Consider the following 68,545-nt stretch of genomic DNA (forward strand, 5'->3'; position numbering starts at 1 on the left):
GAATGCATTTCAATTAAAAGGTGTGTCTTGTTAAAATTACATTTGTGGAACTTCTTTCCTTCTTAATACGTTTGAGCCAATCAGTTGTTTTGTGACTAGGTAGGGGTGCGATACAGAAGGAATCCCTGTTTGGCAAAATACCAAGTCCATATTATGGCAAGAACAGCTCAAATAAGCAAGGAGAAACGACAGCCCATCATTACTTTAAGACATGAAGGTCAAATTTCAATTTCAGGAGCAGTTGCAAAAACCATCAAGTGCTATGATTAAACTGGCACTCATGAGGACCGCCATAGGAAAGGAAGACCCAGAGTTACCTCTGCTGCAGAGGATAAGTTCATTAGAGTTACCAGCATTAGAAATTGCAGCCCAAATAAATGCTTCACAGAGTTCAAGTAACAGACACATCTCAACATCAACTGTTCAGAGGAGACTATGTGAATCAGGCCTTCATGGTCGAATTGCTGTAAAGAAACCACTACTAAAAGACACCATTAACTTGTTATGGATAAGGGGCAGTATTTTCACGGCCGGATAAAAAACGTACCCGATTTAATCTGGTTATTACTCCTGCCCAGAAACTAGAATATGCATATAATTAGTAGCTTTGGATAGAAAACACTCCAAAGTTTCTAAAACTGTTTGAATGGCAGGCCAAAACCTGAGAAGATTCTGTACAGGAAGTACCCTGTCTGACCATTTCTTGGCCTTCTTTGTCATCTCTATCCAAAACAGAGGATCTCTGCTGTAACGTGACACTTTCTAAGGCTCCCATAGGCTCTCAGAAGGCGCCAGAACGTTGAATGATGACTCTGCAGTCTCTGGCTGAAAAACAGTAGCGCATTTGGATAGTGGTCGATCTGAGAACAATGAGACGGGGCTGCGCGTGCACGTGAAGAGGCCATTTTACATTTTCAGTCTTTGAACGAAAACAACGACTCCCGGTCGGAATATTATCACTATTTTACGAGAAAAATCGCATAAAAATTGATTTTAAACAGCGTTTGACATGCTTCGAAGTACGGTAATGGAATATTTTGAAATTTTTTGTCACGAAACGTGTCGGCGCGTCACCCTTCGTTACCCTTCGGATAGTGTCTTGAACGCACGAACAAAACGCCGCTATTTGGATATAACTATGGATTATTTGGAACCAAACCAACATTTGTTGTTGAAGTAGAAGTCCTGGGAGTGCATTCTGACGAAGAACAGCAAAGGTAATCCAATTTTTCTTATAGTAAATCTGAGTTTGGTGAGTACCAAACTTGGTGGGTGTCAAATTAGTTAGCCTGTGATGGCCGGGCTATCTACTCAGAATATTGCAAAATGTGCTTTCACCGAAAAGCTATTTTAAAATCGGACACCGCGATTGCATAAATGAGTTCTGTATCTATAATTCTTAAAATAATTGTTATGTTTTTTGTGAACGTTTATCGTGAGTAATTTAGTAAATTCACCGGAAGTGTTCGGTGGGAATGCTAGTTCTGAACATCCCATGCTAATGTAAAAAGCAGTTTTTTGATATAAATATGAACTTGATTGAACAAAACATGCATCTATTGTATGACATAATGTCCTAGGAGTGTCATCTGATGAAGATCATCAAAGGTTAGTGCTGCATTTAGCTGTGGTTTTGGTTTTTGTGACATTATATGCTAGCTTGAAAAATGGGTGTCTGATTATTTCTGTCTGGGTACTCTCCTGACATAATCTAATGTTTTGCTTTCGTTGTAAAGCCTTTTTGAAATCGGACAGTGTGGTTAGATAAAGGAGAGTCTTGTCTTTAAAATGGTGTAAAATAGTCATATGATTGAAAAATTGAAGTTTTCGGATTTTCGAGGAGTTTGTATTTCGCGCCACGCCCTATCATTGGATATTGGAGTGGTGTTCCGCTAGCGGAACGTCTAGATGTAAGAGGTTTTAAGAAGAAGAGACTTGCTTGGGCCAAGAAACACAAGCAATGGACATTAGACCGGTGGAAATTTGTCTTTTGGTCTGGAGTCCAAATTTGAGATTTTTGGTTCCAACTGCCGTGTCTTTGTGAGACGTGGTGTGGGTGAACGGATGATCTCCGCATGTGTATTTCCCACCGTAAAGCACGGAGGAGGAGGTGTGATGGTGTGGGGGTGCTTTGCTGGTGACACTTTCTGCTTCTCTCCCAGCACAGGAACAGCACTGACACAGTTCATAATGACCTGGCTTCTCTCCCAGCACAGGAACACCACTGACACAGTTCATAATGTCCTGGCTTCTCTCCTAGCACAGGAACACCACTGACACAGTTCATAATGACCTGGCTTCTCTCCCAGCACAGGAACACCACTGACACAGTTCATAATGTCCTGGCTTCTCTCCTAGCACAGGAACACCATTGACACAGTTCATAATGTCCTGGCTTCTCTTCTAGCACAGGAACACCACTGACACAGTTCATAATGTCCTGGTTTCTCTCCTAGCACAGGAACACCACTGACACAGTTCATAATGTCCTGGCTTCTCTCCTAGCACAGGAACACCACTGACACAGTTCATAATGTTCTGGCTTCTCTCCCATCACAGGAACACCACTGACACAGTTCATAATGTTCTGGCTTCTCTCCCAGCACAGGAACACCACTGACACAGTTCATAATGTTCTGGCTTCTCTCCCAGCACAGGAACACCACTGACACAGTTCATAATGACCTGGCTTTATTTTGGGATTTGTGTGTATTGTTTTGCATTGTTGTCACACCTACTCCTGCTCCCTCCATCCGGTGCTCGATGTCGCAGGTCTACTAACCACCGGCCCTGGCAACTATGATTACGCACACCTGTTCCCAATCATTATGCATACCTGGTCATCATTTTCTCTGTGATTACTCCCCCTTTATTTAGCCCTCAGTTTACATCAGTCATTAGCAGTGCCGATTTTAGCATGTTAATCTTGGTGGGTTAAAGCCCCACAGAAAAATGTTTCATGCATGCCAGCAAACCCACTGCACAAAAGAACACTAAACAATTCATGAATTGCACTATAATGGTGACAAACGGTCCCTACAAACTGTTAGGTTCTACATAAAGCTTTCCCAATAGCAGTCCCAACACCTTACCACTGCTACACCTGGCTATCAGTTGTGCCTTGTATGGCAGCGAAACAGTTAATTCAGCCTCATTTACTGCCTTTAAAAAAAATAGCTGATATGGCTGACTTGCTTAAACTAATGGGGTTTCTACTGACAACTGAGATGTACAAACTCTGGCATAAGGGGATGACGAGCAGATAAGAGACAATCCGGAATTTCGATCAAGACATTAATGAGCGAGCTAGGACGGACATAGTCAATATAACAATTTTTTTCAGCAGTTTTGAAATGTACAGCGACAGAATTCAGAACAACGATCGTTTGTACAGTATTCTCCCTGTACACCAAGTCAGACCGAATTATTAGGGTGAAGCATACGGTCTGCTAACATCTTACTACACGACATACACTCATTACTTAATTTTTTAATATTATTTATCTAGGCAAGTCAGTTAAGAACAAATTCTTATTTACAACGACGGCCTACCCTGGCCAAACCCTAACGACGCTGGGCCAATTGTGAGCCGCCCTATGAGACTCCCAACCACAGCCAGTTGTGATACAGCCCAGAATCAAACCAGGGTCTGTAGTGATGCCTCTAGCACTGAGATGCAGTGCCTTAGACCGCTGCGCCACTCGGGAGCCCCCAGCTACAGTAAGCATATCTCCCTGGCCTATTATATAATTTAGGCAGCAGCATACAAGACATTTTGGACTCACCTTGTTTTGCTGTGTTCACTTGAACAGGAGTCATCAAACTTTGTCATCAAAGTCTGGCATTCTCTGGATTTATGGTGCTTTCAAGACAACTGCGAACTCTGGGGGGAAAAAAACAAGGTTGAATCATGATGACATTAGTGATTTTCAAGTCGGAGATCTAGAAAGAGGCCTGAGTTCCCGACTTGCAATTCCGAGTTGGATGACTGTTCAAAACGTATTTTCCGAGTTCCCAGTTGTCTTAAACTCACTGAAATCAAATTTCCCAGTTCTGAGTTTCCAGTTGTTTTGAGAGTAGCAGAAGTCATGCTGGATTGACACCATAGCCAATGTTGAATATTTCTCCTTTTAAGCTTGGAAAAGAGACCCTTAAACCCAGATTTGGGACCACACACCCACTCCACTGAATAGCAGGCTAGTGATTGCTTTGCAATGCTTGCAGTTAGCCACTGATTCCTTTCAAACCACTCATTGTTGAGTTTGCGATTTCCGACTTGTTGTGTAATGTTGATGTCCAATGGCCGATGAGCACTGATACTTTATCATTTCTCTTCATATGACAAGGAGTAAAAAGGATTTGCCAGTAGATTGTCGCCTTGATTTATGATGATGACTGCTAGCTTGCTAGCTAAGAATTTAAAAGTATGATATAACGTGCTATGATGTAATTTTATCTGTGGCCAATGACCTTGCGCCTTCTTGGATGGGCACTTCCAATGTAACTCTATAGCGGCACCCAAGGGGGCTTGAATTTTAGAGCTCTACCCTTAGATTTGGCGGTGACATAATGTCCCCATTTGTCACACCGTGATCTCTTTCACCTGTCCTTGTGCTTGTCTCCACCCCCCTCCAGGTGTCACCCATCTTCCTCATTATCCCTTGTGTATTTATACCTGTATTTTCTGTCTGTCTGTGCCAGTTCGTCTTGTTTGCCAAGTCAACCAGCGTTTTTCTCCTAGCTCCTGTTGTTACCCAGTTTAAATTTTTTTCGTCCTCCTGGTTCTGGCCCTTGCCTGTCCTGACTCTGAGCCAGCCTGCCTGACCATTCTGCCTGCCCTTGACCTCGAGCCTGCCTGCTGCCCTGTACTGTTTTGGACTCTGTCCTGGTTATGAACTCTTGCCTGTCCCTGACCTGCCTTTTGCTTACCCCTTGGATTATAATAAATTCCAGAGCTAAAACCATCTGCATCCCGTGTCTGCATCTGGTTCTCACCTTGTGCCGTTATACTATGAGTGACAGAACACTGAGCCAATCACGGGACAACTAGAGAACATTACCTACCCCTACGCTCCGTATTTTCCGCTGGCTGCCCCACCACCACAGAAAGCACTGAGCTAGACTGAAACACCTGCATTTTGGAGCTGCCTTACTCAAGAAAGCTAAACAGAGACCATGTTTGTATGCGGCATTATTAACTCAAATGTTATTTTTTGTTTGTTTTTTACATTGTTTGGTAACTGATATGTGACACATATTAATGTCAAAATAACATGCAAAACAGGCTTCCTGACTCGCGGCGTATTACGTTACAATTGTTAGGTATTACTGCACTGTTGGAGCTAGAAACACAAACATATACAGGGCTGAGGTCAATTCCATTTCAATTCCAGTACATTTTGGAAATACACTGAAATTCCAATGAAATTGAGTACAGGCTTAACTGAATGAAACATGACATGTTATTAAATAGTTTGGGGAATGGCCTCGTCTCTTAGGGAAGATCCTCTGAGCCAGATGATGTGATGGCAGGTAGCCCTCTGCGGGGCAGCTGGCATCGAACCCCCCTGCTGAGGGGAAAGAGTTCCAGTGACAGGCCTTAAGGTTGTTATAGCTGGTTGTCACGTCCTGACCAGTAAAGGGGTTATTTGTTATTATAGTTTGGTCAGGACGTGGCAGGGGGTATTTGTTTTATATGGTTTTGAGTGTGTGTTTATGTAGAGGGGCGTTTGATTTATGTATTCCGGGGGTTTTGGTTTAGTTCTATGTTGTATAGTTCTATGTCTGTTCTATGGTATTTAGATCTATGCTTAGGTAATTGGGATTGGGGCCTTCAATTGGAGGCAGCTGGTTATCGTTGCCTCTGATTGAAGGTCCTATATTTAGGAGTATGTTTGTTATGTGTATTGTGGGAGGTTGTTCTTTGCACTGCTGTATCTAGCCTGCAAGGCTGTTAGTTCATGTCTTGTTTATTGAGTGTTCACAAATAAAGTCAAGATGAGCACTTGACTCACTGCGCCTTGGTCCATTTACTACGACGACACTGGTGGTGGTGGGGAGGTGGATGGTTGTCAAACAAGTGAGACAACGAGGGTAAGTTGACATTTAAATACTGTACATCCCAAGATGTACACACATTGGTTGAGAGAGAGAAGGTGATAATTGCAAGAATGATCCCATTAGTTAAACGGCAAGGAATGTGCATTATTGTGCCGAGGGGTACTCAACTCTGACCCTAACGAGGTCCGGAGCCTGCTGTTTTTCTGTTCTACCTGATAATTAATTGCACATCTGGTGTCACAGGTCTAAATCAGTCACTGAGGGGAACAATTATAACATGCAGTGGAACTAGTTTGAGGGTTATAGGCTATACATTAAATGGGTGAATGAGATTCCACACATGGCTAATAGGAAAGACGAGAAGAAACTAGAAGCTATGCTGATGATACTTTTGTATTCATTCCCACTACGCCCCTGGAATAGGAAACAAAGTAAATTATGTTCTGTTTACTGGATGAAGTTAAACAAGCCTTCAGAACAGAATTCCTGACTATACTACATTTCCAATTCTCTTCCATGCTTTTCAATTTAGGAAAATGTGGAATTTGAATTTCGTTTACTTTCTAATTTGACTGTAATTGAAATAGAATTGATGCCAACCCTGCCTAAATACAACCACCACTTGCCCTCCTGAGAGGCATTCAGCCCACAATGCACAACACGACCCACCAGGTTCCACCCTGTAATTCACACACAGAGCATGACCCCACCCATGTTTTCTTAGTGGAGGTAGTGGGGTGGTCCCTTATCTCTAGTATTGTGAGTTGGGCCCTTCAGACAGCAGTGGTTCTGATCAGTTTCCATGTTCCTCTGTCTGCACATTGGCAGGGTGGGTGAGGTTGGCCCGTTAGAAATCACTCTGTCTGGACTGTTAAATGTTTCCTTCTCCACTGTATTTCCACTGTTGGGTGACATGTAAACAGGATACCTGGAGGGGAAGAGAGGAGGGTGGGAAAGGGAAAGACTGGCGCAGGCTGAGATAATATGAACCAAACTGTTGTAAAGCCATTGAATGAGCAACACATTACACATTATTGTTTGTGTGTGTGTTTGTCATTGTATTAAATCATTGAGGAAACCAAAGTATACAGAAAAGCATGAGAAGAGGACTGGAGTGGCGACTAAACTAATCCAGTTGTCAACTAAAACAGCTGAGACCTCTACCTGTGTAACACAATAATAACAACTCTACATTGGTAGTGGACATTGCAGATTCTATGAGAAACAGGCAGCTATGGCATGCCATCATGCAGGGCATTGATACCAGCAAGTAAGCGACATTGGTGGTAGATGAGCTAGTACCAACACGGAGAGATGTTGTGAAAAGCGACGGTACATTAAAAGCAGCTGTTAGGTCTTATTAGTGAATCTTAACATCTCAACGTGGGGCTAATCCAATACTGTGGCATGACTTACCAGTTACATAATGTATTTCAGAACGGGCACACAGGTTCTCATAAGTTCTTACAAACACACGCGAGCGCACGCACACACGCACACACACACGATACTTCATGCATGAGTTTTGGACCACCGTCCACTGATCAACAAGAGGAACAGATCCATACATGGAGAGAGGGCAGGGGTGAGAGAGGGGGAGACAGCAGAGAGGTGAGCTGGGGGAGAGAGGGGTGACTTGAGGGATGGGAGGGCATGGGTGATAGAGGGGAGGAATGCGAGAACGGGGGAGGCAGAAGGGGTGACTGGAGGTGTTCCCTCTCTGACTGTGGGTGGCTAGCTGCGTGAGAATGAGAAACAACAAAAGGGCCTGTTTTTCTAAGCCCAAGGTTGGCCGAGGGTCAACTATGTTGTAACAGGATCAAGCCACCTGACATACAGAGAGAGGGGGGGGGGGGGAGGGAGAGAAGGGCTGCTCGATGAGAGCAAGAGTGAGAGAGAGGGGGAGGTGCACAGCAAGAGAGAGGGAGGTACACAGTGAGAGACGGGGGTTGTAACAGGATCAAGCCACCTGACTGACTGACATACAAAGAGAGAGGGAGGGAGAGATGCAGGGTGGGAGAGAAGGGGAGTGTGGCGAGAGAGAGAGGGGATGGATGAGAGCAAGAGTGAGAGATGGGGAGGAGCACAGCTAGAGAGAGGGGGGTACACAGTGAGAGAGGGGGAGATACAGTGAGAGACGGGGAGGTGCACAGTGAGAGACGGGGAGGTGCACAGTGAGAGACGGGGAGGTGCACAGTGAGAGACGGGGAGGTGCACAGTGAGAGACGGGGAGGTAACAGGATCAAACCACCTGACTGACTGACATACAGAGAGAGAGGGAGGGAGGAGGGAGAAATGCAGGGTGGGAGAGAAGGGGAGTGTGGAGAGAGAGAGAGGGGGGATGGATGAGAGCAAGAGTGAGAGATGGGGAGGAGCACAGCTAGAGAGAGGGGGGTACACAGTGAGAGAGGGGGAGATACAGTGAGAGACGGGGAGGTGCACAGTGAGAGACGGGGAGGTGCACAGTGAGAGACGGGGAGGTGCACAGTGAGAGACGGGGAGGTGCACAGTGAGAGACGGGCAGGTGCACAGTGAGAGACGGGGAGGTACACAGTGAGAGACGGGGAGGTACACAGTGAGAGAAAGGGCCTGATTTAAAGATGAGAAGGAGCCTCTCCATTGTGGAGGAGTCTGTGGAGATACCAGGTGACTATGAGAAGGAGCCTCTCCATTGTGGAGGAGTCTGTGGAGATACCAGGTGACTATGAGAAGGAGCCTCTCCATTGTGGAGGTGTCTGTGGAGATACCAGGTGACTATGAGAAGAAGCGTCTCCATTGCGGAGGAGTCTGTGGAGATACCAGGTGACTATGAGAAGGAGCCTCTCCGTTGTGGAGGAGTCTGTGGAGATACCAGGTGACTATGAGAAGGAGCCTCTCCGTTGTGGAGGTGTCTGTGGAGATACCAGGTGACTATGAGAAGGAGCCTCTCCGTTGTGGAGGAGTCTGTGGAGATACCAGGTGACTATGAGAAGGAGCCTCTCCGTTGTGGAGGAGTCTGTGGAGATACCAGGTGACTATGAGAAGAAGCCTCTCCATTGTGGAGATGTCTGTGGAGATACCAGGTGACTATGAGAAGAAGCCTCTCCATTGTGGAGGTGTCTGTGGAGATACCAGGTGACTATGAGAAGGAGCCTCTCCGTTGTGGAGGTGTCTGTGGAGATACCAGGTGACTATGAGAAGGAGCCTCTCCATTGTGGAGGAGTCTGTGGAGATACCAGGTGACTATGAGAAGGAGCATCTCCGTTGTGGAGGAGTCTGTGGAGATACCAGGTGACTATGAGAAGGAGCCTCTCCGTTGTGGAGGTGTCTGTGGAGATACCAGGTGACTATGAGAAGGAGCCTCTCCGTTGTGGAGGTGTCTGTGGAGATACCAGGTGACTATGAGAAGGAGCCTCTCCGTTGTGGAGGAGTCTGTGGAGATACCAGGTGACTATGAGAAGGAGCCTCTCCGTTGTGGAGGAGTCTGTGGAGATACCAGGTGACTATGAGAAGAAGCCTCTCCATTGTGGAGATGTCTGTGGAGATACCAGGTGACTATGAGAAGAAGCCTCTCCATTGTGGAGGTGTCTGTGGAGATACCAGGTGACTATGAGAAGGAGCCTCTCCGTTGTGGAGGTGTCTGTGGAGATACCAGGTGACTATGAGAAGGAGCCTCTCCATTGTGGAGGAGTCTGTGGAGATACCAGGTGACTATGAGAAGGAGCATCTCCGTTGTGGAGGAGTCTGTGGAGATACCAGGTGACTATGAGAAGGAGCCTCTCCGTTGTGGAGGTGTCTGTGGAGATACCAGGTGACTATGAGAAGGAGCCTCTCCATTGTGGAGGAGTCTGTGGAGATACCAGGTGACTATGAGAAGGAGCCTCTCCGTTGTGGAGGAGTCTGGAGATACCAGGTGACTATGAGAAGGAGCCTCTCCATTGTGGAGGAGTCTGTGGAGATACCAGGTGACTATGAGAAGGAGCCTCTCCATTGTGGAGGAGTCTGTGGAGATACCAGGTGACTATGAGAAGAAGCGTCTCCATTGCGGAGGAGTCTGTGGAGATACCAGGTGACTATGAGAAGGAGCCTCTCCGTTGTGGAGGAGTCTGTGGAGATACCAGGTGACTATGAGAAGGAGCCTCTCCGTTGTGGAGGTGTCTGTGGAGATACCAGGTGACTATGAGAAGGAGCCTCTCCATTGTGGAGGTGTCTGTGGAGATACCAGGTGACTATGAGAAGGAGCCTCTCCGTTGTGGAGGTGTCTGTGGAGATACCAGGTGACTATGAGAAGGAGCCTCTCCGTTGTGGAGGTGTCTGTGGAGATACCAGGTGACTATGAGAAGGAGCCTCTCCATTGTGGAGACGTCTGTGGAGATACCAGGTGACTATGAGGATCATTAACTATCTAAAGAGAGCAAACTGTCGTTTAAGAAGACTGTTGTTTTCAGTGGCTGGAATCATAAAGTTCACGGAATGGGAGTCAATTAAACTAACAGATCAACTCCTCCTAGTAACGTACTGCCACACACACACACAATGGAGAGACTAAAGAGAGGGGTGCAGAGTGCAGAGAAAGCGTGGGGACAGGAGGAGAACAGAGAGAGCGAGCGAGAGAGAGAGAGACAGAGACAAAGAGAGAGAGAAAGAAAGAGAGGGTGTTATTTTCCCTTCCCTGCACTCTTCAGTACACAAAACAACACACTATCAAGATGGAGGCTATATACTATCATATTATCCTATTTGAGGAAGTTTAATTTCAATAAAATTTCAAGTCTATGAACTGAAGGAAATTTAAGGATTTGTCTTTTCATGCATGCACACACACACACACTCACACGACACACACACACACACACATACAAACACACAGGCACCCCTCAGACGGCTTGGTCGGCCTGGGCCCCAGCTGCTCCACCAACCCAGGAGTAGTCTCCTCTAATCCTCCCCAGCCCAGACAGCCCGTCTCTGGGTTCACTTCCTGCTCGCTGCCACCCTCAGCTGGATCAAAATGAAATCTGGCAGAGCCATGATCAGTGGACTTCTCCCTCCAAGGAGACTCCAGAGAGACTTCATACGAGGGACATTTTACTTCAAAGCCCCAAAGGAGGAGTCTCACATGCATCACTATTAAACCAATCACAGTAGGGCTACAATACCAGATGTGTTGTATTTGCATAAGCCATTGACATATAGGTGTAAGACATTATAAAGGAGTAATAATACGAGACAAGCTGTGTTTCTATAAGGACATGAACACATCGTTGGGTTCTAATATAAATATACTACTGTGTGCTGCAGGGCTCATAGCTGTAGAGGGACAAGATGAACCTCGTGTTGAACTTCACTGGAACGTCTGTTGGTTGGTTGTTGGAAAGACAGAATGTGTTCTTAGCAAACATAACTGGTCAAATCACAGTTAAATAAACAGCTTAGCACAAGGCAGTAGAGTGAACATGTTTTAGGTTGTTTTGGAGGACACTCAGAGATCACTGTGACAGGCAGTACATTGTTGCTGGGATCTTTAGTGGGGATGTGATGCTACTCCCAATAAACAGGGGGTGAGGCATGGGAGAGGCTGAGGGGGGGCAGTAGAGGGGCTGGGTAGAGGGGTGAGGGGGTTGGGAGAGGCTGGGGGGCAGTGGAGGGTCTGGGTAGAGAGGTGAGGGGGTTGGGAGAGGCTGGGGGGCAGTGGAGGGTCTGGGTAGAGGGGTGAGGGGGTTGGGAGAGGCTGGGGGGCAGTGGAGGGTCTGGGTAGAGAAGTGAGGGGGTTGGGAGAGGCTGGGGGGGCAGTGGAGGGTCTGGGTAGAGAGGTGAGGGGGTTGGGAGAGGCTGGGGGGGGGCAGTGGAGGGTCTGGGTAGAGAGGTGAGGGGGTTGGGAGAGGCTGGGGGCCAGTGGAGGGTCTGGGTAGAGGGGTGAGGGGGTTGGGAGAGGCTGGGGGGGCAGTGGAGGGTCTGGGTAGAGGGGTGAGGGGGTTGGGAGAGGCTGGGGGGCAGCGGAGGGTCTGGGTAGAGAGGTGAGGGGGTTGGGAGAGGCTGGGGGGGCAGTGGAGGGTCTGGGTAGAGGGATGAGGGGGTTGGGAGAGGCTGGGGGGGCAGTGGAGGGTCTGGGTAGAGGGGTGAGGGGGTTGGGAGAGGCTGGGGGGCAGTGGAGGGTCTGGGTAGAGGGGTGAGGGGGTTGGGAGAGGCTGGGGGGCAGTGGAGGGTTTGGGTAGAGGGGTGAGGGGGTTGGGAGAGGCTGGGGGGCAGCGGAGGGTCTGGGTAGAGAGGTGAGAAGGTTTGGAGAAGCTGGGGGGGCAGTGGAGCGGCTGGGTAGAGGACTAGGGAGGGTTAGGAGGGCTGAGGGGGGGTAGAGGGGTTATGGGTAGATGTGCTAGGGAGGTGGAGGGGGAAGCTGGTATGGGCTAATTCCCAGGAGGTTAAAAAGCAGGGATCTGCTGGGAGGAGAGAAAGAGCATGTCAGAGCATGTCAGTCACCCCAACGCTGCAATGGATAGCAGAGACTGAGAGCTTCTGTCACTATAGTACCACCTTCTCATCACCTCTCTCCTCTTCACAGGGACAGGGGGAACGGGAGGAGGAGGAGGAGGAGAAGAAGAGGAGGAGAGGGGTCAGGTGAAGAATGGAGAGATATAGAGGACAGGTCCTGAACCCTACTGACACACTGTTCTCTGCTATGATCTTCCACAAGCTCACTCTCTCTCTCTCTCACTCTCTCACTCTCTCTCTCTCTCAAGTTAATTAAATTCAAAGGGCTTTATTGGCATGGGAAATATGTGTTTACATTGCCAAAGCAAGTGAAATAAATAAACAAAAGTGAATTAAACAATAAAAAATGAACAGTAAACATTACACTCACAAAAGTTCCAAAATAATAAAGAAATGTGTCTATATACAGTGTTGTAATGATGTGCAAATAGTTAAAGTACAAAAGGGAAAATAAATAAACATAAATATGGGTTGTAGATACAATGGTGTTTGTTATTCACCGGTTGCCTTTTTCTGATGGCAGCAGGTCACAAATCTTGATGCTGTGATTGCACACTGTGGTATTTCACCCAGTAGATATGGGAGTTTATCAAAATTGGATTTGTGTAACGCCCAATGCAGGAGATGAGAAGCAGGTACAGGGAGTGAACCATTTAATACAGACGGACATGCAATGGAACAAGAACAGCGTCTGGACATAAACACGACACGACAATGCTGTTACAGGGAACAACACAGAGGAGCAGACATATATCCAGGGGTAATCAACAAAGTGAGGGAGTCCAGGAGAGTCCAATGAGCGCAGCTGCGCGTAATGCTGGTAACAGGTGAGTATGATGACGGGTAGCCTGGTGCCCTCAAGCGCCAGAGAGGAGGAGTGGAAGCAGGCGTGACAGGTTTGTTTTCTAATTCTTTGTGGGTCTGTGTAATCTGAGGGAAATATGTGTCTCTAATATGGTCATACATTTGGCAGGAGGTTAGGAAGTCCAGCTCAGTTTCCCCCTTATTTTGTGGGCAGTGTGGCACATAGCCTGTCTTCTCTTGAGAGCCAGGTCTGCCTTTCTCAATAGCAAGGCTATACTCACTGAGTCTGTACATTGTCAAAGCTTTCCTTAAGTTTGGATCAGTCACAGTGGCCAGGTATTCTCCCACTGTGTACTCTCTGTTCAGTGCCAAATAGGGGGGGTCAATGTAAATAGTCCGGGTGGCCATTTGATTAATTGTTCAGCAGTCTTGGGGGTAGAAGCTGTAAAGGAGCCTTTTGGACCTAGACTTGGCGCTCCGGTACCACTTGCCATGTGGAAGCAGAGAGAATAGTCTATGACTTAGGTGACTGGAGTCTTTGACTATTTTTGGGGTCTTCCTCTGACACCGTCTATTATATAGGTCCTGGATGGCAGGAGGCTTGACTACCCTCTGTAGCACCTTACGGTCAGATGATGAGCAGTTGCCATACCAGGCGATGATGCAACCAGTCAGGATGCTCTCGATGGTGCCGCTGTATAACTTTTTGAGGATCTGGGGACTCATGCCAAATGTTCAGTCTCCTGAGGGGGAAAAGGTGTTGTCGTGCCCTCTTCACGACTGTCTTGGTGTGTTAAGACCATGACAGTTTGTTGTTGATGTGGATACCAAGGAACGTGAAACTCTCGACCCTCTCCACTACAGCCTCATCGATGTGAATGGTGGCATGTTCGACCCTCCTTTTCCTGTAGTCCATGATCAGCTCCTTTGTCTTGCTCTCATTGAGGGAGAGGTTGTTGTCCTGACACCACACTGCCTGGTCTCTGACCTCCTCCCTATAGGCTGTCTCATCATTGTCGGTGTTGTGTTGTGTCATCAGCAAACTTAATGATGGAATTGGAGTCTTGCTTGGCCACGTAGTTGTGGGTGAACAGGGAGTACAGGAGGGGACTAAGCACGCACCCCTGACGGGCCCCCGTGCTGAGGTTCAGAATGACAGATGTGTTGATGCCTACCCTTACCACCTGGGGGCGGCCCGTCAGGAAGTCCAGGATCCAGTTGCAGAGGGAAGTGTTTAATCCCAGGGTCCTTAGCTTATTGATGGGTTTCCGGGATGATGGTGTTGATGTGAGCCATGACCAGCCTTTCATAGCACTTCATGGCTACCGACGTGAGTGATTCAGGGCGGCTGTCATTTAGGCAGGTTACCTTCGCTTTCTTGGGCACAGGGACTATGGTGGTCTGTTTGAAACATGTAGGTATTTCAGACTCGGTCAGGAAGAGCTTGAAAATGTCAGTGAAGACACTTGCCAGTTGGTCTGCACATGCTCTGAGTACACGTCCTGGTAATCCGTCTGGCCCCGCGGCCTTGTGAATGTTGACCTGATTAAAGGTCTTGCTCACATCGGCTAAGGAGAGCGTGATCACACAGTCGTCCGGAACAGCTGGTGCTCTCATTGTCAAGGCTACTCTAAATAGCAGGAGGGTGAAGTCAAGCGCAGGAGACCGAGGTACATGAAAACACACGTTTAATAAATGAGTCCACAAATGCCAACACAAGGCAGGGTAAACAACACTCCAAAAACGACAGGAACAAAATAATCCTGGAGAGAGTCGGGACGCAGCCCAGCAACCCTAATGCCCAAAATGACAACAGCAGAGGAAGACCAAATCCCCAACCTACTAATAAGACGACACGAAAATAATCCCGCACAAACCCCAACAAAAACAGACAGACTAAATACCCCACTAACGACCTAACACAAAACAGACATAACCAAGACAGACATAACCAATTGACACAGAGATCGGTGGCAGCTAGTAGGCCGGCGACGACGACCGCCGAGCTCCGCCCGACCAGGGAGAGGCGCCACCTTCTGTGGACGTTGTGACACTCATGCATACTTCAGTGTTGCTTGCCTCGAAGCGAGCATAAAAGGCATTCAGCTTGTCTGGTAAGCTTGTGCACTGGGCAGCTCGAGGCTGAGTTTCTCTTTGTAGTCCATAGTAGTTCGCAAGCCCTGCCACATCAGACGAGCATCCGAGCCAGTGTAGTAGGATTCAATCTTAGTCCTGTATTGACTCTTTGCCTATTTGATGGTTTGATGGTTAGTCTGAAGGCATAGCGGGATTTCTTATAAGTACAAGTAATTATCTTTTTGTTTTCTCATGATTTGGTTGGGTCTAATTGTGTTGCTGTCCTGGGGCTCTGTGGGGTCTGTTTGTGTTTGTGAACAGAGCTCCAGGACCAGCTTGCTTAGGGGACTCTTCCTCAGGTTCACCTCTCTGTAGGTGAAGGTTTAGTTATGGAAGGTTTGGGAATCGCTTCCTTTTAGGTGGTTGTAGAATTTAAAGTCTCTTTTCTGGATTTTGATAATTAGCGGTTATCAGCCTAATTCTGCTCTGTATGCATTATTCTCTCTCTCATTCACTCTCATTTATTGACACCAGGAGTTGGTTAAAACAACATGCAATAAAACTGCCAACGGCTCCAAAGGGACCGTTCTTTTGCTTGCTCATAAAAGCCATTGCTCATTTGACAGTTATTAGACTTGAGATGAATTACTGCTCACTGAGTAGAATAAGGTTGAGATAGATATCCTAGATCAATGACCAGAAATGCAGTTATGTGATATTTTATTTAACCTTTATTTAACTAGGCAAGTCAGTTATGAACAAATTCTTATTTACAATGACATCCTACCCTCCCCAAACCCGGATGACGCTGGACCAATTGTGCGTTGCCCTATGGGACTATAAAGTGTTCTTCAATGAACACACTGTTTTGGCACAGAACAACCTACGCCCCCATATTGCTGGAGGACAATCAGAAGGTGTGGATTAAACGTCTTCAAACAGAAACAGACAGCTTTAAAAGGGTAGATTTTTCTGTATACTTGTTTTGTTCAGGGAAACAACCCTGACCACAAAATGTGTGGCTATAAAACATGTGAATCAGTCCGCACCTGACAATCGCCTTAAATAAAGACCAGGGCCATGAATCAAACACCCAGCACCTGATATTTAAGAACTAGCAGGAGGTAGCTGGCAGGAGACCCTACATTAACTCTACCTCAGATGTTTTCGCTCTCTCTGGCTAACTAACACAGCATGATTAGTATGTACCAGACCTGGGTTCAAATACCATTTGTTTTCTTTCAAATACTTTAGCTGCCTTTGATTGAGCATGGTTGTCATGATGGAGCTAACATAATAGTCCCCAAAGTGAAAACCCTGCCCATCTGTATTTGTATTTGAAATAAAATTAATGCTATTTTAACCCAGATATGTAGGCTACACGTCCAGCCTTGTAAAACCTCTCAGAGGTGTCAACTGAGGTGACAGGAACCCTTAGCCTAATCATGTATATTGGCTGAATAATGTATAACTATAGTAATATGACTGACTGAACGTCATGTATAATCACCTGGATTAGATCTGTCTTGGCTGGAAGTATTCCCACAAGTTACCACAACACTGGAAGTGACTCATAACATAAGGGAACCGTCTCAGTATGCTAGTGTATCAACAACAACAGTGTGACAGTTTGTCCAGAGCATAAACAGGATACCGAGTAGCTTGTTATTTACTCAGTGTATCCATCTTGTAGCTCATTATTTATTGTGTGTATCCATATGGGCATTTCCCCAGTATGCTGTTTATAAGAATGGTGACAAATAAGAATCACAGAAATAGTGTTTCCCTACACAGGTTGTTTTATTACATTGAAGTAATTCTATAGAATAGGTTGTCAACTCTATCTCTCCATTCATTTTCTCAAACAACCTTGAGGATTGGTCCTCAGTCAGAAAAATGTCAGGATCAGCTGACAACAATAATATTTGTGTTTCTTCTGCTGCAGTGTTTACTTTACAAAGTCGGTGTACTTTCAAGGTAACTTTGTGGTCCACCTACTGGCTGTTCTACCAACTGCAAGTCAGGGACATATGGGAAAGGGGGAAGATCCCCACGTAAACCAACTATATTCTACACAGTGTTGTAATCTTATCTTCTCTTGCTGATGATAATGTATGGTTCCCTAAAGGTCCCAGGAGGACATTGTTCACCAGTGAACAAAAGTACTAAAAGTATAAAAAGCAACATGCAACAATTTCAAGATTTTACTGAGTTACAGTTCATATAAGGAAATCAGTCAATTGAAATAAATAAATTAGGCCCTGATCTTTGGATTTCACATGACTAGGCAGGGGTGCAGCCATGGGTGGGCCTTGGAGGGCATAGGCCCACCCACTTGGCAACCAGGCCCAGCCTATCAGAAGGAGTTTTTCCCCACAAAATGTCTTTATTACAGACAGAAATACTCCTCAGCACCCATCAGATGATGCCGCAGGTGAAGAAGCTGGAAGTGGAGGTCCTGGGTTGGCATGGTTACACGTGGTGTGCAGTTGTGAGGCCAGTTGGAAGTACTGCCAAATTCTCTAAAACAACATTGGAAGCAGCTTATGATAGAGACATTAACATTAAATTATCTGGCAACAGCTCTGGTGGACATTCCTGCAGTCAGCATGCCAATTGTACGATCCCTCAAAACTTGAGACATGTGTGGCTTCACAAAACTGCACCTATTAAAGTGGCATTTTATTGTCCCCAGCACAAGGTGCACCTGTGTAATGAACATGCTGTTAAATCAGCTTCCTTTTTTTCACCACTTTTTGTAGTCTTGTCTCATCACTGCAACTCCCGTACGGACTCAGGAGAGGCGAAGGTCGAGAACCATGCGTCCTCCAAAACACAACCCAACCAAGCCACACTGCTTCTTGACACAATGCCCATCCAACCCAGAAGCCAGCCACACCAATGTGTCAGAGGAAACACCATACACCTGGCAACCTGGTCAGTGTGCCTGGACCCGCCACAGGAGTCGCTAGTGCGTGATGAGACAAGGATATCCCTGCCTGCCAAACCCTCCCTAACCCGGACAACACTGGGCCAATTGTGCGCTGCCCCATGGGCCTCCTGGTCCCGGCCGGCTGCGACAGAGCCTGGACTTGAACCCAGAATCTCTGGTGGCACAGTGCCTTAGACCACTGCGCCACCCGGGAGGCCTAATCAGCTTCTTGATATGCCACACCTGTCAGGTGGATGGATTATCTTTGCAAAGGAGAAATGCTCACTAACAGGGATGTAAATAAATTTGTGCACAAAATTAGAGAGAAATAACCTTTTTGTATGTATGGAAAATGTATGTATTTTTTTTTATTTCAACTCATGAAACATGGGACCAACACTTTACATGTTGCGTTTATATTTTTGTTCATTGTATATTCAACAGGGATACATTGTAGAATAATAGTGTATACATCAAAACTATGAAATAACACATATGGAATCATGTAGTAACCTAAAAGTGTTAAACAAATCAAAATATATGTTATATTTGAGATTCTTCAAAGGAGCCACCCTTTGCCTTGATGCACACTCTTGGCATTCTCTCAACCAGCTTCATGAGGTAGTCACCTGGAATGCATTTCAATGAACAGGTGTGCCCTGTTAAAAGTTAATTTGTGGAATTTCTTTCCTTCTTAATGCGTTTTAGCCAATCATTGGTGTTGTGACAAGGTAAGGGTGGGATACAGAACATAGCCTTATTTGGCAAAGACCAAGTCCATATTATGGCAAGAACTGCTCAAATAAGCAAAGAGAAATGACAGTCCATCATTACTTTAAGACATGAAGGTCAGTCAATACGGAAAATTTCAAGAACTTTGAAAGTTTCTTCATGTGCAGTCGCAGAAACCATCAAGTGTTATGATGCAACTGGCTCTCATGAGGACCACCACAGGAAAGGAAGACCCAGAGTTTCTTCTGCTGCAGAGGATAAGTTCATTAGAGTTACCAGCCTCAGAAATTGCAGCCCAAATAAGTGAGTCACAGAGTTCAAGTAACAGACACATCTCAACATCAACTGTTCAGAGACTGCGTGAATCAGGCCTTCATGGTCAAATTGCTGCAAAGAAAACACTACTAAAGGACACCAACAATAAGATGAGACTTGCTTGGGCCAAGAAACACGAGCAATGGACATTAGACCGGCGGAAATCTGTCCTTTGGTCTGATGAGACCAAATTTGAGATTTTTGGTTCCAACCGTCATGTCTTTGTGAGACACAGAGTAGGTGAACGGATGATCTCCGCATCTGTGGTTCCCATCATGAAGCATGGAGGAGGAGGTGTGATGTGTGGGGGTACTTTGCTGGTGATACCGTCTGTGATTTATTTAGAAGTCAAGGCACACTTAACCAGCATGGCTACCACAGCATTCTGCAGCGATACGCCATCCCATCTGGTTTGCGCTTAGTGGGACTATAATTTGTTTTCAACAGGACAATGACCCAACACACCTCCGGGCTGTTTAAGGGCTATTTGACCAAGAAGGAGAGTGATGGAGTGCTGCATCAGATGACCTGGCCTCCACAACCACCCGGCCTCAACCAAATTGAGATGGTTTGGGATGAGTTAGACCGCAGAGTGAAGGAAAAGCGTTAAGCATGTTTTGGTTACTACATGATTCCATATGTGTTATTTCACAGTTTTTATGTCTTCACTATTATTCTACAGTATAGAAAATAGTGAAAATAAAGAAAGATCCTTGAGTGAGTAGGTGTGTCCAAACTTTTCACTGGTACTGTATTTGCCGGTATCTGAAACTGGACCATCCGTACCCTAAAACAATTTGGCTGAGATCCCTCTGGTCACCCATGAGATAAGATGTGGTCCCCAAACGAGACACAACTATCGGTACAGAACATTATTGGGCTCAGTACTGTATGGCTGCGTTTACACAGGCAGCCCAATTCTGATCTTTTGCCGAATTATAGGTCAAATATATGATCTGATTGGTCAAAACACCAATAATTGGGCAAAAGATCAGAATTGGGCAGTCTATGTAAACACAGCCTATTAGGAACAACCCAGACTGAGAGAGTTTAGTGAATGGGTGATATTTCTGGCCACCCTTGTTTTGGTGAGTCTGCCCAGCAGTTAACTTTGGGGTTGAGAAGTGGAATAGTGTGTGCGTGTGTATCCACCCTGACTGGCCCAACCAGTAATGGGGCCTGAACAAAGATAAAACATGTGAGATAGAATCGCTGCAGACACTGCCCATTACCCATGACATCATTCCCCTTCCCTGGCCCTAGCTGCGTAAGGCGATCGTCAACCGGCACAGCAGAGCCGAGTGGAAAGAGAGAGATGGAGGGAGGGGAATGGAATGAAAAAAGGGGGGACGAACACACAAGCTGGATGCGGCTGTGCATGCTCTGAGCACACAGAGAGGACTAGAGATGACCCGACATGGTCAATGATGTCAGCCTTGTTCCCATAGATGGGCTCTGGAAAACAAGAGCGGTGCAGAGTGTCGCCTTTTCAACATCCTCAGGCAGGGCAGAACGTAGAATGGGAAGTTAATGACTCTCATATAAGGTCTCAACATCCTTTAGGGTCTCTTTAGACATGTCAATCAGCTGGAGAGGCTTGGGAGAAGGGGGTGGTAGGGGTTAGGGAGGAGGAGAAGGGGTGAAAATGTTTGGGGTCTGTTCTGTTCCCAGACCCCAGTTTTTCATTTACATGGTAAAGAGCAAGGATCCTGGCTTTTTATTGACATGGTAAAGAGCTGGAGAGTGGGGATACAGGAAAGGGCACAGGTTGAAGAGAGAGAAATATAAATAGAGAGCGAGTGGAGAGAAAGAGGAGAGCGAGAGTGGAGAGAAAGAGGAGAGCGAGAGTGGAGAGAAAGGGAGAAAGAGAGGAGAAAAAGAGAGGAGAGAGAGAGATAGTGGAGAGAAAGAGAGGAGAGAAAGAGCTTGCACACCAGAGATTCCATGTTACAGGCCCCTCATGTAACTGTTAAGTATTTACAAAAGTTATAGCCTTGTTAAACTGGTTACATTTGTGAGTAACAGTGTTGGAAAAAGTACCCAATTGTCGTACTTGAGTAAAATAAAGATACCTTAATAGAAAATGAAGTAAAAGTGAAAGTCACCCAGTAAAATACTACTTCAGTAAAAGTCAAAAAGTATTTGGTTTTAAATATACTTAAGTATCAAAAGTAAATGTAATTGCTAAAATATACTTAAGTACCAAAAATGTAAGTATAAATCATTTAAAATTCCTTATATTAAGCAAATCTTTTAAATTTACGGATAGCCAGGGGCACACGCCAACATCCAGACACAATTTACAAAGAATTTGTGTTAAGTGAGTCCGCCAGATCAGATGCAATCGTGATGACCAGTGATGTTCTATTGATTAGTGTGTGAATTTGACCATTTTCCTGTCCTGCTAAGCATAACAACTACTTTTGAGTGTCAAGAAAAATGTATGGAGTAAAAAGTACATAATTGTCTTCAGGAATGTAGTGAAGTAAAAGTAGTCAAAATTATAAATAGTAAAGTACAGATACCCCCCAAAAAACACTTAAGTAGTGCTTTAAAGTATTTTTGCTTAAGTATGTTACACCATTGGTGAGTAACATGTATTCACATGTCAATTTCGCCACAAATACAGAGTTAAAAGTTCAACATGACATGGTTATGCATGAATGGTTATACATAGAATGGATATGCATAGCTGTGTGTAATTGGATAAAAATAATAAACATGTACGGTATAATAATAATAGGCTGTGCATGACAATCTTGCAGAGCGTTTACATCAGGGGTGTCAATCTCATTCCATGGAGGGCCTATGGTGTCTCCAGGTTTTTGATTTTGCCTTTTAATTAAGCCCAAGACAACCAGGTGTGGGGAGTTCCTTACCAATTCATCAATTAAGTAAAAGGAAGGCAGCGAAAACCGCACACTCGGCCTCCGGTGGAATGAGTTTGACACCTGTGCTTTACATTATTGACATTTCCGTACAATAATGAAATAATAATGAAATAAAACAACAATGAATCAAAAGGTATGTGGCGACTGCCACCTGTTGGTCGTGGTCAAAAAATTAAGTGCCTAAAGTCGGTGGCGCTCACCTTGCCAAAGTGTGCATTATCACCGCACATTACCTACTACTTAAGTGTACTTGGACACAATTCTCAGAGGGGGTATAGGAAAAGTATGAATATGCATCAATCGTTTCATCATGTTGCAACGAGAAAGAGGTCAACCACTGGTGTGAACAGCTATGCCCCCAGCCCCTACACCGACACGTTTAAATTACTTCTAGTTAGCCAACAAACACATGTAATTTTTCTGTCTTTCAATCAATGTCATAACAACTCAGTCTCTCCATCTGCTAACTGCCTTGGTTTCTCTTCACAACCCTGAAATGAAAGTCATCTTTCAGAACGTTCTCTTGGCCTTCCATTTGCCGCAGTGCACATGATGCGTCACACAAAAACATCACTGCGATGGTGTATCCATCCGCGCTAAAATGATCTACTAAATGTTTGCATATGCTCTTTTTTAAACGTTAGATTTGTGCTCTTTGAATAATGAATGAATATTTCATATGTCATCAAAATGTTAATAAATGACGCTCATTTTCTGTACAGTTTGTGTATTTATTATTTTCATTGGTTCTATTTTCTGTCAAAACATGTGTCCCTGGCTGAGGCTCATTCGCCATTTTGTGTCTCGAGAGTCGCTTTGTTGAGGACGAAGCAGCACTTCATGATTGCGAATTTGAAGGAATAATTATTTGAGTCCCGTAGCAGTACGTTGATTGTTAGCAGTTAGACGTATATATTACAAGGACAGTAACTCGCTTAGGAGCTAGCCAACTGTTGAATAGAGTGGCTTTCTTCTTGACTAGCTAGCATTGATTCTGGCTAGCATAGCTAGGCAAACAGCTTTAGTTAGCAACAGCTCAAGAAACGTCGACCAATCGACGCATATAATTAAACGTTTCTCTTAATTTGATATTATCAAACCACAACACTGACGACCACCGTGCAAGACTCGAAGACCGAGGAGATGGCGAGCTCCGTGGGAAACGTGGCTGACAGCACAGGTAGAGCTCTCGTTAGTTAACTAACGCTGTTAACATGACGAGTCTGCTAACATCTTGCAGAACCATTTTTTTTAAAACTTTATGCCAGCGTGTAACTAATCCAAATGTTGCGCCAACTTCATTTATGTAACTTAGCAAGGTGTGGCTATGTTGCGATTTGTTGTGTAAATACACAAAATGGATCATGTAGGTAGGTGAACCCGCCAGCCATGATTCCCGAAGGTTATTGTATTAGCTAGCTTGACCATAATCTCGCAAAACGTAATTTTGTTATCTTCCCCAACGTTTGATACAATCCAATTTAGCTAGGTAACGTAGATAATTGACACTGCATTGACTATATTTTGTCTGTAGACCGTTTAGTTTTCCCTTGACATTTTAGGCATCAATCTAATTTTAGCTAGACTAGCTAACGTTAGATGTTGATGGGGGTTGTTTTTGTCCGCCAACTAGCGTTCATTTGGAAACAATCACCTTACATTTCATCTAGCTATGTACGTTACTTTGGTCCATTTTAATTTAATCGCACAACATTGCGTTTTTCATAATATTTCGTGTCAGACAGTTCTAACTAGCCAATGTTGATACTTTTCATAATGAAGCTGATGCCTAGCTAACGTTAGTTAAAATCCTAATTCACTATTTTTCTAAAGCTCTTGACTGTTATATAGCTAACAGCAGCTAATCATTTAGCTAGTTAGCTACACTATATATACAAAAGTGTGGACTCCTTCAAATTAGAGGATTCGACTATTTCAGCCACACCCATTGACAAGTGTAAAATCGAGCGCACAGCCATGCAATCTCCGTAGACAAACATTGGCAGTAGAATGGCCTTACTGAAGAGCTCAGTGACTTTCAATGTGGCGCTGTCATAGGATGCCACCATTCCAACAAGTCAGTTTCAAATTTCTGTCCAACTAGAGCCAGTCAACTGTAAGTGTTATTGTGAAGTGGAAGTCTAGGACCAACAACGGCTCAGCCACGAAGTGGTAGGCCACACAAGCTCACAGAACGGGACCGCTGAAGCGTATAGAGTGGAAAAATTGTCTGTCGTCTGTTGCAACACTCACTACCGAGTACCAAACTGCCTCTGGAAGCAACATCAGCACAAGAACTGTTTGTCGGGAGCTTTATGAAATGGGTTTCCATGGCCGAGCAGCCTAAGATCACCATGCGCAATGCCAAGCATTGGCTGGAGAGGTGTAAAGCTCGCCGCCATTGGACTCTGGAGCAGTGGAAACATTTTCTCTGTAGTGATGAATCACGCTTCACCATCTTGCAATCTGACAGACGGGTCTAGGTTTGACGGATGCCAGTAGAACGCTACCAGCCCGAATGCATAGTGCCAACTGTAAAGTTTGGTGGAGGAGGAATAATGGTCTGGGGCAGTTTTTCATGGTTCGGGCTACGTTTCGGTGAAGGGAAATCTTAACGCTACAGCATACAATGACATTCTAGACGATTCTGTGCATTGTACTTTGTGGCAACAGTTTGGGGAAGGCCCTTTCCTGTTTCAACATGACACGGCCCCCGTGCACAAAGCAAGGTCCATACATAAATGGTTTGAGATCGGTGTTCAGGAACTTGACTGGCCACCACAGAACCCTGACCTCAACCCCATTGAACACCTTTGGGATGATTAGATCACCGACTGCGAGCCCAACATCAGTGCCCACCTCACTAATGCTTTTGTGGCTGAATGTGGCAGCAATGTTCCAACATCTAGTGGAGGCTGTGAAGGGGGGGGGGGACCAACTCCATATTAATCCTGGTTATTTTGGAATGAGATGTTTGACGAGCAGGTGTCTACGTACTTTTGGTCATGTAGTGTATCTTTCAAAGGAAGAATACCTGCTGCTATTTTCAAGGATGGTTGACTTCTTGGCTTATATAACAGTAGCTATCTGACCTATAGCCACACATTTGTCTCTAAAACGTGACTAATACCCTGTGATTGACAGTCCATTGCTACACAGCAATTTATATTAAACTATTGATTGATCTACTTCAACGGCGCAATTATTTAGCACCTAAGGGCATTTTATAAATGGTCTGATTTTGATTTCTCCAGTACTTTATCTTGTTTATTATTTTGTCTCTGTCCTCATGTTCTTCCATCTCTAACGTGTTGTTTCCCCCCTCCTCGGGTTGTTGGGTGTTGGTGATACAGAACCGACAAAACAACGTATGCTTTCCTTCCAAGGGTTGGCCGAGCTGGCGCACCGGGAGTACCAGTCGGGTGACTTTGAGGCTGCCGAGCGCCACTGTATGCAGCTGTGGAGGCAGGAGCCCGACAACACGGGCGTGCTGCTGTTGCTCTCCTCCATCCACTTCCAGTGTCGCAGGCTCGACAGGTGAGGTGGGCAGGTTGGCCTGGTCTGGAGAGAATACTGGGCCTGTGACTGGCTGTAGCTGCAGCACTCTGGCTGCTACAGGTCATGTTACTACTACACATCTGTGGTGTTGAGGAGTAAGGAATGGCTGGCTGTGCAGCTGGTCTGTCGGTAATCTTCCTGGATCTCTAAAATTACTCTTACAGGGGGTGGTGGCAGTTTTCGCTTCTCACAGGTGATCCAGCTGTTGGCTTGGATTTGACTGTTTTTCTCTGGTGTTTTGGCTTGTTGCTCTTACTATGTACAAAAAGCACAAGGAAGTGATTTTGAATGAAACTTATGTTTAACCCCCCCCAACACACACACACACACACAACCATTTAGTCGTCCCACTAGCTCACAACACACCAGCTAGTGTGACCAAAGTACCAGTACTGGACCACACACCACCACATCTCTCCAGTACTGTCTACCAGCCTCGTGACCACCACCTCCGTCCCTCCAGATCTGCCCACTTCAGCACCTTGGCCATCAAGCAGAATTCTATGCTGGCTGAGGCCTACTCCAACCTGGGCAACGTTTACAAGGAGCGCGGCCAGTTGCAGGAGGCTATAGAGCACTACCGCCATGCGCTGCGGCTGAAACCAGACTTCATCGATGGGTACATCAACCTGGCAGCAGCCCTGGTGGCAGCGGGGGACATGGAGGGAGCCGTCCAGGCCTATGTATCAGCCCTACAGTACAACCCTGTGAGTAGACCTTGGACCCAGTTCGTGTACCTCATAAGGTAGCAGCCCAGCACAAAACCCAATGTTTTGGTGTTCTGCCAGACCTTGACTCTGAACATGTCTTGCACCCTCAAACTACCCCAATCTGACATCAAATGTTATTGGTCACATACACATATTTAGCAGATGTTAATGTGGGTGTAGATCTCAAATGATAGATCTGAAATAACATGTTAGTCAGTCTAGTAGAGCGTTTCTGGTTTGGAGCTCTAATCTGTTTCCTGTCCCTCAGGATCTGTACTGTGTCCGCAGCGACCTGGGGAACTTGCTCAAAGCCCTGGGGCGTTTGGAAGAGGCTAAGGTATGTTCCAGGGGCTTGACACCTGCACAGCTTTTTGCTTATCTTTCTTTTGTTTGAAAATTTACTTTGTACTTTGATTTCTTTGTAGATGTTTTGTTTGTCAGTTCTATTCCTCGCCCCCTTTGAGCCAGTGCTCTTTGCCCTCACTCTACTCATTCACTTGAGTGTGATTTTTCTGTACCTGATGCCATCTCAGGCAGACCCCCCTGGGTGGGCCCTATCCTACCACTCCAGTACACCCTGGGCCTGGGCGGGCCCTACCCCAGCACACCCTGGGCAGGCCCCACCCCAGTACACCCTGGGCGGGCCCTATCCCACCACCCCAGTACACCCTGGGCGGGCCCTATCCCACCACCCCAGTACACCCTGGCTCTGGGCGGGCCCTATCCCACCACCCCAGTACACCCTGGGCGGGCCCTATCCCACCACCCCAGTACACCCTGGGCGGGCCCTACCCCAGTACACCCTGGGCGGGCCCTACCCCAGTACACCCTGGGCGGGCCCTACCCCAGTACACCCTGGGCGGGCCCTACCCCAGTACACCCTGGGCGGGCCCTACCCCAGTACACCCTGGGCGGGCCCTACCCCAGTACACCCTGGGCGGGCCCTACCCCAGTACACCCTGGGCGGGCCCTACCCCAGTACACCCTGGGCGGGCCCTACCCCAGTACACCCTGGCTCTGGGCGGGCCCTACCCCACCACCCCAGTACACCCTGGTCCGGGCCCCTACCCCAGTACACCCTGGTCCGGGCCCTACCCCAGTACACCCTGGCTCTGGGCGGGCCCTACCCCAGTACACCCTGGCTCTGGGCGGGCCCTACCCCAGTACACCCTGGCTCTGGGCGGGCCCTACCCCAGTACACCCTGGCTCTGGGCGGGCCCTACCCCACAACCCCAGTACACCCTGGGCAGGCCCTACCCCAGTACACCCTGGCTCTGGGCGGGCCCTACCCCACCACACCCTGGGCGGGCCCTACCCCAGTACACCCTGGGCGGGCCCTACCCCACAACCCCAGTACACCCTGGGCAGGCCCTACCCCAGTACACCCTGGCTCTGGGCGGGCCCTACCCCACCACCCCAGTACACCCTGGTCCGGGCCCTACCCCAGTACACCCTGGTCCGGGCCCTACCCCAGTACACCCTGGTCCGGGCCCTACCCCAGTACACCCTGGTCCGGGCCCTACCCCAGTACACCCTGGTCCGGGCCCTACCCCAGTACACCCTGGTCCGGGCCCTACCCCAGTACACCCTGGTCCGGGCCCTACCCCAGTACACCCTGGTCCGGGCCCTACCCCAGTACACCCTGGTCCGGGCCCTACCCCAGTACACCCTGGTGCGGGCCCTACCCCAGTACACCCTGGTGCGGGCCCTACCCCAGTACACCCTGGTGCGGGCCCTACCCCAGTACACCCTGGTGCGGGCCCTACCCCAGTACACCCTGGCTCTTATGAGGCTTCTTTTTTTTTTTATAAGGGGGGGGAAAATTCTCTAGATCCCCAACCCATTAAACCCTCCTTTTTTTCCCCCCTGTAAGTGACTTTTCAGACCGCTTTATACTTTATTCCTTTTGAGCCTAGCTCGAATAGAGGCTTCTCCATTCTCTCTCCACTCCCAACACCCACACACAACTCCCCTGCTTCCTCTCACAATGCTCTGACCTCTCAACCTCAGGTCATTTCCCCTCCCCTCACAGGAAGAAAGGCTGGGCTTTTCAAATTGCTAGCAATAATGAGGGTTCTGATATGGATTTTTTTTCCCTTCCCATTAAAAACTCCTGAAATGATTAAAAACAAAGGTGGTTTTGGAAGGATAATGCTGGCTCGGTCTTGGAAGTATAAATGAACTGATGAAGCTAGTTCTCTGCAATGCAAAAGATAAGATGGCCTCTAACCAAACCACATTACTCCAATTATTTAGCAACAAATGGACAACTCCACCACTCAACCCAGTTTTCCCACTACTCCCTACCCATGCAGATTTGCTAGTCTTGTATTTTATGGAGTGCCCTCTGACCCTGTTATTCCCTCTTTACCTCCTCTAAGCCATGCAAACATTGGCTCTTTTTTAGTGATATCTCTCTTCATCTCCCTGATACGATATCTATACCTTCCCTGGGTTGGGTGAAAGCTGGAGCTGTGGAGTTGACATCTTGCTAGGTGACCTGGTGCCAGGCCATCTTATTTGGTGCCAGAAGGGGGAGGAGCTCCAGGGAGCTGCCAGGCCAGCCCCCCCTGCGCTGTTGCTCCTCCCCCCCGCGCGCTCGCTAGGTCCGGTGGAGTGTGGCGCTAAGAGCTGCCTTCCTGACACCCCAGCTACACCCCAATCAGAGGCTCCACACACCCCCCCCCATCTGATCAGAAACAGCCAATGCTGTCACTAGTGCCAACTGGACCCTACTGGTCATCTTATCTGACTGTCCCTGCTGTCTTAAAGAGTGGGTGAATAGAATAGTCAGGACTGTACCACGTTTTTATACCCTATCACACACACACCCCTCCTTACAAGAGCCCGTAGTACGGTCCGATGCTGCGTCAGGCAGACAGCTCACAATCTGCACTCCGCCGCCCGCGTTCAGTTGGCTGGGTTAGAGAGAAACCCTCTTTATTTCAGAGCTACCTATGGAGGCTTCTAGATGTCCAAACATTACACAACCAAGGCTTTTCTCACTCCCCATTGGCCAGGATTCAAGCACAACAGGACAAAGAAAAAGCCAAGCATTAAATAAAAAAAAGAACCTTGTTGAAGGAAAGCGTATGCTATGACATATTATTCCCAAAGAAATGTCATCAGTTCATTTGATGAAGATCAAGCTAGTTATCCTCCCTCTTTTCTCCTAGCTTGGCCATACTATTAATATTAGTGATTGATAACACACATTTTATTGAAGCCTTTCTCCCCTCGTGCCACCCCCCCCACCCCCCGAAACATCACCTTTTTTTTATTTTCTTGGAAAATAAACATGAATGTAAACAGAGCAGGTTGTCTTCATTTTGTTGTGCTGTTTATTTTTTGGGATGTTTTATTTAATTTCCATATGAGAGGAAAAAATAATGTATTGTTTGCCAACTTTTACTAACGCTCTTGTTTTATTTTGTCTCTTGGGTTTTTTTCCACAACTGATGATGTTATTTAGAAGGTTGTTTCAGGTGGGTGATGACATTACTCCTGCTACCGTACCCTAGGTGCCCTGGCTGAAACACGGATCACTAGGGCAGCATCAGTCCTCAACCACCAGCTGCTGAGGCTGCCGCCCGCCCCTCTGACAAAGTCCAAACAATGTGGTAACGGGTTTGTAAACTGCCAGCAAAAGAAAAAACCACGCACTACTACTACTACTACGTCATGCCTCTGTCTTGTGGCTTCCTCTGAAGAGCAGAGAAACAAAACAAGAAAAGAACAGTAAAACAAACAAAATGAGAAGTACAGTAAGCATTCCTTTAAATACCTTAAATTACCATGACAACAACGGCCAAAACCTATATCAGTAAATTCAAAAAATATACCAAACATGGAAGCAATTAGCGGGAAAATATTAAGTAAAGAAAAAGTAAGAACCATCTAACTCTTATTTGTTGGTTGCATTTTTTTCCTGTTGATTTGAGTTTTTTTCCTTCTTGGTTTTGTAGTTGCAGCGCTCTGCCGGTGATGCAGACTGCGCTGTGAGTGTGCAGTAACGCAGGGGCTGCGCAGCGAACAAACCTTCCACGGCCAAAAAGGCCTCAGGCTCAAGCGATGCTTCCTTCCCCCCCCTCCCCCCCGGCCTGCTGGGTACAGACCCTCCTCCCGACGCCCTCAATCAGCCTGGCACCCAGCGTACCTCCAACAGGACACAATTTGTCTCTCTAAAACAACTCCTCTATTTCCCCATTGCCCTGCGGAACAGTCCCTGGGCTCTGGTGGTAGATCAACTCTTCTATCCTCCTCTTAGGGCGTCAGACACTTGGCCATCTTGATGCCCCTAAACTTCAAATTCCACTTCTCTGTATTCCCCCTCTTATCTAACCAGCCGCTTGGCTGCGGTCTCAATGACCTCTAACCCCAACCCTCTCCCCTGCCGCACGTTGGTTCTGAAAGGCATTGTGGGTACAGAGTGTGGCAGTCTGGGTAAGCAGGGCGTCTCCCGGGAATCTGGGTCTGCAGCCGGACTGCAACGCGGCCGGGGTCAGCGAGCGCAGCGGCGGCAAACAACGACCATGTGTTGCTAAGCAGCAGCAGGGTCGGTGGCGTGCGGGGTGACTTTGGTTGTAGTTAGACACACACCTAGGACACGCCCGCCCACGTAGATTTTTGTGCGCACGCATTACAGGGACCTCCACCTGCACGCAGCACCCGCCATTCAAGGTTGTGAGATACCGCTAGTTAATATAGTCAGCTATCAAATAGACTGCAACTAACGAAGTTACTGGTTGTTTTATACATTTGAATATCATTTAGGTATTTTCCTTCACTCATATCAGCAGCTTAACGGCTGTACATTTACATAACCAAACAGAAGAAAAGTCTCGTAGTTCCTCGTGTTGTGAGAGAGGCTGATAACTGCAGAATGTCGGTCTGCGTGTGGGTGCTGGTTGGATCTGCGCAGCGTAGGAATAAGCAAGGCAGCTTAGCGCCGCAGATTTCAGCGCAGGCGAGCCCATGCTGCACACTCACTTTTTGCTTTAGTTGAGAACAGTCACTAATTCTGTTTCCTCTGCCTTTTTATTTTTTTGGGTTTTCTTCTCTCCTACCACTACTCTTCTACTCTTCCTCCCACTACTCTTCCTCCTCCCACTACTACTCTTCCTCTCCTCTGGTTTTGATTGTTAATCCATTGAAGGCGTGTTACCTGAAGGCTATTGAGACTCAGCCTAACTTTGCGGTGGCTTGGAGCAACCTAGGTTGTGTGTTCAACGCCCAGGGAGAGATATGGTTGGCCATACACCACTTTGAGAAGGTAAGACTTTTCTACACAGCCGATTATGTAAAAACAAAGGACAGACCAGGAGAGTCTGGTGTCACTGACTAATGATTCATGTCTGGGCAGAAACATTTTATAATTCACATACAATTAATGTCTGAGAACATTTTACATTTTAGTCATTTAGCAGACGCTCTTATCCAGAGCGACTTACAGTAGTGAACACATTTCATGCATTTCCCCCCCCCCTCCCCCGTACTGGTCCCCCGTGGGAATTGAACCCACAACCCTGGCGTTGCAAACACCATGCTCTACCAACTGAGCCACACAGGACCATTTTAAGTAGAGTACTGTGGACTGTTCTCAGGTGAACAAAAGAGAGGGCAGTGGTGGATATAGTCAATTAGAAAATCAATTTTGTTTAATTCAAGTTGCAACAGGAGCGGAGAGAATGTCTAACTTGGCCTTCGCAGGGAAGGTCCTTATCATAATTATACAGCACCAGAAAGCCAAGACCTTGTCGACTGCTAGCCACAGAATCAGTGTTCCACAGAATACAACAACAATCAGTCTCCTTGAAACTGCAGTCTGGCGTCAGTCCCTTTCAACAGATATGAGTAACGTCCAGCATTACATCTTGTGACCAACCTGTGTCATAAATGAGTGTCACAAATAGAACACTTAAAATCATGTGGATTACATAATGGGAAAACGTGTGTATATATATATGCTAAGCATTGTGTTAATCACTCTAAACTGAATAGGAACTTTATTCATCTTAAATATTTCCCATTACAACTGGTGTTTGGAGGAAATGTTTAACACACTTCTAATACAGTATGTCCTGTCTGTTTTGATGTATGTATTTATGGGTGTTTGTCAGGCTGTGACTCTGGATCCCAACTTCCTGGATGCCTACATCAACTTGGGCAACGTTCTGAAAGAGGCTCGCATCTTTGACAGGTCAGAGACTTTTCCCATGGTATAACTAGTTAGACCTGTGGGGGGGGGGGCAGCCCAAATCGAGTTGAATAGCCATGAGGGGGTATCTTGCCCAAGAGCCATGTTTCAGAAAAGCAGAGACTATTTCAGTTTTGGGAGTCCCGTTGGTATCAAGTGACTAGTAGAACGTTGGCATTTCCTCTTGGGTAACCTGAATTTGTTCGGAATAACATCAAGAGCCCAGGGCAGATAAACTGGAATTGTGGTAACTGCCAATCTGATGTTCAAAGTTGTCCGTTTGTAAGAAATGATAGCGAATACATTTAGAGAAAATAAAGTAGTAAATCATCTCAAAGTTGGCAAAACAGAGGCCATCCAGTACAGCGCCATCTTAACAAAGACACATTTTACTGCAGCTCAGTAGCACTAGTGCCACTCTTTACTCTCCTCTGCAGAGCAGTGGTGGGCTACCTCTGAGTCCTCAGCCTTTAGTAGTATTTGCCTTAATTGTTACCAGTAGTTTACCGACCCTTCTCTCTTCTTCCTACCATTCAGAGCGGTGGCTGGCTACCTGCGTGCCCTCAGCCTGAGCCCCAACCATGCCGTCGTCCACGGCAACCTGGCGTGCGTCTACTACGAGCAGGGTCTTATCGACCTGGCCATTGACACGTACCGCCGCGCCATCGAGCTGCAGCCCCACTTCCCTGACGCCTACTGTAACCTGGCCAACGCCCTCAAGGAGAAGGGCAATGTAAGGAAGAACACGGTGTGTGTGTGTGTGTGTGTCCACACAGTGAGCGACTGCTCCGTTATTCTGCATCCCTACTCCCAGTTTGAGAGGCATGGCTTTCCCAGCAGGCCGCAGCAGTGCCTTGTGCATGCCATGTCTTCCTTGACCCAGTTTAGGAGATGATGGGGGGGGGGGGGTCAGAGATCAGACTGGGCGTGGTTAGATGGATATGCATGACACACTGGTCTTCATGATTGTTGTGAGGCCATCCCTTTCACCACTACTCTTGACAGATTATTTTGGGATGCTTAAATGTCCTCTGTTCAGCTACAAATAGATGTAGATTGATATGGGTTCCAGCTGTCTGTTTGCCATTGCTGTTGTCTATGTTCTGCCTCTGTTGGCCCTGTCTAGGCCTTGGTGTCTGTCTGTTGGGGTTTCCCCTTTTCTGTTGGCCCTTTCTAGGCCTTGGTGTCTGTCTGTTGGGGTTTCCCTTTTCTGTTGGCCCTTTCTAGGCCTTGGTGTCTGTCTGTTGGGGTTTCCCTTTTCTGTTGGCCCTTTCTAGGCCTTGGTGTCTGTCTGTTGGGCTTTCCCTTTTCTGTTGGCCCTGTCTAGGCCTTGGTGTCTGTATGAAAATGTGACTGTTTGTGTGTGGGGTGTCTCTGGTTTAACCATGTGTGGTTTGAACCCCGTCTCTCCCAGGTATCCGAGGCTGAGGAGTGTTACAACACGGCTCTGCGGCTGTGTCCCACCCACGCAGACTCTCTCAACAACCTGGCCAACATCAAGAGGGAGCAGGGCAACATCGAGGACGCCGTCCAGCTCTACAGGAAAGCCCTGGAGGTGAGATGGTTAACTATATGGCAGAATGCTCATAGAAAGCATTGACAGTAGCATTAAAAAGTATTTTACCTGGCATGATGGGTTAAAGGAAGGCTGTTTATAAGCCCTTGTTTTTTTTCCCCCACAATCTTAATCACGTCAGCTCAGTGTTCTCTTTTTAAGGAAGTGTCATTTCATGAATCTGGTGGTGACTGAACCTTTTGGGGGGGGTTTATTTCCAGAGTTTGCAGCGGCCCACTAACCTGGCTAGTGTTCTGTTGTAGTATGTATTTTAACCTATAGGTGTCCACTCACTCTGCCCAGAGTTTGTGAAAACGTGCTTTGGTGATCATTTTGCCTCCTTATGTTATAACATACATTTTACCAAGACAAATATGATTTATTCATGTTCTCAATCGTTCAGTGGTGGTCTTTCTCTAACATACCATTTAACATGATATGTAAAGAGTTGGATTTCGTAACGTAATACATCCGATAATATGCACCGAGCTCTGACAGAGTGGTGCCGGTTTCTCGCCTCAACTTTTGAGGATTTTCCATTTGGCTCGTCGTCCAAGTTGTTTCCGCAGGTTGCAAAAAGACACGAGTGGCGTTAAATGCAAAAAGCTACATTTAGCGTGACACGAGCGGAGTTAAAGTAAAAAGCTTGGCATATGCTCAGAGCACCGTTGACATTTCACATCATATGCTTGTTTTTTTTTTTTTTTTGACATCTTACTAAAATAAGAAAATATTACATGTCTCAATCGATATCATCTTGCCTCTATTGATTTCATGTCCTGCAGATTGGAGAAGGTGACGAGTTCAGCGGTGAGCTGTTAGGTAGCCTTAATTCTACACATAATACAGCCTATCTGACGCGACGCAATTTTCCAGATTTGTATTTTATTACTACTTTTTCTCTGGTCTCCATTGAGTTAGTCGTCCTGATTCTGGCCACCCTACAAGGGTGAACACTCCAATAACTTTTGAATGGATTATGGTAGAGACCTGATGTTTGGAACAATGGTTTTAATATGTTAATATTGTAGATAGAGGATTATCTTACCCAGTGGTCAAATTATGCACTTTTTGATTGGACACCCTATAACCTGTGTGTGTGGTGTTTGCAGCAGCCCACTCTAACCTGGCCAGTGTTCTGTTGTAATATGTATTTTAACGTGTGGTTGTGTTGTCTTCAGGTGTTTCCAGAGTTTGCTGCGGCCCACTCTAACCTGGCCAGTGTTCTGCAGCAGCAAGGGAAACTCCAGGAGGCCCTCATGCACTACAAGGAGGCCATCAGGTCCGTAGACAGACACCTCTCTCCGTCTCGCCCTCTCATCTCAATCAGTTGTGGTTTGACAATCGACAGAGACACAACTTTTAGGATGGTGTTTCAAGGTTCTAAATCTAGTTGATTTGTGTCCTACTGAATTGTTTCTGTAGAATCAGCCCTACGTTTGCTGATGCCTACTCCAACATGGGCAACACTCTGAAAGAGATGCAGGATGTCCAGGGAGCTCTACAGTGTTACACCAGAGCCATCCAGATCAACCCTGCCTTCGCTGATGCTCACTCTAACCTGGCCTCCATACACAAGGTGACTTTCATCTGCCATCTCTGTTCTAACCCCCAATTCTAAATCAACTCCTATCAAACCTACAGAAGTGCAGTGAAGTCTTGTAGGATTGGCATCACTCCTCTTCTGTCACTGATATTCCACAGGGCAAAATTGGTCTGCAATTAGTTTTTTAATGAATGGAAATATTAAAACACGTATTTATAAAGGAAGTTGTCCTATGATTCCATTATTGTAACGATATGTTATTGTCTCCCCCCCAGGACTCTGGTAACATCCCAGAAGCCATTGCTTCATACCGTACAGCCCTGAAACTGAAGCCTGACTTCCCTGATGCCTACTGCAACCTAGCACACTGCTTGCAGGTACACACACACACACACTAGTCTCCTATGTCAAGTTACTGCAGATACACTTGAGGCCAAATCCTGATTTGGGACTTAACTGTAACTTAAGTGTAAGTCATGTATTGATGTGAGCCATTGCGAGAGTAAAACCAAGGAAGGCTCGAGTTACTGCTCTTTGATTTACATTTCTCTGATTTTCCGCTTCAGACTGCCTCACAAAACTTGTCACACAAACACACACCTCACCACTTCCACACCAGTCCTCTCCTCTCCCCAGATTGTGTGTGACTGGACAGACTATGATGAGCGTATGAAGAAGCTGGTGAGCATCGTGGCTGACCAGTTGGATAAGAACCGGCTGCCCTCGGTGCACCCCCACCACAGCATGCTGTACCCCCTCTCGCACGGCTTCCGCAAGGCCATCGCTGAGAGGCACGGCAACCTCTGTCTGGACAAGGTACAGGCCCTCATCAAAGCAAGTACAGTATTGACCTTTTATTCAGGTGAAAGTTGGGCTGGGATGTTTGCATGGTGAAGGGTAAACGGTAAGGTGGGACGTCTTGGAAGTTACCCGTCTGGCTCATTTTAAGGAAACTTATTAGGCCCGTAGTCTTCTATTTTGTTGAAAATAAACAGTAAAAGCAACCTTACATGGCAGAAGGTGGTTGGGTTGCTTGCAGGGTGAAGAGGTTGGTTGGATGGTCAGGTTCAGGCTAGTTGTAACTGCGTAATGGACGAGGGATCTGGTGAAAGGAGCTAGGGTTTATGGTGATTGTCTGACAGGCTATGATGTTCCAATGTCCGTACTAGCAATCATTCTATGTTGTATGCTAGAATAGAGCCTTGGACTATGTTTCAAATGGCACCCTTTTCATTACATAAAGTAGTAAGCTATATAGGGAATAGGAAGCCATTTGGGATGCATCCTGGTTAGCCTAACCCCCCGTCCCTCCACAGATCAATGCGCTCCACAAGCCGGCCTTTGAGTACCCCAAGGACCTGAAGGCCAGCGCGGGTCGTCTGAGGGTGGGATATGTCAGCTCTGACTTCGGGAACCACCCCACCTCCCACCTCATGCAGTCCATCCCCGGCATGCACAACTCTGACAAGTTTGAGGTGAGGGTTTCTTACTGTTGTGTGACATATTACCACTAGACTGGCAACAACCAATGATATAAAGTGAACTGATGTTTGCTTACTTGGATTCGATTTGTCATTTAAACCAATGTTTTTTGTTGTTGACGTAACTGAATAAATAATAGTTACATAAAAGTGAGGTCTTATAGTGACCAAACATTACTTGAAATGTGTTGGTCGTAACATGGTTGTAACATGGTTGGTGGGGGTTCTAACAGTTGGTTGTAACATGGTTGGTGGGGGTTCTAACAGTTGGTTGTAACATGGTTGGTGGGGGTTCTAACAGTTGGTTGTAACATGGTTGGTGGGGGTTCTAACAGTTGGTTGTAACATGGTTGGTGGGGGTTCTAACAGTTGGTTGTAACATGGTTGGTGGGGGTTCTAACAGTTGGTTGTAACATGGTTGGTGGGGGTTCTAACAGTTGGTTGTAACATGGTTGGTGGGGGTTCTAACAGTTGGTTGTAACATGGTTGGTGGGGGTTCTAACAGTTGGTTGTAACATGGTTGGTGGGGGTTCTAACAGTTGGTTGTAACATGGTTGGTGGGGGTTCTAACAGTTGGTTGTAACATGGTTGGTGGGGGTTCTAACAGTTGGTTGTAACATGGTTGGTGGGGGTTCTAACAGTTGGTTGTAACATGGTTGGTGGGGGTTCTAACAGTTGGTTGTAACATGGTTGGTGGGGGTTCTAACAGTTGGTTGTAACATGGTTGGTGGGGGTTCTAACAGTTGGTTGTAACATGGTTGGTGGGGGTTCTAACAGTTGGTTGTAACATGGTTGGTGGGGGTTCTAACAGTTGGTTGTAACATGGTTGGTGGGGGTTCTAACAGTTGGTTGTAACATGGTTGGTGGGGGTTCTAACAGTTGGTTGTAACATGGTTGGTGGGGGTTCTAACAGTTGGTTGTAACATGGTTGGTGGGGGTTCTAACAGTTGGTTGTAACATGGTTGGTGGGGGTTCTAACAGTTGGTTGTAACATGGTTGGTGGGGGTTCTAACAGTTGGTTGTAACATGGTTGGTGGGGGTTCTAACAGTTGGTTGTAACATGGTTGGTGGGGGTTCTAACAGTTGGTTGTAACATGGTTGGTGGGGGTTCTAACAGTTGGTTGTAACATGGTTGGTGGGGGTTCTAACAGTTGGTTGTAACATGGTTGGTGGGGGTTCTAACAGTTGGTTGTAACATGGTTGGTGGGGGTTCTAACAGTTGGTTGTAACATGGTTGGTGGGGGTTCTAACAGTTGGTTGTAACATGGTTGGTGGGGGTTCTAACAGTTGGTTGTAACATGGTTGGTGGGGGTTCTAACAGTTGGTTGTAACATGGTTGGTGGGGGTTCTAACAGTTGGTTGTAACATGGTTGGTGGGGGTTCTAACAGTTGGTTGTAACATGGTTGGTGGGGGTTCTAACAGTTGGTTGTAACATGGTTGGTGGGGGTTCTAACAGTTGGTTGTAACATGGTTGGTGGGGGTTCTAACAGTTGGTTGTAACATGGTTGGTGGGGGTTCTAACAGTTGGTTGTAACATGGTTGGTGGGGGTTCTAACAGTTGGTTGTAACATGGTTGGTGGGGGTTCTAACAGTTGGTTGTAACATGGTTGGTGGGGGTTCTAACAGTTGGTCGTAACATGGTTATAACATGGTTGGTGGTTTCTCTCGCCAGGTGTTCTGCTATGCACTGAGTCCAGATGACAACACCAACTTTAGGGTTAAAGTGGTGGCCGAGGCACATCACTTCACTGACCTGTCACAGGTGAGTTTACTCAGATTGAGAAGTGAATCTAAGTACTTTAGAAGTAGCTTCCCTTTCTGTCCTCTGAGCCACATTCAGCACTTCAGAGTAAAGATTGAAATCCTCTCCCTTCCCCCTCATGTCTCTCCTCCTGTCTCTCTCTCTACTCCTCCCCTCTGTCAGCTCCCGTGTAATGGTAAGGCAGCAGACAGGATCCATCAGGATGGACTCCACATCCTGGTCAATATGAACGGCTATACCAAAGGAGCCCGCAACGAGCTGTTTGCCCTGCGCCCTGCTCCCATCCAGGTGAGATAATCATTCTTTATTTAGCCATGTTCATTTCTATACTGAACAACAATAAACGCAACATGTGAAGTGTTTGTGCCATGTTTCATGAGCTGTATTTAATTGTTTTAAGGTTCCTTTTGCTATTTGATTTTGAATTATAAGACCCCGTGAAGTATAAAACAAATTGTATTTGGCCTTACTGCTATTTGACCATACAAACGCATTGAATAACAGATTCACTACATGGAACAACAGTCCCTCAAAAAATGAAGTTTGGTCTGAAGGGTTTGTCCTATATCTCAGCGATATAAAAAGGATCAGGCATTATATATTTTTTTACATATATTTAATGCCTTATATTTGGCGTTAAACAGTGTCTCACATGCATACATGCATGCATGCATGCATGCATGCATGCATGCATGCACACATAGTAAATGACCGAAAGTATGTGGACACCTGCTTGTCGAACATCTCATTCCAAAATAATGGTCATTAATATGGAATTAATCTCCCCTTTGCTGCTATAACAGCCTCCTCTCTTCTGGGAAGCCATTCCACTAGATGTTGGATCATAGTTGTGGGGACTTGCGCGTGGCTGAATGGAAGCATTAGTGAGGTCGGGCACTGATGTTGTGGGATTAGGCCTGGCTCGCAGTCGGCATTCCAATTCATCCCAAAGGTGTTCGATGGGGTTGAGGTCAGGGCTCTGTGCAGGCCAGTCAAGTTCTTCACACCGATCTCAACAAACCATTTCTGTATGGACCTCGCATTGTGCACAGAGACATTGTCATGCTGAAACGGGAAAGGGCCTTCCCCAACTGTTGCCACAAAGTAGAAAGCACAGAATCGTCTAGAATGTCATTGTATGCTGTAGCGTTAAGATCTCCCTTCACTGGAACTAAGGGGCCTAGCCCGAACCATGAAAAACAGCCCCAGACCATTATTCCAACTTTAGTTGGCACTATGCATTGGGGCAGGTAGCGTTCTCCTGACATCTGCCAACCCCAGGTTCATCCGTCAGACTGCCAGATGGTGAAGCGTGATTCATCACTCTACAGACAGCGTTGACGCTGCTCCGGTGTCCAATTGCGGCGAGTTTTACACCACTCCAGCCGACGCTTGGCGTTGCGCGTGGTGATCTTAGGCCATGGAAACCAATTTCCCAACTAACAGTTCTTGTGCTGACGTTGCTTCCAGAGGCAATTTGGAAGTCGGTAGTGAGTGTCGCAACCGAGGACAGATGATTTTTATGCGCTACAGGCGCATGGTGTTCCCCTTCTGTGAGCTTGTGTGACCTATCGCTGCTGAGCCGTAGTTGCACCTAGACTTTTACACTTCAACATAACAGCACTTACAGTTGACTGGGGCAGCTCTAGCAGGGCAGAAATGTGACAAACTGACTTGTTGGGAAGGTGGCATCTGTGCCATGTTGAAAATCACTGAGCTCTTTAGTAAGGCCATTCTACTGCAAAGTTTCTCTATGGAGATTGCATGGCTGTGTGCTTGAGTGTTTTTATTATTTATATATATAATAATCAAGCACACAAGTTTACATACACTCAATTAGTATTTGGTAGCATTGCCTTTAAATTGTTTAACTTGGGTCAAACGTTTTGGATAGCCTTCCACTAGCTTCCCACCATAAGTTGGGTGAATTTTGGCCCATTCCTCCTGACAGAGCTGGTGGTTTGTAGGCCTCCTTGCTCGCACACACTTTTTCAGTTCTGCCCATACATTTTCTATAGGTTTGAGGTCAGGGCTTTGTGATGGCCACTCCAATACCTTGACTTTGTTATCCTTAAGCCATTTTGCCACAACTTTGGAAGTATGCTTGGTGTTATTGTCTATTTGGAAGACACATTTGCGACCAAGCTTCAACTTCCTGACTGATTCCTTGAAATGTTGCTTCAATATATCCACATAATTTTTCATCCTCATGATGCCATCTATTTTGTGAAGTGCTCTAGTCCCTCCTGCAGCAAAGCACCCCCACAACATGATGCTGCCACCCCCATGCTTCACGGTTGGGATGGTGTTCCTCGGCTTACAAGCCTCCCCCTTTTTCCTCCAAACATAACGATGGTTATTATGGCCTAACAGTTCTATTTTTGTTTCATCAGACCAGAGGACATTCCTCCAAAAAGTACGATCTTTATCCCCATGTGCATTTGCAAACCGTAGTCTGGCTTTTTTATGGCGGTTTTGGAGCAGTGGCTTCTTCCTTGCTGAGTGGCCTTTCAGGTTATGTCAATGTAGGACTGTTTTACTGTGGATATAGATACTTTTGTACCTGTTTCCTCCAGCATCTTCACAGGGTCCTTTGCTGTTGTTCTGGGATTGATTTGCACTTTTCGCACCAAAGTACATTCATCTCTAGGAGACAGAACGTGTCTCCTTCCTGAGCGGTATGCCGACTGCGTGGTCCCATGGTGGTTATACTTGCGTACTATTGTACAGATGAACGTGGTACCTTCAGGCGTTTGGAAATTGCTCCCAAGGATGAATCAGACTTGTGGAGGTCTACAATTGTTTTTTTCTGAGGTCTTTGCTGATTTCTTTTGATTTTCCCATGATGTCAAGCAAAGAGGCACTGAGTTTGAAGGTAGGCCTTGAAGTACATCCACAGGTACACCGCTAATTAAGCTTCTAAAGCCATGACATTTTCTGGAATTTTCCAAGCTGTTTTAAAGGCACAGTCAGCTTAGTGTATGTAAACTTCTGACCCACTAGAATTGTGATATAGTGAAGTAATCTGTCTGTAAACAATTGTTGTTAAAATTACTTGTCATGCACAAAGTAGATGCCCTAACTGACTTGCCAAAACTATAGTTTGTTAAACAAGAAATTTGTGGAGTGGTTGAAAAACGAGTTTTAATGACTCTAACCTAAGTGTATGTAAACTTCAGATTTTAGCTGTATTTATACACCTGCCATCAACAGGTGTGGCTGAAATAGCCGAATCCACTAATTTGAAGGGGTGTCCACGCATTTTTGTGAGTTGTTCCCCCCTTTTCAGAACCCTTAATTCGTTGGGGCATGAACTGTACAAGATGTCAAATAAATTCCACAGGGGTTTTCGCCCATGTTGACTAAGATGTTTCCCACAGTTGTCAAGTTGGCTGGATGTCCTTGGGGGGATGGACCATTCTTGACTCACACAGGGAACTGTTGAGTGTGGAAAAAACCCAGCAGCATTGACGTTTTTGACATACTCAAACCGTTGTGCCTGCCATACCCCGTTCAAAGGCACATTCATCTTTTCTTTCCCATTCACCCTCTGAATGGCACACGCATACAATCCATGTCTCAAGGCTTTAAAATCCTTCTTAACCTGTCTCCTCCCCTTCATCTACACTGATTGAAGTGGATTTAACAAGTGATGTCAATAAGGGATCACAGCGTTGACCTGGTCAGTTTCTCATGGAAAGAGCAGGTGTTCACAATGTTTTGTACACTATGCTTTAATTGAAACAAAATAGGCCTAGAAGAAAAGCTAATATTTTAACACCTTTTCTTTTTTTTTTTGCTCATGAAAAAGTAGTTCAAGAATATCTAACTGCATATTTCCATGAAACTGATTGAGATCAAATGATTGGCAGGCATTCAGTTTGGACATTTCATCGTTAACACATGAAGAATTATCATTTACGATTCACAGTGATGGCCTATTTGGAAGTTAGTTAAGCTTAACTTGGTGTTTTGAGGGTATTAAAAATATAACATTTTCTTGACAATATATTTGGGCGTAGGCCTATTCTACAATGATATTCAGTAGGCTACATCTGTCATTACACTTTGAAAATATTTTTTTATTTAAGTGCGCACCCTCACCAAAAAAAAGTCACTACACAACAGTCGGGTTATAATGTCCAAATAAAGTTCATTGTGCCAACTGTTCTCTCCTCAGTGTATGTGGCTGGGCTACCCAGGGACCAGCGGAGCTCCCTTCATGGACTACATTGTGTCAGACAAGGAGACGTCCCCCTTCGAGGTGGCAGAGCAGTACTCTGAGAAACTAGCCTACATGCCACACACCTTCTTCATTGGAGACCACGCTAACATGTTTCCCCACCTCAAGGTGAGATTCCTGTTTATCCAGTAAATAAAAGTTTGTGTGGCTTGATTTTGAGCGTTATGTTGCCAATGTGCAGATGGGTCAGATTTGCAAGCCCTCACATAACATACAGGGGATTGTTGATCTTGCCAAACAAATTGCAATCAGGGAATCCTCGAGGTACTGTTTGTCCTCTTGCCATGTTTCCTATGAATGGCTACCCCTACTGCAGTCAACAGCACTGCACCCCCAACAGCTACTCGCCCAAGCCTTCCCCATTTCTCCTTCTCCCAAATCCATTCAGCTGATGTTCTGAAAGAGCTGCAAAATCTGGACCCCTACAAATCAGCCGGGCTAGACAATCTGTACCCTTTCTTTATAAAATTATCTTCCGAAATTGTTGCAACCCCTATTACTAGCCTGTTCAACCTCTCTTTCGTATCGTCTGAGATTCCCATAGATTGGAAAGCAGCTGCTGTCATCCCCCTCTTCAAAGGAGGGGACACTCTTGACCCAAATTGCTACAGACCTATATCCATCCTACCCTACCTTTCTAAGGTCTTCGAAAGCCAAGTCAACAAACAGATTACTGACCATTTCGAATCCCACCGCACCTTTTCCGCTATGCAATCTGGTTTCAGAGCTTGTCATGGGTGTACCTCAGCCACGCTCAAGGTCCTAAACGATATCGTAACCGCCATCGATAAGAAACAATACTGTGCTGCCGTATTCATTGACCTGGCCAAAGCTTTCGACTCTGTCAATCACCACATCCTCATCGGCAGACTCAATAGCCTTGGTTTCTCAAATAATTACATCGCCTGGTTCACCAACTACTTCTCTGATAGAGTTCAGTGTGTCAAATCGGAGGGCCTGTTGTCCGGACCTCTGGCAGTCTCTATGGGGGTGCCACAGGGTTCAATTCTTGGGCCAACTCTTTTCTCTGTATACATCAATGATGTCGTTCTTGCTGCTGGTGAGTCTCTGATCCACCTCTATGCAGACGACACCATTCTGTATACTTCTGGCCCTTCTTTGGACACTGTGTTAACAACCCTCCAGACGAGCTTCAATGCCATACAACTCTCCTTCCGTGGCCTCCAACTGCTCCTAAATACAAGTAAAACTAAATGCATGCTCTTCAACTGATCGCTGCCTGCACCTGCCCGCCTGTCTAGCATCACTACTCTGGACGGTTCTGACTTAGAATATGTGGACAACTACAAATACCTAGGTGTCTGGTTAGACTGTAAGCTCTCCTTCCAGACTCACATCAAACATCTCCAATCCAAAGTTAAATCTAGAATTGGCTTCCTATTTCACAACAAAGCATCCTTCACTCATGCTGCCAAACATACCCTCGTAAAACTGACCATCCTACCGATCCTCGACTTCGGCGATGTCATTTACAAAATAGCCTCCAACACCCTACTTAACAAACTGGATGCAGTCTATCACAGTGTCATCCGTTTTGTCACCAAAGCCCCATATACTACCCACCACTGCGACCTGTACGCTCTCGTTGGCTGGCCTTCGCTTCATAATCGTCGCCAAACCCACTGGCTCCAAGTCATCTACAAGACCCTGCTAGGTAAAGTCCCCCCTTATCTCCGCTCACTGGTCACCATAGCAGCACCCACCTGTAGCACGCTCTCCAGCAGGTCACCCCCTCTCTGGTCACCCCCAAAGCCTATTCCTCCTTTGGTCATCTCCTTCCAGTTCTCTGCTGCCAATGACTGGAACGAACTACAAAAATCTCTGAAACTGGAAACACTTATCTCCCTCACTAGCTTTAAGCACCAGCTGTCAAAGCAGCTCATAGATCACTGCACCTGTACATAGCCCATCTATAATTTAGCCCAAACAACTACCTCTTCCCCAACTGTATTTATTTATTTTGCTCCTTTGCACCCCATTATTTCTATTTCTACTTTGCACTTTCTTCCACTACAAATCTACCATTCCAGTGTTTTACTTGCTATGTATTTACATTGCCTTTTTTTGCCTTTACCTCCCTTATCTCACCTCATTTGCTCACATTGTATATAGACTTATTTTTTTTCTACTGTATTATTGACTGTATGTTTGTTTTACTCCATGTGTAACTCTGTTGTTGTATGTGTCGAACTGCTTTGCTTTATCTTGGCCAGGTCGCAATTGTAAATGAGAACTTGTTCTCAACTTGCCTACCTGGTTAAATAAAGGTGAAATAAAAAATGAATTAATTTTACTTTCGTGTCAAATCGCCAGTTGGCAACCCATCCCTGATGGGATTAATTGTCGCACAAACATTACACTAATTCACTATGGTAAATTAAAATGATAATTCTTCTTCCGGTGTTCTATGCATTGCGCATCGCATAGAGTGGGGAGAAAAATAATCTATGCATAGTAAATTACTTCCCTAGAGCAATAAAATAATATGCATATATACATACAAAGGATTTTTTTTTTCCTGTATATGTTTGAGTCAAAGGTCACGTTTCAGCATCAAGGATATTATTGCAGTGAATTTTAAATATAAAGGTGTAGTAATTGGTCGAGAGCAAGCGGCCTGGCTCAATACTAGGCCCTTTATTGTTCACTATTTACATTTTAATAATGTTGGTTTGTACCTTTTTTTAATAATAAATGGGACTGTGTAGATGAGTTATTTATTCCCCTTCAGTGCAGCAGACCATTAAAAGCTCTTAGATGTAAGGTCCCCTGTTTTGGGGACCAAAGTGCTTCTGTTACCAGTTCCGACCATCAATTTTACTTAAATCGATCTGTGGACGCCGTAGATCAAATGGCTTGCATTGAGCGATAGCCCTGTTTCCCACGGACATTTTTTTTTTTTTTTTATGAGCCTGTGATGTAGGATGTGAAATCTGAAACGACTTGAAGCTGGGATGTCCCTCCTACCATTTCATTAGCTCTTCCGACTGTCCATGAACTCCTGGCTGAATCCTACATCGCAGCCACTGACAAAGCATATTCCTGCAATCGTTACATCGTAGCGCATTCATGTAAAATAATAAACAGAAAGGGTTTGGTTCTATTCATCATAGACGGACGAGATGAATGGCGAGTTCCTAGCGAGTTCAGGAAGCAAAGCTAGAGCCCTGAGACGTTCACAGCGATGGGGGCAGATGTTTTGATCAAGAGACCTTTATAAAATATGCACATTCTCTCTCTAACACTAAACATACAACTATGTACTTTACAGTTATAAGGAAGGTGAAATCGTATAATTCGTCGTTTTTTATTTGATTATGATTTATAACGAAAGCATAAATCATTTCAAACCTTATTCATTGTTGAATAGGAAATGCATCATAAAATATTTCATTTTCACATTTGTACTGTGTACTTGCGCTTGTCTTCAAGTGACTACACCTCAGCAATTTAGTTATATTTTCATCAGAAAGGTGAGATTTTAACTAAAGTATGCAGCATTAATTGTTATTGTTTATGGCCTCATGATAAATACTTACTTTGGGGCATTACGTAGACGACATTTTCGATGACATTTAACTGGTTAAAGACCTTCAGCTTGGCTTTGATTCAAATCAAAAATTTCTCACCGATCTTAAATGGTGATAAAACCAAGTTTTGTTTTTCTCCAAAGCTCATAGAATTGACCCTGAAGATCTGCATATCTGCACCTTGAACTCCCTCATGTCTTTTTAAAACGCACATTGAAAAACCTAACTATGACTAAGAACAGGAAGTTCCACTCCATCCTGTCGAACACCTTCTCAACATCCCAGTGACGACAGCAGGACAGTGGTCTTCTGTGCGTTTTAACTTGATCTATTAAATAAAAAAAGATGGTGGATGAAGAGTATCTGTCTCTAATAAATCTAGTTTGATCCGCTTTTATTACTTTCGGAAGTGTTTCGTCTTTTGGTGAGCAATTTGGTAGTTATTTTATGGCCGGAAGGACGAGCAGGATAGAGGGTCCTTGTCAACACTGAGGGCTGTGAACATAGTTTGGGAGAGCTCCGTTTTAACAACGCTGTAATAGTCTGGGGGAGAGAGCTCCGTTTTTAACAACGCTGTAATAGTCTGGGGGAGAGAGCTCCGTTTTTAACAACGCTGTAATAGTCTGGGGGAGAGAGCTCCGTTTTTAACAACGCTGTAATAGTCTGGGGGAGAGAGCTCCGTTTTTAACAATGCTGTAATAGTCTGGGGGAGAGAGCTCCGTTTTTAACAACGCTGTAATAGTCTGGGGGAGAGAGCTCCGTTTTTAACAACGCTGTAATAGTCTGGGCTAAGCTGGGGCAAAAAAGCTTTTTAGAACTCTCTGGAGAAATCCATCTGGGCCTGGGGACTTGTTAGGTGGCATGGAGATAATTGCTTCAAGGATCTCAGGAGTGAAAGGGGAGTTGCGATCTTGGTGGGTCTCTGATTAGTTTTGGTCGTGAGAGTCCTTCTAGGAAGGAATGGACTTCTGCATCTGTTTTTCTCTCAGAAGTATATAATTGCCAGTAAAAGTCATGTGAGATATTTGGATCGTATGTGACCTTGTCATCTGCTGTTCAGATGGCGATGATTGTACGCTCTGACTACTCGTTTAAAAAAAAAAAAAATTATTGGCAAGCAACTGCTAGGCCTATTGCTATACTCATGGTATTTCTGTTTAGTACATCTCCCGAGTATAGTCTATGTTTAGTTTTGCTTTGGCTACTTTAAGTTGACTCTAGGAGGATACTGTCTGGGATTATTTATGTACTTTTTCGCTGTGTTCCAACTCCCTCAAGATCTAACCTGTGTGCTTCCATTGCTTTTTATTTAGAGGAAGCATATGCAATTAGATGACCTTTTAAGTGTGACTTTGGCAGCGTCCCACATTGGCTGGAGAAATAGGAGAGACTTGTAGTTGTCTATCCATGTAGTAACCGATGTATGGAATGCTTCATTTAACATGGAGCTGTTGAATTTCCAGCTCTTTGACCTCAGGATGTTTTTAGAGGTCAAAGCGGAGGTGGACAAAGACGTGATCTGAAAGTGCTATGTGTCCGATTTTGTACAAGTGGCAGACTTTATGGAAATCTTTGGGCTAAAAATGTAATCTATACGGGAGTAGGTGTTATGGACATTGAAGTAGTATGTATAGTCCACGGATAAGCTATTAGTCTCTCTCCAGATATCTATCAGACCCATCTCTTTAAGAGTTCCACAATATTGAGCTCAGGGCGAGGATCTCCTTCCAGAGAGACATCAGGTATTGTAACGTACTCTGTTTAACAGAAACATGGCTCTCTCGGGATATACTGTCCCCATCCATATAGCCATCTGTGTTCTCAGTAGTACATCGTGCAGACTGGAATAAAGAACTCTCCGGGAAGAAGAAAGGTGGGGGGGGTGTATGTTTCATGATTATCTACTTATGGTGTGATTGTGGTAACATACAGAAACTCAAGTCCTTTTGTTAACCCGACCTAAAGTACCTCACAATCAAATGCCAAATGTATTCCCTCCCAAGAGAATTTTCTTTCGTTATAGTCACAGCCGTGTATCATCCCCCTGAAGCCGATACCACGACGGCCCTCAAGGAGCTACACTGGACTTTATGCAACCTGGAAACCACATCCTGAGACTGCATTTATTGTAGCTGGGGATTTTAACAAAGCAAATTTGAGGAAAACGCTTCTGAAATTTTACCAGCACATTAGTACTGTAGTACATTAAATCTGATCACAACTGTTTTGCGCCACCCTTCCTATAGGCAGAAACTCAAACAGGAAGTACCTGTGCTAAGGTCTATTCAATGCTGGTCTGACCAATCGGAATCCATGCTTCAAGATTGTTTTGCACGTGCGGACACTGATGTGTTCTGGGTAGCCTCTGAGAATAACATTGACGAATACACAGATACGGTGTCTGAGTTCATCAGGAAGTGTATAGGAGATGTTGTACCCGCTGTGACTATTAAAACCTATTCAAACCAGAAACCGTGGATAGATGGCAGCGTTTGTGCAAAACTGAAAGTGTGAAACTCTGCATTTAACCATGGAAAGGTGACTGGGAATATGGCTGAATACAAACAGTGTAGTTATTCCCTCTGTAAGGCAATCAAACAGGCAAAACATCAGTATAGAGACAGTGGAGTCACAATTCAATGGCTCAGACACGAGACTTATGTGGCAGGGTCTACAGACAATCAAGGACTACAAAGGGAAAACCAGCCAGGTCGCGGACACCGTCTTGCTTCCGGACAAGCTAAAAACCTTTGCCCGCTTTGAGGATAACACAGTGCCACCGATGTGTCCAGCTACCAAGGACTGTGGGCTCTCCTTCTCCATGGCCAATGTAAGTAAGACATTTAAGCGTGTTAACCCTCACAAGGCTGCCAGCCCAGACGGCATCCCTAGCCGTGTCCTCAGAATATGCGTATACCGGCTGGTTTGAGTGTTTAGGGACATGATCAATCTCTCCCTATCCCAGTCTGCTGTCTCAACTTGCTTCAAGATGTCCACCATTGTTCCTGTACCCAAGAAAGCAAAGATAACTGAACTAAATGACAATCGCCCCGTAGCACTCACTTCTGTCATCATGAAGTGCTTTGAGAGGCTAGTCAAGGATCACATCACCTCTACCTTACCTGACACCCTAGACCCACTTCAATTTGCTTAGCACCCCCAATAGATCCACAGATGATGCAATCGCCATCACACTGCCCTATCCCATCTGGACAAGAGGAATGTCTATGTAAGAATGCTGTTTATTGACTAGCTCAGCATTCAGCACCATAGTGCTCATCATTAAGCTTGGGGCCCTGGGTCTGAACCCCACCCTGTACAATTGGGTCCTGGACTTCCTGACGGGCTGCCCCCAGGTGGTGAAGTTAGGAAACATCTTCACTGATCTTCAACACAGGGGCCCACAAGGGTGTGTGCTCAGCCCCCTCCTGTACATCCATGACTACATGACCACGCACGCCTCCAACTCAATTATGCAGTTTACAGACGACACATTAGTAAGCCTAATTACCAACAATGATGAGACAGTCTACCGGGAGGAGTTGAGGGCCCGAGGAGAAGGGTGCCAAGAAAATAAACTCACTCAACGTCAACAAAACAAAGGAGATGATCGTGGACTTCAGGAAATGACAAAGGGAGCACGCCCCTATCCACATTGATGGGGCCGCAGTGGAGCGGGTGAAAAGATTTAAGTTCCTCGCCGTACACATCACTGACGATCTGAAACCTCAGGAGGCTGAAGAAATTTGGCTTGTCACCTAAAACCCTCACAAACATTTATAGATGCACAATTGAGAGCATCCTGTCGGGCTGTATCACTGCCTGGTACGGCAAGTGCACCGCCCAAAAACCGCAAGGCTCTCCAGAGGTTGGTGTGGTCTGCTCAACGCATTACTGGGGGCAAACTTCCCGCCCTCCTGGACACCTACAGCACCCGGAGCCATAGGAAGGCCAAAAAGATCATCAAGGACATTAACCACCTGAGCCACAGCCTGTTCATCCCACTGTCATCCAGAAGGCGAGGTCAGTACAGGTGAATCAAAGCTGGGATCGCGTGACAGAAGCTGTTTTTCACTCAAGGCCATCGGACTGTTAAATAGCCATCACGAGCCAGCTCCTACCTGGTTTATGCAACCCTGCACCTTTGAGGCTGCTGCCCTATATACATGGAATCACTGGTCGCTTAAAAAATCAATACTGTATTTTAGTCAATGCCACTCCAACATTGCTCAATGTAATATTTATAAATTTCTTAATTCCATTATTGTACTTTTAGATTTGTGACTTGTTTTTAGATACTACTGCACTGTTGGAGCTTGGAGCACAAGCATTTCGCTACTATCTGCTAAATATGTGACCAATAAAATTTGATTTTATTACTAAATGTTTGATATCTTATGGCTTTCAGCCAGAAGTCTAGTGAGCTCTGAATGAGTTATCTGTACAGCTGCCCCCCCCCCCCCGCTTCCTAATAGTGTTGTTTTTTTGTTTTTTTTCCCCCCCTCTGCTCCAGGTACACATGCTGCTCTTCCTTCTGAAATACATACATCACAACTTTGTTCATTTGCACAATTTCTCTCATTCACTTAAGCTTGTAAAATGTCTATACTCACTGAAAATGACATTCGGTAGCTACTAGCTATGCTTGTATAACTTTGAGATGGATTTGCCTGTCTGCAATAAGTTTGTTCGTTTTCGTTCGTTAGCATTTTGCTAACAACGGCTATGTGATTTCGCTTTTAGTTTGTGCTAATTTTGTTAGCATTCCGGTGATAGAGGCCCAGTGGTCTTTTCTTTCTGTGCTATGGTGGTAATTATTATTCCCAGGGTACCCTTGAAAATGAGACCCTGGTCTCAATGGGTTTCCCCTGCTTACATAAACTGACATCTGAAAGGAAAACGGTGTGCTTTGATGAATTAAAAATAATGCTTTTTAGATCTACAATCCTGACTTGGTTTCTTGACATGCAGTTCACCTCCAGTATTCTTGTTTTTATTTTCTTCAACAGAAAAAGGCGGTGATTGACTTCAAGTCTAACGGCCACATCTTTGACAACCGCATCGTTCTGAATGGCATTGACCTCAAGGCCTTCCTGGACAGCCTGCCTGACGTCAAGGTGGTCAAGGTGAGACAGTGACATGGTGAATAGCCCTAACCCTTCCTGGACAAGCCTGTCTGACGTCAAGGTGAGACAGTGACATGGTGAATAGCCCTAACCCTTCCTGGACAGCCTGCCTGACGTCAAGGTGGTCAAGGTGAGACAGTGACATGGTGAATAGCCCTAACCCTTCCTGGACAGCCTGCCTGACGTCAAGGTGGTCAAGGTGAGACAGTGACATGGTGAATAGCCCTAACCCTTCCTGGACAAGCCTGCCTGATGTCAAGGTGAGACAGTGACATGGTGAATAGCCCTAACCCTTCCTGGACAGCCTGCCTGACGTCAAGGTGGTCAAGGTGAGACAGTGACATGGTGAATAGCCCTAACCCTTCCTGGACAAGCCTGTCTGATGTCAAGGTGAGACAGTGACATGGTGAATAGCCCTAACCCTTCCTGGACAGCCTGCCTGACGTCAAGGTGGTCAAGGTGAGACAGTGACATGGTGAATAGCCCTAACCCTTCCTGGACAGCCTGCCTGACGTCAAGGTGGTCAAGGTGAGACAGTGACATGGTGAATAGCCCTAACCCTTCCTGGACAGCCTGCCTGACGTCAAGGTGGTCAAGGTGAGACAGTGACATGGTGAATAGCCCTAACCCTTCCTGGACAAGCCTGCCTGACGTCAAGGTGAGACAGTGACATGGTGAATAGCCCTAACCCTTCCTGGACAAGCCTGCCTGACGTCAAGGTGAGACGGTGACATAGAGAATGTTCTGTGACCATATTTCCATTGGACTATGAACTGTCGGAAAGGTACCCAATTGTCTGTTCTTAAATTTGAACAGTGAAGACCTGCCCTTATCCTCCAGAAAATATGTTGCAAATCACTAACTCCTTCCTTCCTTCCTGTGCAGATGAAGTGTTCCATTGGGGAGAGTGGCGCAGCAGAAACCAACGGGGCTCTGTCCATGCCCGTCATCCCCATGAACACAGCAGCTGAGGCCATCATCAACATGATCAACCAGGGACAGATACAGGTCACCATCAATGGATTCACCGTCAGCAATGGACTGGCCACCACACAGGTACTGGAGGGAGACACACACACACAGGAAATGGATAAGAATGAGTACCAGGGTGTTATTTTGCTGGTTGGAGTGAAGCAGTGAGGTACCTGTGTGGTTCACCTTTGATCCCAGCCATGTGACCTAATGAAGCAGGAAGTTACTAGTAGGGTTACATCTCATGTATACTGTGTGTTTTCAGATACTTCCAGGGGAGAAGGTTTTAGTATCAGGGTCTGAATCCCTCCTGGTATGGCACAAAGACCGGCTAGTACTGGATAAAGACATTGGGTCACTTGCATGTCTACTTTTGGGGATTTGGCACCTGGGAAAATGGTTCCAGTACTGTAGTGAACAGGGGTCAGAACGGGGGTTTAGAACAGGGGTGTAAGGTCAACACTGTCACTATGCACTAGCCTCTCCTCATCTGTCTCTCTGCTCATAATAAATCTCTCCATCATAACCTCCGCCTTGTCCTCCATCTCAGCTCAACAACAAGGCGGCTACAGGAGAGGAGGTTCCTCGTACCATCGTGGTGACAACCCGCTCCCAGTACGGCCTGCCTGAAGACTCCATCGTCTACTGCAACTTCAACCAGCTCTACAAGATCGACCCTCCCACCCTGCAGATGTGGGCCAATGTAAGCATCAAGCTAGAAAACACTTTCTCCATGCTCCTGTTGTCTGAGATGTTCATGTTTCTTCAGGAATACCCCTTTTCCGTGACTCTCAGGGTGTCTGAAATGGCACCCTGGTTCCTATGTGATGATGCACTAGCTTTGACCAGGCCCTATCCCATGGTCAAATGTAGTGCACTATATATGGAATGGGGGCTCTGGTAAACAGTAGTGCACTATATAGGGAATAGGGGCTCTGGTCAACAGTAGTGCACTATATATAGGGAATAGGGGCTCTGGTCAACAGTAGTGCACTATATATAGGGAATAGGTGCTCTGGTCAACAGTAGTGCACTATATAGGGCTCTGGTCAACAGTAGTGCCATTTTTAATTCCATTTCAGACACACAGCACCTCTTACTGATCTCGTCTCCGGTCTCTCCTGTAGATCCTGAAGCGTGTTCCCAACAGTGTTCTGTGGTTACTGCGTTTCCCTGCAGTGGGTGAGCCCAACATCCAACAGTACGCCCAGAACTTCGGCCTGCCCGGCTCCCGCATCATCTTCTCTCCCGTGGCGCCCAAGGAGGAACATGTGAGACGGGGCCAGCTGGCCGACGTGTGTCTGGACACGCCACTCTGTAACGGACACACCACCGGCATGGACGTCCTCTGGGCCGGGACACCCATGGTTACAATGCCAGGTGAGACGGTGTATGATCGCAGGACAGAGATGTTTCCTCCTGAAGTGTTCACTACTCTCCATAAATTAGAACGTGTTGGATCAGTGTTGACTTAGGTTAGAGGGGGTTTCTATGTCCCAGTCATTTCCATTTCTAATCCATGAAGAGAACAAATGCACACTACGGAGGAAGGAGAGGTAATTGGGATGCACGGTTCTGTGTGATGTGTGAACGACAAGTCCGTCTTTAAATGTGACGTGTGCCCGTACAGGTGAGACTCTGGCGTCACGCGTGGCAGCCTCTCAGCTGCAGTGTCTGGGTTGTCCTGAGCTCATCGCCCACACCAGACAGGAATATGAGGACGTGGCTGTCAAACTGGGCTGTGACATGGAATAGTAAGAACCTCTGACCAACACACACACACACACCAGCTAGCTCTCTCTAAATCTCCCTCTTCTCACACTCCATCTGTCTCTCCATCTCTCCTGTGGTTGAGAATCTCTCCCTCTTCTCACCATTGCTGTAACTGACCCGGTTCTCCCCCCAGTCTGAAGATGATCCGGTCCCGTGTGTGGAAGCAGCGTATCTGCAGCCCTCTGTTCAACACCAAGCAGTACACTATGGATCTGGAGAAGCTCTACCTGCAGATGTGGGAGCGCCACGCCAGCGGCGGCAAGCCAGACCACCTGGTCAAACTGCAGCCCGTTGAGAGCAGCGAGAGCGCCTGAAGTCCCGGACCCTGGGGTCGTCCCAAATGGCACCCTATTCAGTACACTGCTTATGACCAGGACCTAAAGAGGATGTGGACCAAGGTAGTGCACTACAAAAAAGGAACAGGGTGCTATATGGGATGCAACCCCCGACCAGATGTCCCATCGATCGATGCACGCCGCTCCACCCTGACCTCTAACCTCACCACCTGACCCTGTCCACCTCCAGCCGCCCCACCCTGACCTTTAACCTCACCACCTGACCCTGTCCACCTCCAGTCGCTCCACCCTGACCTCTAACCTCACCTCCAGCCGCCCCACCCTGACCTTTAACCTCACCACCTGACCCTGTCCACCTCCAGCCCCTCCAGAGCAGTAGAAGCGCCTGGGCTGGAACTCTGACCCCCACGAACTCTGACCCCCACTTGCCCTTCACTCTACCCCTCCTGCCCAAAGCTTCGTGCCTATCTGCTCCTCTTTAGCCCCTTTCAACCCTGCTTCCCTCCCCTGTGACTTGGACTCTTGTCTGTTGTAGAGCCTGCAGGTGTGTCCACTGTCTCATCACCTCATCCCACCTTCTGCCTCCTCCACTCTAGTCATATCCCATCCATGTCTGTTTCCCTGAGCCAGACTGAGCCAGAACCACTCTGCTCTTCACCTGAGACTCTTCCCCAAACCACAGCTTCCATACAGGGTACGAGGGGAGGAACACCCCCTCTCCATCCAGCGCCTGGAAGACTCCCCCCGTGGCTTCTTCTCTTCTGTGTGTATATGGGACTTGTTACACAAGTCTGCATCAATGTTTTTTTCTATCTCAGTGTAATAATTTAATCTGGAGTAAGAGTATAAAGGGACTGTTGCACCGCAGTCTGAACATCTAGTAACTCTAGTCTTGAAGTAAAAACGTTGGATCAGCTTAAACATGTTGAAACATTTTGTTTATAGTCTGTAGCTGCTCTTGGTTTTTCTCATCTTAGGCTATTGGTTATTCAGGATGAGAGTAGTTTTATTACATTTCAGAGAGAAAGATCATAACCACTCCCTTCCCTCACCACCACCAAATGCCAACTTTAAGGATTTTGTCATGTTTCAATGTAAGAAAACAAAAAAATACTCTCAATTGCTTTGTCCTCTTGTTCGATGTCACACTATGCTGGTTAAAACCAAACCGTATGGATAAACTGGACAGACAGGAGTTTGTTGTCAGTACTACCCATTTGAAAGGCCCTGTATTTCTTTCACCCTTAGTTATGCCCACCTCTCCCTACGTGTAATGATTGATTTTATCACTCAAACCAGGAATGGCCTAGGTAAGTATTTTCTAAGCAGTTTTAGTTTTGTACTCATCTTTCTGTGAACTGTTTTATTTAAGCTTTGTCTGGTATGCTGCAAGGCTCTGACTCCATTTCTGTTGAAATAAAGAAAAATATGGTAAACCTCCTGGAATGTGTGATCATTTTGCTGCTTTAATCAGGGTAGTGTATGGGCACGTTCCCCCAATATTGCTTCCACCTTACACATATGTTTGTTTTCTCAATTTGGTACAACTTTTTCAACACTGTAGATGTTCAAAACGTGTACACAAGACGGAACTGTGGCTGTAAAGATGTTCTAAATGTAATAACTGTTAGCCATAAATAATAGTTTTGTAATAATTACAAAATAGAAAATTCAACAGAACTGCAATATGAACAAAACTATATAAATATCTCTTTGAACAAGCTAACAAAAAGTTAGGTTTGTCTTAAAACATTCAGTCATAGATTTTATGTGCAGTTACTTGTATCATGATGAACAAAATCCAGCTAAGGTCCAACTGTAAATCCAGCTATCAAAAGGTCCAAAAGGGCAATTACTCTACTTTGAAGCATATTTCTCTGAAACCGTTAATCAAAGAAGTTCCATAGATTGATGCACACCGCCCCAACCTGCCCTCCCCCTTCCTGTGACTTGGGCATTCTCTCAATTGGATTTGCTCGCCTCCTGCATCCGCTCTGTCGTCTCGCCTCCTTTTGAAAAAGGTCAATCGAGGAGAGGCGGCGAGAAGGGAAGTAGCATATTGTTTTTAAACGCATGCTTTTCTCCTCTGACAAAAAAGCAGATTCAAAGGCGGTGCGGCAGATTTCAAAACCCTTCCGAAGGACTCTGGCAGGTTTCACATGACTATCCTCCATGAAAGGTGGCTATTGAGGAGGGGAGGAGCCTCTTCCATTCGCCTACTAACGAATCGACATCTCGACCACTTATCGGTTTCTGGGTGACGGAGGACAGGGTGGAGGAAGGCCTTGGACTCTGTTGTGGATCCCGCAGGTGTATCCCCTCCTTCACGATAGTCTTCACTAGTTTTTATTTTCATATGCCTAGTCGGGGTGTCACTAGGGTTGAAGCATTTGCTACATTCTTGGCACCTGTGTGATTTATCCCCTGTATGAATTCTCAACAGTAGTCAAGTATACCTTCTGTGTGAGGTGTTTCTTCTTATTTTGGCACTGCTATTATTTCTCCCGTCTGTGGATCATCAAACAATATGTTTGGAGAGGGTGTTCACTATGGCTGAAGCATTTTTCCACGTTCTTTAACATCGATATGGTTTCGCTCCTATATGAGTTTTCATATGATCTGTCAGGCATCCCATACGTGTGAAGCATTTCCTACATTCTTTGCACTGACATGACTTCTCCCCTGTGTGAATTCTCATGTGTGGCCTCAGGGTTCGTCTTTGAGTCAATTGTTTTCCACATTCTTGACATCTATGATTTTTCCCCTGTGGGACTCATGTTTTTATGAGAATAAAATGTTTCTTTACTGTGAATTTGCAGGTGATCTATATTGTTGAGGCCATCCTGCCTCCAGCACAGCTTTCTTTCATTGTCCAGTTTCTCTTTGATTTGAGTGTCTTAGACCCTGACAGTGGTCCTCTACTCTCCACCTCATCACTTTCCCTGTTTTCACTGAGCTGCAGAACAGTCTGGATTTACTGCAGAGAGGGGTTGAGAGTCTGATTGGTTCTGATACTCTGTAATCCTCTCCATCAGGGTCTGTTTTCTTCAGTTGTGTTGGTGGGTAGAGAGTCCCTCTCTCTATCCTCCACAGTTTGGGTTTGGTGAAGATGTGAGGGCTGAGGTGGGTTCTCCTGATCACAATACATTTTCCACACAGGCAGGAGAGAATATAAAAACTCTATGATATCAGCCTCCCCCAGTCCTTGAAGCTGCTCTTCCTCCTGACTGGTCCCGAGTTCCTCTTCCTCCTGTTCCTTTTTAATGTGTGTGGACTCTGGGTCCTCCTGCCTCAGACTGGGGCTCCACTCCTCAGGGGCAACCTCTTCAGATATGGGGAGAGTGAGTTACTGGGGTTCTGATAGAGGAAATATGAAGTTACCTAGAATTCATTAAATAGTTTGACATTTTCTATCTAAAACTGAATACAAAGTGGCTAAATACAAAACAAAAATTCTCTGGGTCCTATCTGAAACATGAAATTACACAGTGGTGGAAAAAGTACTCAATTGTCATACTTGAGTCAAAGTAAAGAACTTAATACACAATGACTCAAGTAAAAGTGAAAGTCACCCAGTAAAATACTACTTGAGTAAAAGTCTAACATTATTTTTGTTTTAAATATACTTAAGTATGAGAAGTGAATGTAATTGCTAAAATACCCCCGTACCTACCAGCTAGCTAACTGTGCACTTACTGCCGCTGGTGAACCTCTGCAGCTCTTTGCTAATGAGTAGGCTTACTAGCGCTAGTTACAAAACTACATGGCGAAACAAAGTTCACTTATGCAGGAAAACACAGAACACACAAGAAAGGCCTGACTATATTGTTTAGCATTTCACTATGCATATGTATATTTGACCAATAAAATGTGATTTGATTTAGCCTGATGTTTTCATGCCTGCCTTTAGTGTGTTGTAACTCCAGGCCTATGTTTGATTCAAAGTGAGCTACTGTATTCATACCCGCTGTGATGTTAGGCCGATGTGTAATCATTTCATGTTTTTATACCTGCCTTGCTAGGCCAGGCAGGCTTATATGTTTGCTTATTCAAGTGAGGTAGTGTAGTCAGACCTGCCGTGGTAGTATGGTGAATGATTTCATGTTTCAGGTCTGCCTCTACAGTAGCGTTTGCTTTAATGTTATGGATGTCTGATGAAGACCTAGGGTCCAAACGTTAATAAATATCACCTCCGAGCAGCAGTGTGCGGCGTTCTCCTTTCTGTTTTCCTTGTTCAAAGTCAGACATTCATTTCACACCCGCTGCATAGTCCAAGATTTAGGCTAGCCTAGGCACAAACACATCTATTGCCTGTGTTTGAGGGGTGCCGAATCCACTTGTCACTTAAATCTCGCTTGATTGATTGCGTTCATTTTACTCCTGCGACTCTTTCATACTCTTGCTTGTGCCTGTAATTTTTCCCCGTTAACGTTACGACCACGGAAATGTTCGTAATTATCCGTCAAACAGATTCCACATATGGCTGAAACGGGCTCAATGGAATACATTGCCTTTCCGTTGCAACTGGGTCATTCTATGGAAATGGTGGCTTTTTGAACAGCCAACCTTTACGAATTGTAATTCTTTTTCTTTTTTTATCAACTTATAGTCAGATAATAGTTAACCCCTTAACATTATAAATCAACAAATGACAGCTTAACATTTTTATATTTTTACTACATTACATAAAAAAAATGCTTTGTCACTGGTGTTAGCTATATTTTAGATGACAATTCAGGCTTTCTAGAATGCAATTTCAGTCTAATTTGCATATATAATCAAAGACAGAAAAGGTTAGTAATGATAATACTAAGAAATTGTTTGGATTAGTAATAATTGACTTTAAACATGTACAGTTCTGTCGTCTGACATGTTTACATTTATACTTTTTGTTGTTGTTTGTAACATTAGAAATAGAGGTGGAGTCATCAAAATGTAATGCTCATATCCTTAAAATGTTTACTAATGAATATAGCAACAGTTAGGTAGATACAAAAACCATATTCAATGAAATTTGGCAACTGATGCCAGAACAACAATATACCATACATTAATACCAATGATGCAATGTAAATCCAGTGACACAATGTGAAACCAATGACAAACATAAGATTATTTCAAACAAATTTTATAAATTTATTAGTAATATTTTTAATTACAAATAATTTCAGATTTCATAGAATTGGTTGATTTAATATGAACAATAAAATTAGGGTTATTGGTCAAAGATTAAGACCAAAAGATGAAGCCTATTGACTAAAATGTCTTTCATAACACATTGTGATACAAACATATTAAACATGTCCACTAGAATATTAAAAACACTAACATTGAACATAAACTAAAACTGTTTTCCTAACCACACTGATATGAACATTTTGTATGCATTAAAACATTTTCATGGAAATGTTCCTGTATTGTTCTTCACTTTTACTTCAGATATGTTTGTTTTGCCATGTTATTGTGTCGCGTCCATCTCTTATCATCTCTGAGCCAATCTCCATTGCTTTCTAGCTACTGACGGCTTCTTCACTAGTAGACAGTTCACATCTGCCACTTTCACACAGTTAGGTGCTCCTCCAAGTACTTCCTGATACTCTGGCAAATTTGAACTGATCTTTTGTTCACTGGCAGCAGCTCTGGCATCAGACAAACAATCTGGTCATCCTCATACCAGTTGATATCATCTCTTAGGTTGCAAGTAGAACTTGTTGACGCCATTCCTGTGCTTGCACTTAACTTTGACATTATGTTCTTCAACCTGTATAATGCTAGGGTATGGTTGTTTGTCGTAGTTCACGATACACGTATATTGGTTTCCTTACTGTGTAAGCAGTCTATGGACAAGGTATGACAGCAATCAATGCTTTGGTTTTGTGCCACAAATGCAAAATAATTAGCATTTGAAATAATGGCCATGTAAACAAAAGTATGGCTTGCTGTCATACCTTGTCCGTAGACTGCATACATGGTAAGGAAACCAAATATGTAATTTTGTAATTTGGGTGAACTATCCGTTTAAGTAACTCTGTAGATACAGAGTACATATGTCTTCCTACAGACACATTGTCTTAATTCTGACCTTGCAGTACTGGGTTCACTGTCTGGAGAGGATGGGGGGTCAACACTGTTGTTCCTGCGCTCAATCTCTCTGTGTGTTTTGCCTATCTGATCCACCATTTCCTTCACTCCTGTCTTTTTCCCTTTCTTTGAGAACCTTCACTCTCTTTTTTGACTCTAAATCCTTTAAGTAAGTCTGGTGTTTTTGTTTAAGGAAGGCTGCTCTGCGGTGTGGGTCAGCATGCCTGCTCTGTCTGTAGAGTCTTTGCTTTTCAGCAGCACCTAATTTTGCCATATCTATCAAAAGGAAAGCCATATTATGTGATTACAATACTGAAACATTAATAAAATAAGTATTTTTTATATAATTGTTACTACAGTGACGATAACACCAGTGACAAATCGGCAGACAAGATGGCATATCTAAGATGGCGGCCACTGTAGCTCAAACCACACTTCTTAAATTGTAAATAAATCACTTAATCATGCAATTTTATCAATAATTTTTATCCAATCTCCTTTCCCCTTACTATAAACTGTATAACACCAGTGACATATCTTAAAAGTCCTCACATGAAATTACCAAGTTAATCATCAAATTGTTAACATATGAAGAGAAAGTGCACACTCACTATGTGCTTTTCAAAACAGTCCAGTCTCCAATGAACCTTTGACCCAGGAAGAATTTGGAAAGGATGTTGCATTTTTTCAAAGTGGTGGTTTTTATACATTGTAAAACCATTGACATGAGATTGAGAGACAGCTATTACTTGTAAATTATTTGTAATATTTATTTGATATTTTAGTTTTTTTAAGTAGTCCACTAAATAACTATAATACTTTCCTTTGTATTATGACATTTAAAGAGGGAGAAAAATATATTTATTTTACTCAAAATATGTCACTAAACCATGACTCCTGACCCAAGGGACAAGTCAACTTCATGGTACTGACCGTGCTCTACAATATATAAAAAAAATAGTTTGCAATATAACTGTCTTTTATATGATTTAGTAATAATAAAACACCTTAAAAAATATATTAAAATGTTTTTGTCATTATCTCACTTTTAAGTGTTTTTCCTGGTGATTAAGGCCGGGACAGGAAAGCCACCATTTTCGTAGAATGACCCATCTATAAGAACGCTAAAGCTTTGTCTGGGATTTAACAACTTGACACATAACAAGAAAATGAAGAAAGATAACTTTATTTTGATGGATGTTCATTTTTTGTGGAATTGAAAAAAAGTTGTCATTTGCTACAGTTAAAATGTTTACAAATTAAATGCGCTGAAATGAAAGCAATTATAGTGATATTATGTCTGACCTTGTAAACAATGTAAAGTATGTATAGATAGATGTAATCTAGAGCCAAGCATGTTGATTTTTAATCCTAGGGTATCCTGCTATTGACACGCTGTTGAATTATCCAACAGAACGTGACAACAACCAGCTCAGGTGAGTGCAGGTAGACCTCCACAGATGTTTTTGTGGTTGCAGTCCTGTTCCACCCCTTTATGATAATGTATTTTGTATATGCAAATACAAACAGTGTATTTATGCAAATGCTGCACATACAGTTGAAGTCGGAGGTTTACATACACTTAGGTTGGAGTCATTAAAACTCGTTTTTCAACCACTCCACAAATTTCTTGTTAACATATTATAGTTTTGGCAAGTCAGTTAGGACATCTACTTTGTGCATGACACAAGTAATTTTTCCAACAATTGTTTACAGACAGATTTTTTTCACTTATCACAATTCCAGTGGGTCTGAAGTCTACATACGCTAAGTTGACTGTATCTTTAAACAGCTTGGAAAATTCCAGAAAATGTTGTCATCGGTTTAGGCTAATTGACATCATTTTAGTCAATTGGAGGTGTACCTGTGAATGTATTTCAAGGCCTACCTTCAAACTCAGTGCCTCTCTGCCAGGGGCGAAAATCTGATATCAACTTTGGAGGGGACAATTACATGACATTTTCTCAAGAGCAATTCCTGAGGGGGACACGAAAAGTAGTGCTGTAACACATAGCCTACATTGTAATATGGTAAATGTATATTGAGGAACCAAAGAAATAAGGTGTTTGCCGTACTCCTAACTACCAGTACACAAAACTACACAACTAATCACAACAGCAATACCATTGCCTTTAACAAATCTTAGTTCAGTCACCAGTTTAAGTTGAGAGTGGGGGTATCCATGGCATTTTCCAATTATGTTCCTATTTTACAAGTAAAAAAAATTGAGAACCTTTCATAATGTTGCCAAACAAAGACTCAACAAACTTACCTGAGACTCCCTGTCTCTGCCAGTCTGTCCCTGCATATCTGTCCCCAACTCTGCTGTCTGTGTGCCATCTGTTGCCTGCTCTGCCTAATGACATCATTGTGAAACATTTCCATTAGAATTTCATTTCTTTCTTATGAACATTTTATCAACTAGTCTTTGAGATATTAGGCTACTAGGGTTCTTACTTTGCGTTTTGGTGTACTGAAAAATACTCTGATGTCCGTCTTTTATTTTTCTGCCATTTTTCTACCTGGCTGGCTGGCTACACACACACACAGTGTGTAGGTTATTTACAGTAGGAGATGGGCTTCTATCATCTTATCTTTTATCATTCTATTTGGGCTTCGATCTAAAAGGTAGCTAGCAAATGTGAAACGGATTAAAATGACAAGAGTTGACAGCTGTATGAGTTCACCATTTACACAACATATGCTGCAACCTTTTGTAATTTTAATAGTTTGTTTCATATTGGCTGGCTTCCAACAATAGCTGAATTTGCAAAGCTAGCAAGCACAAATTCCGTTTCAGTGGTGTTTGCTATAATCTTTGCTACCCGGGTTAAATAAAGGTGAAATAAAATAAATAAATAAAAGTTCCCTTGCGACAATTTAGCTTTTGCAACGAGACCATTAAATATATTTAAGACAATGGTAGAAGAGAGTGTAGTTCTGTTCAGTTTGGACTCCAGTTTATCGCTAACCTTATCACAGGGACTTTGAAGCACTAACTTACATCATCTGCATGCTGATCTTGGAATAAATTGACGATAGCAAAGATTCCATCTTTGACGAGGCCACATAAATGGAATAGGTACTAGCTAGCTTAATAGTTAATATTTGCGCGCTAGCTCTGCATATTCAGCTAGTGTGTGCGCGATTGACTGGATTAACCTCACGTCAGTTACGTTCATTGAGTGCATTTCAGACAGTGGATACGACCCCTCTGTTACCTTGCCAACTAAGGAACTGGCAGTGGATCGAACCATTGTGAGGCAAAAGGTGGGGGGGTCGCAATCTTTTGAAACTTAAAAACGCGCTATTAAGTGTCTATAATCAGCACAGTTGCTTTCATTGCGTATTATTAATATTATTTAAATTACATAGTTATGTTTCAGTGATATATTGGGGGGGACAAATCCTATTTTTCCCAGGATGGGGGGGTCGTGTCCCCCCCGTCCCACCCGGGATTTCCGCCCCTGCTCTCTGCTTGACATCATGGGAAAATCGAAAGAAATCAGCCAAGACCTCAGAAGACCTCCACAAGTCTGGTTCATCCTTGGGAGCAATTTCCAAACGCCTGAAGGTACCATGTTCATCTGTACAAACAATAGTATGCAAGTATAAACACCATGGGACCACGCAGCAGTCATGCCGCTCAGGAAGGAGACGCGTTCTGTCTCCTACAGATTAACGTACTTTGGTGCGAAAAGTGCAAATCAATCCCTGAACAACAGCAAAGGACCCTGTGAAGATGCTGGAGGAAACGAGTACAAATGTATCTATTTCCACAGTAAAATGAGTCCTATATCGACATAACCTGAAAGGCCGCTCAGCAAGGAAGACGCCACTGCTCCAAAACCGCCATAAAAAAGCCAGACTACGGTTTGCAACTGCACTTGAGGACAAAGATCGTACTTTTTGGAGAAATGTCCTTTGGTCTGATGAAACAAAAATAGAACTGTTTGGCCATAATGACCATCGTTATGTTTGGAGGAAAAAGGGGGAGGCTTGCAAGCCAGAGAACATCATCCCAACTGTGAAGCATGGGGGTGGCAGCATCATGTTGTGGGGGTGCTTTGCTGCAGGAGGGACTGGTGCCCTTCACAAAATAGATGGCATCATGAGGCTGGAAAATGATGTGGATATATTGAAGCAACATCTCAAGACATCAGTCAGGAAGTTATAACTTGGTCACAAATGGGTCTTCCAATTGGACAATGAACCCAAGCATACTTCCAAAGTTGTGGCAAAATAGCTTAAGGACAACAAAGTCAAGGTATTGGAGTGGCCATCACAAAGCCCTGACTTCCATACTATAGAACATTTGTGGGCAGAACTGAAAAAGCATGTGCGAGCAAGGAGGCATACAAACAGTCACACCAGCTCTGTCAGGAGGAATGGGCCAAAATTCCCCCAACTTATTGTGGGAAGCTTGTGGAAGGCCACCCGAAACGTTTGACCCAAGTTAAACAATTTAAAGGCAATTCTACCAAATACTAATTGAGTGTATGTAAACTTCTGACCCACTGGGAATGTGATGAAAGAAATAAAGCTGAAATAAATAATTCTCTCTACTATTATTCTGACATTTCACATTCTTAAAATAAAAAGTGGTGATCCTAACTGACCTAAGACAGGGAATTTTTACTAGGATTAAATGTCAGGAATGATGAAAAACTGAGTTTAAATGTATTTGGCTAAGGTGTATGTAAACTTCCGACTTCAACTGTATACATTTATTCAATTTAACACAAAATATAAAATAAATACCGGATTCCATTAGAAAATGTATATGTGAGTGTGTTCTAAAATGGTGAAATGTTACAATAAATTGAATACCTGAATTCTCACCAAAATCCCTGAACTGACAGTAAAATGTTTGATGTGCTAAAATTCAGTCAATAGCTGATGGATTTTAAAAACTCTAACAGTTTGGAGTATCTTCATGCATTGTCCAACTGTTGCATTTATTAGAATTCTAATGACTGTTGCTATGGCAAAAAGTGTGGCAACTTTTTGGGGCTTTTTCCGTTCTTTCCTTGCTTCTTTGTGCAACAATGAACTTTCTCCATATTCGGTGCTGAGCGCTGACTTGACCATGGTCCTGAATCCACCTTTTGTACCTGAAAGCAAACTGTAGATGGCGGCCAGGAGTGTTGGATCTGATCGCATATGTTCACTATTTCATTGTTTTATTACTGTCGGACTTAACACTTCATCCATTCCCCTGTTTTTAGTGACAGCAATTTCCCCCATTTTATCACTGTATAATATCTCCCTCTATCCGAATATGTATGTGATAGTTATGTTGTGTATTTCATTGTTGCTTACTGTCAGACTGTTGTAAGCGGTTTTATGATAAAAGGCTTGTTTGCTAATGGAAATTTGAAACTTTATTGTTCACATTTATCCTGTGCCATGTGATTGCACTAGATTTCACCGAAATATGTCAGGGTATTTATTTTTGCTGGAAAATGTTGGCCCAATTACTTTTACTTGACAAAAGGCAATTTCTGCCTACGCCACTGTCTAGCTGCAACGTTAACTTGCTATCCATTTGATTTATGTGAGTTTATCAATACAACATGTTTTGTGAAACGTAATCCCTGGGTTGAAAATCAAATCCTCAGCCTTCGTAGACGGTCACTCTCCTCTTTAGAACGGGAGATTTATTCATGCAACTCTGCTACTGTTCTCTCGATCGCCACTGATATGTCTGCAGCAGCTGGTGTACGTCCAGTAACCGTAGTTTAGACATTTTGATCAGACTGGAAGTCGACAAATTCGGATGATTCTGCTCAGCTAGTAAAGTTACAATTCGTAAGGTGGAAATGTAGTAGTCAGACATACTGTATAAGTTACCTGCAGATCATTTTCAAAAATACTTTTCTCTAGGTTTATGATGTTGTCAGTACCGCAGAGTTTCTAACCCATACGTGTACTGTCTCTGATATCTTCAACCTTCTCCGGAAGAGAGATTTTTTATTAACAATAATTAGTCAATACAAAGGTACATTGGGAAACGTATAGAGTATACAAAGGTACATGGGAAACGTATAGAGTATACAAAGGACAGTTGGGCTAGGACGTACAATAACACATTACACAAACACCTTAAGGGATATACACATCATTTTAACAGATTTTTTTTGTTAGAGTATTTCATTGTCTTAAAATGTTGAAATCAGGCATTTGCTTTTTGTAAACTCAAGCTTCTGCTTAGCCAGTTTTTAATCTGCCGAGTGTCTTTGCCCACGTGGTTGCCTTCCTGTGGTCTCACAAAAGTAGTCAATTTAATTCTCTGGCAACTTCTCTGTTGGAAATTCCTGCAGTCAGCATGCCAATTGCAGGCTCCCTCAAAACTTGAGACATCTGTGTCATTGTGTTGTGAAAAAAATTCACATTTTAGTGGCCTTCTATTGTCCCCAGCACAAGTTGTACCTGCGTAATAATCATGCTGTTTAATCAGCTTCTTGATATGCCAAACCTGTCAGATGGATGATTTATCTTCGCAAAGGAGAAATGCTCATTAACAGGGATGTAAACAAATTTGTGCACATGGAACATTTCTGGGATCTTTTATTTCAACGCATGAAACATGGGACCAACACTTTACATGTTGCATTTATATTTTTGTTCTGTGTTGAAGCTGGTGACAGTGTGTCAAAGCTGGGACCTAGATACTGAAAAGCAGCTTCTATCTCCAGGCCATCAGACTTAGTCACCTCTTGCCGCCCTCTGCCCAGTACCCTGCCCCATAGAGACCGCTGCCCAACGTACATAGTCATTGAACACTGGCCACTTTAATATTTACATGCTGTTTTACTCACTTAATATGTATATACTGAATACTGTGGTCAAGGCTCATCCTATTTAACTACTGCTGTACACACCTTTTCTATTATACTGTCCATACACACCCTCATATATATATATATGATTTGATCCACTTTTGTGAAATGGTAACAGCTGGGAATTATGTGCCAAAGGAGCATCATTGGAGCAAGTCTAAACTCAAAGGAAGAATCTCAATTGGATTTCCTTGACTCCTGGCGTCCTCTCTTCTTGCCTCCTCCTCAAAACCTATTGGAGGAGAAGGTAAGAGGGAAGGGACCTCTGATGTTCTCATCCAATGGGTTTTGAGAAGGAGGCGAGGAAATAGGACACGAGGAGTCAAGGAAACGCAATTGAGATTCTCATATTGATATGCTTCTTTTTAATACTATACCTTGTGTCCGACCTCTATTTAAACAACACCATGTGTTGAATAGTCAGGTAGAAACTCTCATGTGAAACAGCCAAAATCACAAAGAACAAATAAAACTTCCATTTAGATTTTAAAGGGCATCTCCACCACTTTTCAAGCTGATATTCATTATCTCCAGCACAATAACAATGTCTATATATGTTAAGAAAAGAAACGATTAC

General features: G+C 44.8%; 1 protein-coding gene across 7 annotated transcripts; it reads left to right on the forward strand.

Moving 5' to 3' along the window:
* The first annotated feature begins 23,054 nt into the window (after positions 1 to 23,054).
* Positions 23,055 to 56,485, forward strand: LOC100380730 (UDP-N-acetylglucosamine--peptide N-acetylglucosaminyltransferase 110 kDa subunit). Of its 7 annotated transcripts, none has more exons than XM_014213159.3 (22): positions 23,055 to 23,455; positions 25,629 to 25,812; positions 26,297 to 26,540; positions 26,812 to 26,880; positions 31,699 to 31,815; positions 32,663 to 32,742; positions 33,277 to 33,487; positions 34,154 to 34,294; positions 35,476 to 35,576; positions 35,720 to 35,873; positions 36,116 to 36,217; positions 36,477 to 36,674; positions 37,157 to 37,315; positions 38,995 to 39,084; positions 39,247 to 39,372; positions 43,265 to 43,435; positions 51,888 to 52,004; positions 52,890 to 53,060; positions 53,527 to 53,679; positions 54,104 to 54,356; positions 54,607 to 54,730; positions 54,883 to 56,485. In XM_014213159.3, exons 1-22 carry the CDS (start codon positions 23,419 to 23,421, stop codon positions 55,061 to 55,063), a joined length of 3,183 nt encoding a protein of 1,060 aa, XP_014068634.1. In that variant the 5' UTR covers positions 23,055 to 23,418; the 3' UTR covers positions 55,064 to 56,485. The 7 variants fall into 7 exon arrangements, with proteins under 7 accessions (XP_014068634.1, XP_014068636.1, XP_014068635.1 ...); XM_014213161.3 differs by having other exon boundaries at positions 36,477 to 36,656; XM_014213160.3 differs by having other exon boundaries at positions 33,277 to 33,472.
* The last annotated feature ends 12,060 nt before the right edge of the window (positions 56,486 to 68,545 follow it).

The sequence above is a fragment of the Salmo salar genome, chromosome 09 (assembly GCF_965601325.2).
Source record: "Salmo salar chromosome 09, fSalSal1, whole genome shotgun sequence".
In the NCBI taxonomy this organism is placed as follows: domain Eukaryota; kingdom Metazoa; phylum Chordata; class Actinopteri; order Salmoniformes; family Salmonidae; genus Salmo; species Salmo salar.

What these genes read in the sequence shown, in the direction of transcription:
- LOC100380730 (XM_014213159.3), top strand. Translation starts at nt 23,419, where the DNA reads ATGGCGAGCTCCGTGGGAAACGTGGCTGACAGCACAG. An exon ending in GGCGTTTGGAAGAGGCTAAG is followed by an intron (nt 26,881 to 31,698) that starts GTATGTTCCAGG and finishes AATCCATTGAAG; the next exon opens with GCGTGTTACCTGAAGGCTAT. An exon ending in CTGGGCTGTGACATGGAATA is followed by an intron (nt 54,731 to 54,882) that starts GTAAGAACCTCT and finishes TTCTCCCCCCAG; the next exon opens with TCTGAAGATGATCCGGTCCC.